General features: G+C 34.0%; 3 protein-coding genes across 3 annotated transcripts in view; 2 read left to right on the top strand and 1 right to left on the bottom strand.

The window, feature by feature from the left end:
• Positions 1-6,340, bottom strand: part of LOC134853100 (uncharacterized) — a 504,659-nt gene extending 498,319 nt beyond the window's left edge. The window contains exon 1 of the mRNA XM_063869038.1: positions 6,324-6,340. The gene's annotated coding sequence lies outside the window, so the exon portion shown is untranslated. The remainder of the gene's footprint in view (positions 1-6,323) is intronic.
• Positions 6,341-11,275: 4,935 nt separating this feature from the next.
• On the top strand, positions 11,276-33,217 carry LOC134853454 (uncharacterized). The gene is made up of 7 exons (XM_063869453.1): positions 11,276-11,844; positions 12,187-12,711; positions 12,989-13,708; positions 14,105-14,419; positions 30,551-31,075; positions 31,353-32,072; positions 32,469-33,217. Exons 1-7 carry the CDS (start codon positions 11,790-11,792, stop codon positions 32,786-32,788), a joined length of 3,180 nt encoding a protein of 1,059 aa, XP_063725523.1. The 5' UTR covers positions 11,276-11,789; the 3' UTR covers positions 32,789-33,217.
• A 9,165-nt stretch (positions 33,218-42,382) lies between these two features.
• On the top strand, positions 42,383-68,264 carry LOC134853264 (uncharacterized). Its single transcript, XM_063869238.1, has 4 exons — positions 42,383-42,715; positions 43,206-43,398; positions 47,156-47,449; positions 67,413-68,264. The coding sequence occupies exons 1-4, from the start codon at positions 42,506-42,508 to the stop codon at positions 67,709-67,711; spliced, it is 996 nt and encodes a 331-aa protein (XP_063725308.1). The 5' UTR covers positions 42,383-42,505; the 3' UTR covers positions 67,712-68,264.
• The last annotated feature ends 3,825 nt before the right edge of the window (positions 68,265-72,089 follow it).

Here is a 72,089-nt window from a genome sequence, read left to right as displayed (position 1 = left end):
TCAAATTTTGAAATCAAAAGCTTTGTTGGATTCCCTCGTCTTTTGTTACGAATGCATTCTTTTCGCTGTCTTTTTTCCTTAACTTTTTTATGATACGCAGCTTTTATGTTCACTAATTTGAGTGAAGAACCGGAGGTGCGTTAAACAATAGTTTAATAAATTAAATCAGATGTTTTTAAATGATGATTAAATAAAGTTTCGTTTCAAGTTTTTCGGGCTTGTTTTTGAGCTAAAAAGACAATTATCCAAAGATCAGTATTTTTGAATATATGAACACTTAAGTCAAAGTTAACCTAACAGTTGACTGTATAAATATTGCAATACTAGAAATATAATACAGTTTTTTTAGGTTAATGAAACGAAATATGTTTGTTTATATTTTGAATGTATATTATTTATATATAGTAGATTTATGCACAATAAATTTGCTATATTCTACTGAGGTAATCCACCTCTGTCTAGAAAGGTGGTTGAATTAGGTGAAATGAAAAAAAATCTGCTTTAAAAATTGACGTTTAATTCTTCAGATGGAGATGATTGGCGACGATGTTCCGTCTTCGTCTTCAAATCAGCAGTTGGAAGATAATAAAACTTTAATTGAATGTTCTCAGTGTCAAATGATAGCAGATCCCGATGAGCTCTTGAATTGTAAAAGCTGTAGCGATTCAATCGAGCTAATTGATAGACTGTGCGATGTTTGTATAGGGCCTCACGTCCGACGTGGACACAAAATTGTGGATCACAGAGGATACGAAATGTCAGTTTGCGAAAATCACAAGATGATAAATGATCTCTTCTGTGTGCAATGTTCGCAAGTGTTGTGTAATAAATGCCTCTTGAATCATAGAGGTCATGATTATGTAACTGCAGCGGAAAAACGATTAGAAACCAGAAAAGAAATTTTCGAATTTATCAGTAAATTCGAAACACTGAACAAAGACATTAAGTTCCATCAAATGATTCAAAAGGATTCCTCGAAGGAGCTAGACGAAGCATCTGTCATCGCCAATCCAGCTAAAACGGTTGATATTTTGGTGGAAATAATTGGCAACTATTTAAGAAAGTTGGTGTTATCAGATGCACATCTTTCAAAAATAGATGAATTGGCCAAAACGTTTAATGACAATATTATCCAAGCTGCTGAGAAAGCTGCAAAGCATGACAGCTTAGTGAATGAAAGTGAATCAATGGTTGCTTCCCTTCGTGAAAATTTGCAGAAATCAGACGGAGTTTTAGTGGGTACCTTTCTAAGTGCAGTCGAAGACATGAATCGCTCATTGAATGATCAGAGTACAAGTTTGAAAGAGTTTGTATCTTTCACGCCGTTTCACATTGGAGGCGAAAAATTGGAAAGTTTTGCGAGCCAATTTTTGAATGAGTTTCTGAATATGACGAAATGGCCTGAGGTAGCTTACCAGCCTTTTGAAATGATTATAGCTTTCGAAGGCGTTTCATATCCCAAAGTGGAAGAGACGATAGAGGGCAGCATCTTTTGTCCGTCTGAAAGAGGATACTTCGGTGTCGTCTATACTAACGAAGAGACACTGATGTTTTCTCTATTACATGTTTATTCAGTCTCTATGAATAAGCGTTTTTGCAAGTGTAGATCAGGAAACAGGCTACTTCAGCTTGGGAGATATTGCCAACTTTGTGGAAAGGATGAATCTGGGCAAAGAATTGTCCTTTTAAAAGAAAAAGACACACAGATAGCTGAGCAGAACCTAACAAAGATTATACAAGTAAAAAATGTGTCCAAAACTTTGATGCACTTCGCGTTGTTCTTTGTCGGTAAGGTTATTATTGTACATGCTTGTGAACCAATTTATGCGCAGAATAGACATGCTCCAGTGGTCACTTCTGAGCCATTCCCGGATATAATCCCAGCTAACTGCCTACTCGTTTATAGTAGCCCAGAATTCAACGCTTTGATTTGGGATCCAATTCGCAAGGTCATCAGACCTTTAAAACAAGATCAAAGTGTCAAAAACATTTCCTGCAGCGAAAAGCCGGTTTTATTCACTTGTACTTCGGATATGAATCTTGTTGCGATAACTGTTTCATCTAGTGAGAACATAATTATAATTAGTAATGACATATCTACTCAATTAAATTCTGCGATTCATGGTTTGCAGCGCGTTGACGCGTTGTTTCTGACTGAGAAGAAAGTTCTTCTCGCCTGGAACTACAGAAGAAAAATCTGCGTCGCGTTCCGTGAATGCTTACAGGGTTCTGCATCAAGTTGGTTTGTCGTTAAGGCGTTCAAAAAACCAGAACTGAATGACGTACCCGAACAGTACAATGAAACAAAGTGGGAGAGAATTGAACATACCCAAACCGATGTTTATATATTCATATCAAAGGCTCCCTTGCCCTGGATTTTGCCAATATCTGACATCATAGGAAATCTACCGCGCCCTTGAGCAATAAACCTGAAACTGTCTTAATTTTCAGCTCTATCTGCTTTGATCATACTTTGAACAATTAATCTTGGCTATTCCAAATTACTGCATTCCATCTGTTTTGAAATGTATATGACATCGGTTAACCTGGGTTCTTTTTTTTTAAATCTGTGCTTTGAAAATTAGAAATTTAGTGTTTCCATTTAGCGTGTAATTTAGTGTTTCCATTTAGCGACTTTTTGAACAATTAGTTATATTGGACATCGCTACAATATTCGTTGGTGTTTTTTTTTTCAAATTATTGTTCCGATTTTCGATATGAAAGTAACGGAATATTTATGCTCGCGGTGGGTTTTTTCTTCAGACAAACTTCGACTTTTTACCTAGCCATTTTTGACGGTTTTTTTATATCAATCAAAAGTTAGAAGAAGAAGAAGAATTTATTTCTCCATATAGTTGATAATACAAACATCAATTTATTTAAGTTATTAAATCAACAAAATGGAGGGGATAGACAAAAGGCGCAGTATGTGCCTACTTGACGTCTACCAGTTGAACAAATTAGGATTGCAACTAAGTAATAAAGATAAATTTATATTCGAATAAAAATAGGATTGTGGGGAAAATTTTATTTTTCCCTAAAATTAAGCCATCATTAAGGAATAGTTATTACATCTAGTCCTGTCATTTCGGCCAATTCTCATTCCAGCTGGCGAACTAAGAATATGAGAAAACATATGAAAAAAATGTAAGTTTTTTCTTTTTTTTTTAAAAATTTTTCCAAAACATGCGATTTCTCGATAACTACAAGGATTTGGAGGGTCATATTTTCAGCATAGAATCGCAACCCTAGAATGGTTGTTTGATAGCAATTAGCCAGGGGGTACCATTTTTTAAAAATAAAAAATTCAAAGAAATATGTTTTGCGCCAACTCGTAATTGTCACAAATGAAATTATCTTTAAACTTATGAACGAAACTATTCTTAATTTTTTGACATCAATCCAATATTTTCAGGTAAGAGCTTATTTATACTCATAATATTCAATAACTTTGAACCCCTATTAGTCAAAGAACATGATTTTGCCTTATTCTTACAGAATGGTGGAACAAATGTTCGACCTTCTGAAATTCGCGTATTATAGGCAAAAGTTTTTAAAGTAAACAAAGAATTGAGAAAACAAGTTGGATGTTTTTGATTTAGTGATCGTAAACAAAACTTCATCAAATCGTACACATATAGCTCATGAACTGTTAGTATTTTCTTATCAGAAAAGAATTTAGTAATGGTGTCAAATTTCCTTTATGAAGCAGATCATGCGAACAATTTTTCGTTGCATATTCAAAATGGGGGTTTAAAAAGAAAAACTTGTGCCGCCGTAGACGAACAAGCCATATTGTATTATTGGCTTGATATTTGACATATAGTATTTCAGTAGGATGGATCTTGGTACATAATGTCTCATTTTTGATATTACACCACATTGACGACCTAGTTTTGATTGAACATTCTGTATATGGTGAAAAAATTTAAGCTTATCATCTACAATGACACCTAGGTATTTGCAAAAAGGTTTCGTCTGAAAAGTAAAACCAAGTATATCAAAAGAAAGATTGGAAGCACTTCTATCCTTAGTAAAATTAATTAAAGTAGTTTTATCTGAGTTTAAGGTTAATTTATTTGAACCAAGCCAGGAAGAATTTTGGTCAAATCTAACTGGTATTCTTCATAGATAGATTTTTGACATGATATGTTTGTATCATCTGCAAACAGAAAAACATTTGAATTGCAAACTGCGTGCTGTATGTCGTTAATATAAACAAGAGAGGGCCTAAAACAGAGCCTTGCGGAGAAAGCTGAAATTTTTGATGATTTTGCAGTCTTGCCATTTATTTCATTTAAAACTTTAAATACTTGTCTCGAGTCTCCAATACATTTATTAAATTTTTGATAGTAATGATCTTTTTTCGCGATTCTTATAAGTTTTTCAACTTTTTGAAGTTGGTTAAGAAAGTTAACTTTTTTAAGAGAATTCAGTTTGTCTGACTTCCACAATTTGTATATGCGATTTCTTTTTATAAACGATTTCTTCAAGCCTTAGCGAACTAAGGAGCATTAGTTTTGTTTTTGTGTATCATATTACGTAATGGTGCAGAAAGGTTTAGAGATTTCATTAAGCTGTGATTGAACTTTTTGTACGCAAGGTCTATGTTATTATCGCTGATCAGGTTTGCAACTTAACAAAAACTTCATTTTATATTCTTTTGTTAAGAATGACATATCACGATATGAAAAACTTGATAAATCACCTTTAAAGCCAAAATTAAATTTCAATATTATGGGATAATGATCAGAAAAGCATTCATTATCTAATACTTCAATGGTTGGATTTTCTAAACTCCTGATTATAAAATGGTCTATACAAGTTTCAGATGTGTCACTAATTCGAGTTGCAGATTTAATCAAAAGTTCGAACCCATTTGCTGTTATTGTGTTCAGATATGATTGCTGTAACTTATTTTTCTGGAGTGTATCGCTGTTGATATCTCCAGTTAGAATTATTGGTACTTTATACTGAGCAAGATGCTGTAGTTCCTTATCGAGCTCATCGACAAATTGAATTTTGTCATATCGTGGGGGTACATATGCCAACACAACTATAAATTATTTACCACTAACTTCAACAAGGATTGATAAGGATTCTGAAATGCCACTCTCAAGCTGTTCTAATAAGTTAACATTATCGCCTAGCTGTATCATAGTTCCCCCACCTCTTGTTTTTCTGGTATTAGTTATGATGGTATGGAAACCTGTGATTTTAAACAAATTAACATCATCAATTTCCCTAAGCCACGTTTCTGTAAGACATAGTAAGTTTATCGGAGACTCGAGACTACTTAAAAGTGCTTCCACATCTTCGTGGTGTTTTTTTAGTGATCCTACATTAGAAAGTAATAAGTTAACAGTAGCATCAATAATTTTATGGCTAATTGGTTCCTGCACTTTTATCCATTTTACGATACCATTTGTCCGGCTGAGCTCCGGAAAACACCATTGAAACAGTTTCTAACAACATCCAATTTATATTCCAGGAACTGACCACCTTCATACAGCCCATTAGTTTTGTACAACTCATCGTCTGCTTTCCAAATGAAAAAATAGTTCCTTCGCGGGTCCAAGTGGATTGAATTCTCTCATCCGACCTCATGATTTTGAGGAAATTGACTCTCGCAGCACTTAGATCTTCGAATAATTTGATATCTCTCAAATCTTCATGGTTTATCAAATTCTTTTTCTTTTTTAGGAGATAGATTTTCTTTATTCTTCTGGCGAATCTAACAATTACTGGCTTGTTGCCGGCGTTTCGAGATGGTAGCCTGTGCGCAATAGATATATCGTTCTCTGATATTTGGGCCTCTAGTGCATAGCTTATGTCGACAATTTTTTTTATTTTTGTTTCCATCATCTCCCTTTGCCCGGCATTTGTTTCTTTGAGCCCGAGAATTTTCACATTATCCCTGCGTTTGTAGTTCTCTAACAACTCAGACTCCGACAGTGTTTTCAGATTGACCTTCTTTTCGTTGTGAGATATTTCGCCCTTTACCCATATCATTAGTTCATCTTTCACTTTTGATATTGCTTCTGTTATCGCCAAATTTATAACTTCCTTGATTTGCACTTTGATGTCATCAAGCAACTTCGGGATCAACGCATTAACTGAATTTGATATCGCACCTTCGACCTTCTTTGCTAGATTCAGTTTTTCTTCAATAGATGATTCCTCTCCACACGGGCTCAATTCAATGCAAGTTCGTTTGGCAGATGGGTTAGAGCAGACAGGGGTCTGAACATGAAATTTGAGAGGTGGCATCTCAACGTTCGCGCAGTCTTTATCAATGGTATTCATTTTCTTTCTCTGAAACTATTTAATAAGTTTATCATAACAATTAGGCTAATGTTGTCCTGAGCTCAAATTTGAAGATTTTTTTACCTGTGATCATTTTTCGTTTTGGGGGTTTAAAGATTGCCTCTTTGGCCAGTTTGGGACAATTCGCGCTCGATATATTTCGCGCTATTAACGCGTAAGCGAGGTTTAATCCGTCTTAGAAATCCTTCCAAATTGGGTCAATGAAGCTTATATGCCATAATTGAATTGTGAATAGGAGCAAAATCTATCACTTTTTACTTAATATGACGTGTGGGGGATGTTTTCACAAAAAATCGCAATTTTTTTCAATCGATTTTTTAATTTTCTTTAATAACTTTTCAATTTTTCATGTTATTACTGCTCCATAGACCTTAAAAGACAGTCGGAACATTCAGGGCTTCGCCCTGGTACGAGCAGTCCTGTTTTTTGCGTATTTGTTTGTTTCAAGTGCTGCCTCTGTTGGCCCTGATAGCTCCATTGCATGTGATCCCTATCACAGGGAATTTTCATCAGAACTCTCTTTTCTGCAGTACCAATCAAAGACGAAGCTACCAAATGGTCAAATCATACGAACATGCAATCACTTCGAATGGCCTCGATCTCGCCTTCTTCGCATCGGCCACTGAAATAAGTGAAACGTCAGAAACCTGTGTCGCCCGTTTTCTAACAAGTAATGTTAACAGTTCTTCTTTTTGGTTTATAGATGCAGAGTGTTAGTTTGATCATTATCCAGTTATCTTAAGTTTTCAGATTGTCAAAATGCATATAATTTTGCAAAGAGATGTTTTTCAAACTAATTAGTTTTGCTTTATTATTGCCAATTTGGATTCCGACTGAAATACGCAACAATCGATTCGCTAGCAAAATTGGCTGAGCTTATCAGTTTGAAAAACCTGATTTTTTCATCAAATTAAATATGATTCTTGATACTCATGACCACAATATACTTGTCAAGGCGTTAGATTTATATGATGTTACGATTTTTATTTCAAAAAATGGTTTCAAAGCTGTTTGTTGGTTATGTTTCAAGATGTTTCAGTTTACTATACGATCTCGAACATGTAACCTGTTAATGGTGTTGTTCCACAAACTTCAGTTTTCCAACATTTTTTCGTGTTAATGTGATTGACATGCCGCTAGTCTCTCAAATCTCTGATGTTTTTTTGCAGACGATACAGATACTGTCTGGAAATGGCGTCCTGCCAGATTTTCAAAAAATTGTGTTCAACAAATATATGGCTCTTTTTGTAGTTAACTCTAAATAGTGATAAAACTACAGTGCTTACTCCTTATCGAAAAACAGTGCTTATTTACAATAATCCTTATTTTTACACCTCAGTTTTCCAGCTAATGTTTAGGTGAATTATTCGATAATTTTTTTGTCGTTTTGAGATAATATGAGAACATTAATAAATAAGGGCACCACTGTGTTGTTATATATCAAAACTGGTCATTTTGTCCCTTATTAAGAGTAAAGAACGTAATGAAGACTTATATAGGTCTTACTGATTTTTTTTCAGGAAGTATAAAAATTTGTTGACGTGGTTTTGATTTGTCGCGGTTTGACTTGTGATTTCTTTTCAAGTTCAGTGCATTCCCATTGTTAAAAGGAGGGCAATTTCCACTATCGAACAGCATAATTGTAAAGGTCACGATAAACGTGATCGACTTCTGATTTCGAAATTGGAATTTAGTTATCAGATTTCCCAGCGAAGTAAAAGTTTTCTCTAAATTTTCTCATTTTTCTCTAATTGAGTCATTTTCAACTAATAAGTGTCCATCATAAATTGTTTTACAAATTCAAAGAGCTTTAAGGCCATCTAATTTTTTTATTCGAAATTCAAAAGTTGAAGGCTCTTGAAAAAACAACTCAGTTTTTTTTAGTATTCTTGTGTTCGTTACTCTTTTCCACCTGTTAGTTGGCTATGTTGATGTAAGTCTTAGTTACTATTCCTACAATATACAACTAAGTTTTTAGTACGGACTGTTGATGTATGGATGCACGTACATCTGTTTTGCCTTCGACCTTATTTACTTGGTGCAAAAGAAATTTTAAATGCTATTTTTTGGAATCAATAACAATAGCATTAGCAAGTTATAGAAAAAAATCTTTCGGCTTCCGTGACTCTTTAAGTATGACCTTTTCAAACCCAGTTTCCGATTAATCATTAGCCTACTTTAAACTGACTTTCTAAATAGAGCTTAAGCTCTTCAATCCACTTATAGGACCATTGCTGATCACTTGTTTTTCTGTGAAACCTTTGAAATCTTTTTTAAAATTAATGTTTGATCGCATTTTGTTAGGGAGCGCTATAAGCGGTCAATTATGATAAGCGGAAGCAAGTTGTTTCCATCAAATTTTGGACTTTGCCAAAAAATGATGAATTGAGTGAGAAGATCGAACTTGTGAATCAAATATTTGGTGCTTTTTTAAATCTGTGTTTCATTACCTTAGCATAGGTGCTACCACATTGGTGTTCATAGTTTTCGTCCAAAATGTTTAATAGTTTCCGAGCTATTTCAAGTGTTCTGCTATTTTTAAAACATTCCGAAAAACTGTATTTGTAAGCTTTTTTTTCTTTCTCTTGCTTCCCCTTGTCTAAATCTAAAATATGAACGTATTGTGATATAATTATCAGTCGATTGTTATGTTATTAATCGACTTCTTCGAGAAATCGAGAATTTGAACTACTTCGATGATGTTAATTTTTAATAAGATTCAAGGTCAGAATTTTTCAAAATTGAGGACGTTGTCCTAAAAATTTGTTAAAAGCTACAATGCTGATTTAAATTAACCGGACAAAACGCGGTTAGCTTGAAATTTAAAACGCGTTTTTCTCAAATTGGGTTGAGTTTAGGTGAAAACTTATGAAGACATAACTTGCTTAAAATTTTAGCAGAGTTAATGTGGTGTAATTTATTTTGCGAAATTAGGGCCCAAAATTTTACCCCAAAAATGGGTCATTTTGGCTTTTCTTAGTTAATTAAAAATTACGCCAAAAATACCCAGTCGATCACTAACATAAGTACATCAGAGTGAGCTTCTTAAGTAGCCCAACAAACTTTAAGAAGGGTATATTCTCCAAAACATTGTATAAGTTAACTTATTTTGTTTGATAGACAAAAAAGGTCGTTTTTACTATATAAAATACCAACTATTTATTTAAAAACAGTTTTTAAACGGTTTGTAATTTTTTTTTGGAGAATATACCCTTCTTAAAGTTTGTTGGGCTACGTAAGGGGGTCATTTTGATATAGTTATGGCTGCGATCGACTGGTTAATTTTGGCGTAATTTTTGATTAACTAATAAGAAAAGCCAAAATGACTAATTTTTGAGGTAAAATTTTGGGCCCTAATTTCGCAAAAAAAAAATTACACCATATTAATTCTGCTAAAATTTTAAGCAATCTTTGTCGTCATATGTTTTCACCTAAACTCAACCCAATTTGAGAAAAACGCGTTTTAATTTTCAAGTTAAACGCGTTTTGTCCGGTTAATTTAAATCAGCATTGTAGCTTTTAACAAATTTTTGAAATAATTCTGACCTTGAGACAGTAAAATGGCGTTAAAATTGCAATCGAACTTTCAAAACTGCATTTGAACTGACAAAAGGGTAATGCTTAACGATTGCGCTTTTCGGAGAGTTTCGTTTTTGCTTTATTTCAAGGGCACAATTGAAGAAACCTTTTCATTCAACAACGATTTGCCATGTAATGTAATTTTTTAGAAAAAAAAACATCCAATTGCCGACTAAAGGCAAACGCGAAACTATACGAAGAAGTGTTTCGACTTAGTTTAATTTTGTAGGTCTAAAATATTTCGGAAATTTAAGTCCGATAATTTTTTTTAAAAAAGCTATATTTCAAACGAGTAGCGGTTCGTACGTTGATACGATTTGTTACGTTGATTTCTTTGATCAGAAACTTCCATCTCATTTTGGCGGAATTTAACGGCAATTGAGTATCAAACATTATAGAACCTTTTTGATTTCTTTTATGGATGAAATTATCTCGTGGATAATTTATGGCAGATTTTAAACGAAGGCTAATCTTCTTGTGGGCTTTGTGCTTCGCCTTTTCAAAAAAAACTTTAAATCACTTTTTGGGTATTTTTTTTACTTAGACCCTTGTAACGTATGATATTTCTTCTGGTGTGATGTTTTAGTTTGGGGTAAAATGGTATGGGGTACTTTGTCAGTTGACCGATTTTTAACTTCATTGAAAGTGAAAATGAAGAAATGGCTTTTTGTGGGGTTCGTTAGCTTGTCAAATCTCCTACTGGCTCTATCAATTGTTTTTCCTGACCAGGTTTTAATCAGGAGCAGCAGTTTGTTAAACATGACAATTCTGTCATTTTAACCCTAGAGCAATCTCAACATTTTAGTTCATTTTTGTTTTTAATTCACTTCTTGTCATTAAGATAGGAAAAGAGGAACATTTTTTTTTGTAAACGTCATATTTTATAGTTGGTTAGTAGCTTAACCGTTCAGTCAGCCGAAAAAAATCAATCTGCTATCCTTATTTAGAATCATTCAACGTGTTTTTCAATCATTAAAACTCTCCGATTGCTTGAATTTCATCATTTATGTTTTGACCTTGTCTAATGCACTCTTTAGAGACAAATCCACTTTACAAGTTTTGAAAAATTTATTTTGCTTCGATCCAATTTTCATGCGAGTTCCTTTTTTATTCGAAAAAAGGGCAGATAAATTTTGGTTTAAAGTGTGACGTAGAAATTGTTCAAGATAATGAGCGGGCCAGGAAATGAAAAGGCAAATTGGATTAAAGGAAGCAGGAAATAATCGGCATTTTGGGCAAAATTTCTTTACATTCGCCCAATGTAAGTGCAATCTAATCTTGACTCTTCTTCCTTCATTTCCCTTTCAAGTCATACCATACAGAGAAGTCTTTTTATTGAACAGCACGGCAGAAAAGTTGAGTGCTTGCGCAAATCTAAATGGCTTTGAAGTTTTATGGATTTGAGGATTTTTCTTCCGAAAAATTGCTTTAGTTTTGAGCTTGATAAATTCAGCCATTAATTCATCATTTTAACGAGTTGAAGTTTTTTTCTCGATCATCATTTTTTTTGAAGTATAAGATGTTGATTTTTGAAAGTTCTACTTAAATTTCAAACAAACAGTAGCTAATTTCAATTTTTGCTTCCTTCTGGTAGACAAAAAAAATCGGCATCTGTTATACAATTCTTTCACTTTTGCTCAGTCTGTAATTCACCGCAGTTCAGAAGGTATAAAAGCAGTCATCTGTAAAGTAAACCTCCTCATACTTACGTAATTTCAAGTGGATTACGTCAATATCTGCTACCGATTGAATGAGTTTTAAAGGCTTATGATTGTTCATTCAAGTACGGGTACCTGGAAAACTGATTCTTATTTCAGAGATTAATGGTATTACCTAGACAAATTAATCGGCTGGTTTTTTTCTGGCGATAAATATTAATTAAAATGGGTGGAGCTTTGCACAGTTCGTTATCTTCAACCTTCGATTTGGACGAATCGGGTATGTTTTTTTTTTTCATTAAAATAGAGAAAAAAATAATTTATTTAAATTTGCAGTTGCAACCATATAAATAATAAATAGAGTTTAGAAGTAGAGTTCGGGAATATAAATAATAATCTTGCTTTTTGTTTCGTAAATTAAGTGTTATTGGGGCCCACACTTCTTCAAATAGGCTAAAAACTAAATTATGTCAGGAATAGAAATGATGTAATTGATATTGGACGAAGGCTACAACTCACGGTTGGTTTTGGGCTGAAAACTGACTTTGCCACCAGAAGCATAATGCTTCTGTTACTTTCCTTATTTTTTGGGCGCAACAAAGTAATTTTTTCCCGATTTTAGACGCAATTGAAGACAACGACACGAGTGCCTACGTGGACTCGCTAACCTTCAGTCCGAACCACGGTAGAAATCTGCAGCTGTCTAAAAACTGCTTAGTAGCCCGTCGGCTACCAGGCAACTTCTGCAACGCAATTGTATTCACTGAACAACCTGTGAACGCATTTGGAGTCACGATAAAGCTGAACAAAGTCGCCACCCAATGGAGTGGCTATCTTAGAGTCGGATTCACGTCCAGAGACCCTTCAAGGCTCAATCCAAAATCACTCCCCAAATCTCTGGTTCCGGATCTCTGTTCCAAGAAAGGATACTGGGCTAAATCATTGGACTATGAGAATCTTTCGAGCGGTGATGTAATTCATGTGTGGGTTGATTCGACTGGGCTTGCGAAGTATACGGTCAATTCGCACGTGCCTGGGAGGGAAGCGTGTCGAGTGTTCCTGGAGAAACTTCCGATTGGAGACTATCTGTGGGCGGTTTTTGATGTGTATGGAAATTGCACCGAGGTTGAAATTTTGCCAAACCCAGGTAAACGTTTGTTTTTTTACTTAAAGGAATAAAAAAATTGAAAGTTGATTGCAAGAAAAACTCTAATCAAGATAAAATGTTCTCAACACGAAAAAATTATGAATAGTGATGCTTAAAAAGTTCCTTATTTGGGTTAACGCTCGTTAAATAACTAAACCGGTCATAGAAGCTAAATTCTATGTAGCGAATGATTTTTTGAACAACTTGTCAAATTTTTTTCCTTATAAATAAAGGATCGGATCTAAAGCCCGAAGTTTATTTTGAATCATGTTTGTAGGGCCAAGAAACGTCTGCGACCAATCACCTTTTCACCCTCTAGCTACAAGCCATCATCATCACTCTTTAGACAACAGTGACCAACACCAAATTGAACACACATCAAACGCGGCCGCTTTATTTGCTAACAACCTCCTCATTCGATTAGGGTCTAGTCTCATTTTACCGAATGACCTTTTTGATATCTATTTCCACCCCACTTGTGGGTCAAAGGTCACTTTATCGCAATGCTCGACCGTTGCTTTACGTGACCCAGATTCATACCATAACGGTTTAGTGTTTATAAATTCACCTTTGTTGTGCAACACGACGTATTTGTTCACAATCGCGGAGAAGTCGGAACGATGTCTGGGCAATTTGAGACTCGGAGTTACAGATTTGAACCCCAAAACCCTGGCTGAAAAACCAAATCCATGGCCTGCAGATTCGATTGATTTTGCATGTGCGCGAGAAACTGAATTTTGGGACGTTCGTCAAGTCGTTCAAACGTGTAATATTGGCGACGTTGTTGCTGTTTTTGTGACTAAATTATCAAAAAGAACGAATCAAAGAGTAGTCATGTATAATATAATTCGACCAAAAAGAGTGTCGGCTGTTTGCACCGAGGATGCAAATCAACGGAACTCTGGTTGGACAAAACTCTGTGACGTCACTCCTTCTACGGGACAACTGTGGCTGTTGATCGACTTGTTCGGAAAGACGAATTCAGTGGCATTGATAGGTTAGTTTTCTTAAATAGTTTGTTTTGCAATCTCGTTTCTCCAAGCTGGGAAATATCATAAAAATTAATTTATTTAGTTCACAAAGAATTTCTCTGCGGTGTCGAGTGTAACAAATAATGACGGTTTATTGGAAATTCAATATTGTAAAAGTTTGACTGCAGTGCAGACGTTTTGCATAAATTGGGGTTAGCCGACCAAAAAAAATTAAATTTTTGAAAAACCTTTCTTAGGTACACCCATTATCAAGTTGGTTGCTTGTGAGCTTAGTCAAAATTCTTAAGCCAAAAGTTAAAACAATATTTTGACCAGATATGCAATGAAAAAAAGATCGTAATTTTTCTCGTATAAATATCGAAAATCTGAAATTGAACATCTGCGAAATGTGGGTCTTATAGGAATGACTTCTCAGTTGCGACCAGAAACGGATGCTGCCCTCTGTTCGCCTACAGGAACTGGACAAACTTTGACCTCTGCTGGTGAACTTAATTCTGAACCTAATTCGTCAACAATAGAAGCAGTTAAAGAGACAGACGATTCAGACAGCCTAAACACAGAATGTGCAGTTTGCATGCATTTCAACAGTGATACAGTTATCTACGATTGCGGACATTGCTGTTTGTGTTACAGCTGTGCTCATGATTTGTTAAGACTTAAGCACCAGTGTCCAATTTGCAGAAGACCGATTAAAGATGTAATCAAAGTGTTCTACGGCTGAAAATTGTCGAACTTGATAGAACTTTGAATTTCTTTTCGTAATCAATTTTAAATGTCTATCATCATTATGCTGCCAAAAGTATATAAGTTTGACATTAAATGTTGAATGTATAATAGCAGTTCGCTCTGTAAATCAATGTATCATTATTCACGCAATATCAGTGCAATTTAAACTATTTAAAGTTATTTTTAAACCCTGCGTCATAAGGAGTTAACGGCCCCATGTGAATAATCCCCCCTACATCCCCTATATATACCAATTGAACAATCTGCCCCACATTAAATTGAGTGGCCAGTTGCAGCTGTAAGGCCTGCTCGTACTATGCTCAAATTTGATGCGCTGAAAAGTATTTGCTTTTAACCAAGTGAACGATTTCTCCCCTAAAATGATTTAGAGGGCAGATTGATCACTTGTTCGTTTTTACTGAGAATGTTGTACTGATTTTTTGTTATTGAGAAAAGTCTGCGCTCAATGACAGGAATTTGCTGTAGATGTTTTTACCTCTCAGAAATACTTTTGATGGAAAAAAAATTGCGTGAATTCCATTTTTCATTGTTTTTTAAACACTTATTTGAAAAAATTTCCTTTTGATTTAGGCACACTTTTTTCTTAGCTTGAGTTGCCTATTCACATAATTAAACCAATGCCATAGAAATTAACTGTGTTTGGAGCGTCCTAGCCAACCATCTTTAAGTTTGAGCTATATCGCTCTATATTCAGTAGTAAGCGAGCTTCAAAGCGTGTTTTTCCATAGTTAATTGCAAAATTTAGTGCAAAAAATAAGCAACTATTTCGCAGTGACTACGCTGCATATAATTTATGTACATCGGAATTTTATTGGATCAAGTTAAAATCCTCCCCCCTCCCAGATAGACCAAGTTAAGACCTGTCACCCCAGCGTTTACTTCGCATTAGCTTTGCTAAGCGCTGCATGTAAAATGCTCGACTGATTAGCTGAGACAATTTTTTTGAGGAAGGATGTTAACTTGGTCCATATTATTAAATTGCTCTTTCGCTACCTCATAAGAAAAATACCCAAAATCAGTTGAAAAGATTTATTCATGCAGCGCATCGTATGCAAGGAAGTCCAAGAAGATAATTATGAGTCTGCTCGGGCAACACAAGCAAGCAAGTCCGTTAAATTTAAATCTCGTAGTGAAAATTTCTCATTAAAATGATATTACTTTTGCGACTAATGATAAAACTCGTCTAAAATTGATATTACTTTTATTTACCTTTTAGGAGTCGATAAACGCAGTGAAAACTTTTTTTCAGATCTTGTTGATTTTTTTAAAGCCGTGTAATTAATTTGTTCACGCACAACCGATATCGCAAATATTACTACCGCCTTTTAGTGGCCTTTTATTGCATACTATAAATTAATTTTATATAATAGCATTTGCTTTGATCTTGATTTATTAAAAATTTAAAACCTTGAAGCTTTTTATGATTCATTAAATGAACCCAAGAAAAAAATTTTCGTTTATCATCAAAATCATACGCTCTTTTTTTGAAATTTTGATCTTTAAATTGCTCGCGAAACTTTTGAAATGCTCAATTTAAACGCAATCATGCTTTATACTTTCAAAGCTAGGTAATTGTGATTGATTTTCTTTAGTAATTGTGATTGCTTTTTTTATTAGTACTTTTGATTGCTTTTGGTTTTTTACATTCCAACTAATTCATGAAAATTGTGTTTTTTGGGCAATTTTAAGCTTTTTTGCCGCTTTCTTGCTTCTTTTTGACTTCTATCAGCGTAGGTACAAAACTTCAATGTCTGAGGGTTGATCTTGAAATCCAGTAGAGGGCGTTAGTTTTACAAAATTCATTAATTAAAATTAATTTTTTCTTTGCAACATCACTTCTAAGTAATAGTTTTTCACAAAATTGAAAATTTTGTCAGTCAGAGCTTTTTCTGTATTTTTATTTTAAAATTTTGTTCGACAATGAACCGAATTATCTACTAAAGATTATTCTGGTGAATCTGAAATATTAGCTGAGATTATTTTTTTGACTTGAAAGCTTGATTTTGCTTCGTTTGGTTGTACGTGTTTTGGACGGTCTGAGTACTCTGTTATGTTTAGCATTGATTGCTCATTGAAAAACGATTTTGCGTCCCCAGACAACGTCGCAGAGATCCCTTCGAGCAATCAATACTCGCATTGTTTTGAAAATACCAATAGCGGTAACTCTTTTTGTGATTCTACTTGGAAAAGCATTTCTTGTAAAATTGCACAAAGTTTGAAATACACTCATCGACAAGGCGCAACCAACGCCTATTAAGAGCGCTTTGAATATCTAGTTTTTTTCAAAAGGGGGCTTAGAAACTACCACTTGGATGGTCAAAAAGTTATGACTCCAAATAATACATTTTTGGTGAAGGAATGTTTTCTCTTCAAACGCTCTATCGATGAATTTTTTTTTGTTAGTTTTTTTCTGGAAAAACCCCAAAAATTGTTCACGCGCAACCGAAGTCGCAAATAGTACTGCTACATTTTAAACGCTTTTTATGGCATACTAAATTTTGGCTATATAATAGCATTTGCGATGATTTTAAATAATTCAGAATTACACATGTTAAAGTTTTTTAAATCATCAAACGAATCAAAGAAAACTATTTGTTTTGTACATCATTAAAATCACAAGGGCTCCTCTTTGAAGTTTTCTGTCTCAAAATTGTCAGCGAAAATTTTGAAATGCATAGTATATACATACGTATTTTTGCTTTGTACTTGTAATTTATCACCTACTTATTAATTGTGATTACCTTTGTGTATAGGGTTAGCCTAATTGTTGTGATAAACTTATTAAATAGTTTCAGAGAGGGCAGATGGATTCGATTAGTGATGCTACTGATGCAAATGATATTTCAATTGAGAAAAACACAGATGTGCCGGGACTGAGGTATCATGATCAGACTCCAGTATCAAAACCAACACCAAAACGGCCAAATATTGTACTGAGCCCATGTGACGAAGAAAATTCAGAGGACGATGTGACTGGGAAGCTAAAGCATACCATTGAAGAGTTAATGAAGTTGTTGATACCCAGCCTTGTAGAGCAAATCAAAGAGCAACTAATGACTGCAATCAACGTCGCTGTTGAGTCCGCAATAAACAACATGAAGAAGGAAATCATCTCATCCTCCAAAATGGAAAGGATCTCAGACGAATGTCAGCTATCTTAGGACTTTATCTGAAGCAGAAAAACTTGAATCATATAATCGACGAGATATCCTAAGAATTCTAGGAATCCCCGAGTGTTGGGAAGGGGAGAATAATCGTGAGAACTTTGATACAACAATAGCGAAGGTAGTGGAGATTTCTCATGATATTGGTGCAAATGTGCGAGCGTCAGATATCTCAATAGCTCATCGATTGCCATCTCGATCAAATAGAGACAAACCAATTATCATTCGTTTCGCCAGAAGAATCGCCAAAATCAACTTGCTGCGAAACAAAAAAAAGATGGCAGATAAAGAAGGTTTGAAAAATATAAGCGTCTTTGAAGACTTATCAAAGGCTCGTGTCAATTTCATAAAAATGATGAAGAGTGATTGCCGAATTAAATCTGCGTGGACCCGAGAAGGTGTAATCCATTATATATGGAAGGCAGACGAGCGACTATATCGTATCGATGGACTTTATGAATGCGGGAGTTATTTGAAATACAGATTTCAAGATGTAATGAATTGCTTCCAAAGTGTTTTCCACGAGGCAGGAGATAAAGGATGATCGTAAACAATCTAGTGATGTTTAAGTTGTTAATTCAAAACCAAATATTTCACAGAATAACAGTACTTTAATTAATAAAACTGAAAATTCCAAAGTTTCGGTGCTACATTTAAATATAAGATCTTTAAAACCGCACTTCGACAAATTGGAAGCACTTATTCTAAGCCTTGAGTCTCCACCTGATATAATTTGTATAACGGAAACTTGGTTAACAAAAAATGATCCAAGTGAAAGTTGGTTAATCAATGGTTATAATCAGTATTTTACAAAAAATCGCGAAACACCAGGTGGTGGTGTAATGATCCAAGCAAGAAACACATGCTGCTTGCTGAATCAACTTTATTCATTTTCAGAAGAAAGCTTAACGGTCGATATCCTAAAAAATGGCTATAAATTCTCATTATGTGTGATTTATAACCCACCAAAATCAAACAAAATGCAATTCATTGATAGGCTTGATGAGTTTTTGGAAAATTCAAAAAGTGCAAATCATCCGTTCATTCTTTGTGGTGATCTTAACATTGATATAATACCTGATAATTTACTGAGCCAAAATTATTTAAATTGTATTCATTCAAACGGTTTTTCGATAAACGGTCGTGAACCAACTCGCGTTACAGCCACCTATTCAACTTGTTTGGATCATTTCATTTTCGACAATTTAACTGAACCTCATTCAATGGTACTAAATAGTGAACATTTATCAGATCATTATCCAATACACTTGGAATGGGTCATAAAGTGTCAAATTGGTAATAGAGAAATTCCGTTTCGCGATACATCATTCCTAAAAAGTCGGAGCCAAGTTGAAGAATTTTTAAAAATTGCGGAAAGTAAATTGGCCTCACATAAATTAGTAGTTTGTGAAATGAATGATGCAGATGCAGCTTTCAATTTGTTCGCAAAATCTTTCGAAGAGGTGTTGAATATGTTTGCACCATTGAAAACCGAGAAAAATTTGGTCACAAAGCAACCCGCCTGGTACACAAATAAACCTAAAAACCTTAGAACAAAGCGAAATAATGCACACAAAAAATGGAAGTTGAATCAGAATAATTATCAACTGCTTCAAACGTTCAGAAGTTTAAGAGATCGTTTTGAGAAAGAAATAAAATTATCTAAAAAGATTTATTATTGGAATAAATTCAAAAACTGTATAGGAGACTCAAGGCAGATATATAAAATTTTAAACGATATCAGTGGTAAAGTAACAAAAACAGCAAGATTCCTCCATTACAATCATTTCATTGACGAAAACGATAATGCAACAGACAGAGATGTTGCTGATAAATTTAACTATTTTTTCACCACAGTTGGAAAAGGACTTCAAAATGATGTTCCTAATGTTGATAGGTTTAACGTTGAATATGTTCCATATTCCATGTTTCTGAAAAAAACATGCGAAACAGAAGTTTTTAAAGTCCTAAATTACCTAGATAATAAAAGCTCGTCCGGTGATGATAACATCAGTAACCTTATTGTGAAAACTTCAGCGAAAGTCGTGGCACCATGTCTAAGCTTCTTAATCAACTTATCATTCACAAAAGGCGTGTTTCCTAAAGAACTTTGTAAAGCGAAAATACTTCCGCTTCAAAAAGATGGATCAAAACTTGATGAGAACAATTATAGAACAATTTGACTTTTAATTGTTTGGAGTAAAATCTATGAGCGCATTAAGTATAACCGTATTTATTCCTATTTAGAGAATTTTTCTCTCTTTTATGCAAAACAATTTGGTTTTCGTAATAAGCATAGCACAATTGATGCACTTGCTGAACTTACAGAAAGAATAAGAATGTATCCTTCTTCGAGTGAAAGTTTTAGTTTTTTCCTTGAATTGAAGAAAGCTTTTGTCACTTTTGACCATAATATCTTGCTATACAAATTGGATATGTATGGGTTTAGGGGTAACTGTTTAAAATGGTTGAGCTCATGTCTCAGTAATCGCATACAGCGAGTTGTGGTAAATGGTGTTTCATCTAGCTGTAGTAAAATAGAATGTGGTGTACCACAAGGCTCAATTTTACTTCCCTTGCTTTTTCTATTATATATAAATGACCTCCCTAAAGCATGCGAAACATCGGAAGTTTTGCTATTCGCAGACGATACGAATCTAACATCAATAGGTTGTCAAATAATTGACGTTCCAAAAGACATGACATCTTTAAATAACTGGCTACATGCAAATAAATTGGTGATTAACCTATCCAAAACAGTTCAAATGAATGTAAAGTTAAGTGCTTCCAATCATTTATTTCAGTTAAACTCTTGCTCGTTAAATACGAAACCTGTTTGTAAATGTTTAGGCATTTACATAGACTCCAAATTTTCTTTTAAAAGTTATATCAATTTTGTCAAAAAGAAACTTAGTAAACAATGCGGTATAGTTTCAAAGCTATGGCACTACGTGCCGAGGTCTCAAATGATCGAATACTACAGTAGCAATGTCGTTCCCATTCTCCAGTATGGCATTTTAATTTTTGGATGTTGCAGCTATTCGCAGCCGGAACAGCTTAATGTTTTACAAAAGAAAATCCTCAAATTCATTTTTTTCGTAGTAATGATATTTTTGAAAAATATAGTTTGTTAACCGTTTATGAGTATCATCTCTATGAGCTATTAAAGTTTTTTCTTATATCAGTTATTGGTGTTCATAATGATAGCTTTCTGAATGATTTATTTGTTTTTCAAAATGCAAAATAGCTACTAGAAAATCTGATAGCAGCCTTCTGTTCGAACCATTTTGTAAACGCAAAATTGAGCGCTTCTCGATTCGATATCACGCTTGTAAACTTTTTAATAAGCTGCGAGTTCTGAACTTGATACCTGCACACGTCAAAAATTGTTCTTTTTCAGAAATTTCGGCAATTTACCATTCTTTGAAAATATACCTGGTACAAAACCATGAATTAGTGAAACATATATTTGGCTTATATAAAAAAAAATAAAAACCCATACCCGTTGGTTGCATGCTACAGGACTACCAGCTATATATCAGCTTTTTTGTGTAAAAAAGTGACCTCCCAAATCCTTCTAGTTTTCGAGATATCGAGGTTTTTTGATTTTTTTGGATTTTTCTCACTAATTTTTTTTGAAAAACTTGAAAAAAAATTATACATATAATATTACAGCGCCCTGGAAGTATTTTTAAGTTTAGTACTGTTAAGTTCAGTAGTTAGTTATTGTCAACATAATTTTATAAATAGATTTAATTTTTTTTTTCACGAGCTGTAGCTTTTGTATTTAAATAAAAATTTATTTGCTCGTATTGTTTAATTTGATTTGTTTCATTAGAGATGTTTCATTTGAATAGAAGGGTAGACTTTTAGTAGACCAACAGGTCCCGTTGTCTATCCGTTCCTGCTTTAAATGTGGCAAATTTAATTATGCCGATATATTGTTTATAAAAGGAAAAATATATTCTTTCTTTCTTTCTTTCTTTCTTTCTTTTGTATTACATTCAAACTTATTTCATGAAATTTTTACATTTTTGGGCAAAAAATACCAGCGGTTCAACTGAAGTGCAGTAGCATCAGTAATTCGGAAGAGTGCCAATTCACCGGTCGGAGAGAGTAGAAAGACAACTTTTTGATTGATACAAATTGAAAACAAGATGGAATGCCAAAAAATCAACAGTTTATTTGCCTATTCATAAACATAGAAACTAAAGACCCACACTAAAAACAACATGATTATAAGGCTTCATATCAAACGAAGTCAAGAGAAACATCTGCAACAACAATTTTCAAAGGCGAAATACTCGAACGAACCGTGCACAGCGTTGAGTTTCGTCCAAACAAGTTGAACAAGCAGTAATTAAGATCGTTAGGGAATGAGATTATTTTAATTTGGATCTCCCAAATTTTGTTAAATGCGAACACGAAGAGGATTTGCAATTTATGTCTCGTGCAAAATTTACAATCCCTAACGGTATCTTTTTGGAACGACAGTTTTTTTTTCATGAAAGTGACTGGTAGATAAATTATCGTTGTGTCATACTAACGTAACTGAAAACTATCTTTGATTTAGCATTGATGGTTGTTGAGAAAAGAGCACGTATTCCGATACAAAAATGATCAACACAAAATAGAAAAAAGTATTAAAAGATAGATAAAAAACTTTTAAAAAAGACCGATAAAAAAAGCTAGAAACAAAAGATAGAAAAATTTACAAAAAAGAGACAACCATTTGGCAGTAGTCTTAATTTCAAATGGATCGTGGAATCTAAATTAATACTTAAAAAATTACGAGAAGGGTATGTTAATTCAAACTATAGACAGACGCACTCAAATTGCTTAAAGCAAGTATACAGACAGACAGACCTAACTTGAACGCCAAAATACTCCTGATCTTTAAAGATTTTGCGGGTACGACCTCGTGAATAAGTTTACGCAGGAGTCGAATAAGTTGAACCAAATAAGAAGCATTAATGTTGAGAGAATCAAAGCAAAAGTATCTACCCCTCTACCTCCACTACCCTCCTTTTCTTCCTCCATCACTCCATCCATCCATCCCTACCTCCCTCGCTGTCTCTCTCTCTCTCTCTCTCTCTCTCACTCTCTTTTCAATTAAAAAATTTTTTAAAAAGATAAGAAAAAAAAACGATAGATAAAAAAGATAGATAAAAAAGATAGATAAAAAGATAGATAGAATAAAAGATAGATAGATAAAAAAGACAAATAGATTTAAAAATTAGATAGATAAAAAAAGATAGAGTTTTAAAAAAGTAGATAAAAAAGATAAATAAATGAGAAAAGATATATAGATCGAAAAAATAGATATATAAACAACATAGCTAACAAAAAATAGATAGATAAAAGAATTGATAGAAAAAAAAAAGATAAATAAAAAAAGATTGATAAAAAGATGGTTTAAAAGATAAAACAAAACATGTAGATAAAAAGATCAATGAAAATCATAGAAAAAATATAAATAAAAAAGAAGAAATAAATATGGAAAAAAATGGATAAAAAGATAGATAAGAAAGACTAAGATTGAGAGTATCAAGCAAAATTGTTTGCCGTCTTCCACCACCTTCCTTCCCTTCCTTATCCCTGTCTCCAGCTCTCTGTCTATCTAACTCTCACTCTCTCTCCTTCAAAAAAGATAGACAAAAAGATAGAAAAAAAAGATAGATAAAAAATAGGTAGAACATAAAGATTGATAGCTGAAAAAATAGATAGATAAAAAAAGATAGATAAGAAAAACAGATTAAGTTGAGGGTTGCTTCTTTCTAACTTGATGAAGTAAACTAAACGTTGAAACTATAAATTATTTACCACTAACTTCAACAAGGATTGATAAGGATTCTGAAATGCCACTCTCAAGCTGTTCTAATAAGTTAACATTATCGCCTAGCTGTATCATAGTTCCCCCACCTCTTGTTTTTCTGGTATTAGTTATGATGGTATGGAAACCTGTGATTTTAAACAAATTAACATCATCAATTTCCCTAAGCCACGTTTCTGTAAGACATAGTAAGTTTATCGGAGACTCGAGACTACTTAAAAGTGCTTCCACATCTTCGTGGTGTTTTTTTAGTGATCCTACATTAGAAAGTAATAAGTTAACAGTAGCATCAATAATTTTATGGCTAATTGGTTCCTGCACTTTTATCCATTTTACGATACCATTTGTCCGGCTGAGCTCCGGAAAACACCATTGAAACAGTTTCTAACAACATCCAATTTATATTCCAGGAACTGACCACCTTCATACAGCCCATTAGTTTTGTACAACTCATCGTCTGCTTTCCAAATGAAAAAATAGTTCCTTCGCGGGTCCAAGTGGATTGAATTCTCTCATCCGACCTCATGATTTTGAGGAAATTGACTCTCGCAGCACTTAGATCTTCGAATAATTTGATATCTCTCAAATCTTCATGGTTTATCAAATTCTTTTTCTTTTTTAGGAGATAGATTTTCTTTATTCTTCTGGCGAATCTAACAATTACTGGCTTGTTGCCGGCGTTTCGAGATGGTAGCCTGTGCGCAATAGATATATCGTTCTCTGATATTTGGGCCTCTAGTGCATAGCTTATGTCGACAATTTTTTTTATTTTTGTTTCCATCATCTCCCTTTGCCCGGCATTTGTTTCTTTGAGCCCGAGAATTTTCACATTATCCCTGCGTTTGTAGTTCTCTAACAACTCAGACTCCGACAGTGTTTTCAGATTGACCTTCTTTTCTTTGTGAGATATTTCGCCCTTTACCCATATCATTAGTTCATCTTTCACTTTTGATATTGCTTCTGTTATCGCCAAATTTATAACTTCCTTGATTTGCACTTTGATGTCATCAAGCAACTTCGGGATCAACGCATTAACTGAATTTGATATCGCACCTTCGACCTTCTTTGCTAGATTCAGTTTTTCTTCAATAGATGATTCCTCTCCACACGGGCTCAATTCAATGCAAGTTCGTTTGGCAGATGGGTTAGAGCAGACAGGGGTCTGAACATGAAATTTGAGAGGTGGCATCTCAACGTTCGCGCAGTCTTTATCAATGGTATTCATTTTCTTTCTCTGAAACTATTTAATAAGTTTATCATAACAATTAGGCTAATGTTGTCCTGAGCTCAAATTTGAAGATTTTTTTACCTGTGATCATTTTTCGTTTTGGGGGTTTAAAGATTGCCTCTTTGGCCAGTTTGGGACAATTCGCGCTCGATATATTTCGCGCTATTAACGCGTAAGCGAGGTTTAATCCGTCTTAGAAATCCTTCCAAATTGGGTCAATGAAGCTTATATGCCATAATTGAATTGTGAATAGGAGCAAAATCTATCACTTTTTACTTAATATGACGTGTGGGGGATGTTTTCACAAAAAATCGCAATTTTTTTCAATCGATTTTTTAATTTTCTTTAATAACTTTTCAATTTTTCATGTTATTACTGCTCCATAGACCTTAAAAGACAGTCGGAACATTCAGGGCTTCGCCCTGGTACGAGCAGTCCTGTTTTTTGCGTATTTGTTTGTTTCAAGTGCTGCCTCTGTTGGCCCTGATAGCTCCATTGCATGTGATCCCTATCACAGGGAATTTTCATCAGAACTCTCTTTTCTGCAGTACCAATCAAAGACGAAGCTACCAAATGGTCAAATCATACGAACATGCAATCACTTCGAATGGCCTCGATCTCGCCTTCTTCGCATCGGCCACTGAAATAAGTGAAACGTCAGAAACCTGTGTCGCCCGTTTTCTAACAAGTAATGTTAACAGTTCTTCTTTTTGGTTTATAGATGCAGAGTGTTAGTTTGATCATTATCCAGTTATCTTAAGTTTTCAGATTGTCAAAATGCATATAATTTTGCAAAGAGATGTTTTTCAAACTAATTAGTTTTGCTTTATTATTGCCAATTTGGATTCCGACTGAAATACGCAACAATCGATTCGCTAGCAAAATTGGCTGAGCTTATCAGTTTGAAAAACCTGATTTTTTCATCAAATTAAATATGATTCTTGATACTCATGACCACAATATACTTGTCAAGGCGTTAGATTTATATGATGTTACGATTTTTATTTCAAAAAATGGTTTCAAAGCTGTTTGTTGGTTATGTTTCAAGATGTTTCAGTTTACTATACGATCTCGAACATGTAACCTGTTAATGGTGTTGTTCCACAAACTTCAGTTTTCCAACATTTTTTCGTGTTAATGTGATTGACATGCCGCTAGTCTCTCAAATCTCTGATGTTTTTTTGCAGACGATACAGATACTGTCTGGAAATGGCGTCCTGCCAGATTTTCAAAAAATTGTGTTCAACAAATATATGGCTCTTTTTGTAGTTAACTCTAAATAGTGATAAAACTACAGTGCTTACTCCTTATCGAAAAACAGTGCTTATTTACAATAATCCTTATTTTTACACCTCAGTTTTCCAGCTAATGTTTAGGTGAATTATTCGATAATTTTTTTGTCGTTTTGAGATAATATGAGAACATTAATAAATAAGGGCACCACTGTGTTGTTATATATCAAAACTGGTCATTTTGTCCCTTATTAAGAGTAAAGAACGTAATGAAGACTTATATAGGTCTTACTGATTTTTTTTCAGGAAGTATAAAAATTTGTTGACGTGGTTTTGATTTGTCGCGGTTTGACTTGTGATTTCTTTTCAAGTTCAGTGCATTCCCATTGTTAAAAGGAGGGCAATTTCCACTATCGAACAGCATAATTGTAAAGGTCACGATAAACGTGATCGACTTCTGATTTCGAAATTGGAATTTAGTTATCAGATTTCCCAGCGAAGTAAAAGTTTTCTCTAAATTTTCTCATTTTTCTCTAATTGAGTCATTTTCAACTAATAAGTGTCCATCATAAATTGTTTTACAAATTCTAAGAGCTTTAAGGCCATCTAATTTTTTTATTCGAAATTCAAAAGTTGAAGGCTCTTGAAAAAACAACTCAGTTTTTTTTAGTATTCTTGTGTTCGTTACTCTTTTCCACCTGTTAGTTGGCTATGTTGATGTAAGTCTTAGTTACTATTCCTACAATATACAACTAAGTTTTTAGTACGGACTGTTGATGTATGGATGCACGTACATCTGTTTTGCCTTCGACCTTATTTACTTGGTGCAAAAGAAATTTTAAATGCTATTTTTTGGAATCAATAACAATAGCATTAGCAAGTTATAGAAAAAAATCTTTCGGCTTCCGTGACTCTTTAAGTATGACCTTTTCAAACCCAGTTTCCGATTAATCATTAGCCTACTTTAAACTGACTTTCTAAATAGAGCTTAAGCTCTTCAATCCACTTATAGGACCATTGCTGATCACTTGTTTTTCTGTGAAACCTTTGAAATCTTTTTTAAAATTAATGTTTGATCGCATTTTGTTAGGGAGCGCTATAAGCGGTCAATTATGATAAGCGGAAGCAAGTTGTTTCCATCAAATTTTGGACTTTGCCAAAAAATGATGAATTGAGTGAGAAGATCGAACTTGTGAATCAAATATTTGGTGCTTTTTTAAATCTGTGTTTCATTACCTTAGCATAGGTGCTACCACATTGGTGTTCATAGTTTTCGTCCAAAATGTTTAATAGTTTCCGAGCTATTTCAAGTGTTCTGCTATTTTTAAAACATTCCGAAAAACTGTATTTGTAAGCTTTTTTTTCTTTCTCTTGCTTCCCCTTGTCTAAATCTAAAATATGAACGTATTGTGATATAATTATCAGTCGATTGTTATGTTATTAATCGACTTCTTCGAGAAATCGAGAATTTGAACTACTTCGATGATGTTAATTTTTAATAAGATTCAAGGTCAGAATTTTTCAAAATTGAGGACGTTGTCCTAAAAATTTGTTAAAAGCTACAATGCTGATTTAAATTAACCGGACAAAACGCGGTTAGCTTGAAATTTAAAACGCGTTTTTCTCAAATTGGGTTGAGTTTAGGTGAAAACTTATGAAGACATAACTTGCTTAAAATTTTAGCAGAGTTAATGTGGTGTAATTTATTTTGCGAAATTAGGGCCCAAAATTTTACCCCAAAAATGGGTCATTTTGGCTTTTCTTAGTTAATTAAAAATTACGCCAAAAATACCCAGTCGATCACTAACATAAGTACATCAGAGTGAGCTTCTTAAGTAGCCCAACAAACTTTAAGAAGGGTATATTCTCCAAAACATTGTATAAGTTAACTTATTTTGTTTGATAGACAAAAAAGGTCGTTTTTACTATATAAAATACCAACTATTTATTTAAAAACAGTTTTTAAACGGTTTGTAATTTTTTTTTGGAGAATATACCCTTCTTAAAGTTTGTTGGGCTACGTAAGGGGGTCATTTTGATATAGTTATGGCTGCGATCGACTGGTTAATTTTGGCGTAATTTTTGATTAACTAATAAGAAAAGCCAAAATGACTAATTTTTGAGGTAAAATTTTGGGCCCTAATTTCGCAAAAAAAAATTACACCATATTAATTCTGCTAAAATTTTAAGCAATCTTTGTCGTCATATGTTTTCACCTAAACTCAACCCAATTTGAGAAAAACGCGTTTTAATTTTCAAGTTAAACGCGTTTTGTCCGGTTAATTCAAATCAGCATTGTAGCTTTTAACAAATTTTTGAAATAATTCTGACCTTGAGACAGTAAAATGGCGTTAAAATTGCAATCGAACTTTCAAAACTGCATTTGAACTGACAAAAGGGTAATGCTTAACGATTGCGCTTTTCGGAGAGTTTCGTTTTTGCTTTATTTCAAGGGCACAATTGAAGAAACCTTTTCATTCAACAACGATTTGCCATGTAATGTAATTTTTTAGAAAAAAAAACATCCAATTGCCGACTAAAGGCAAACGCGAAACTATACGAAGAAGTGTTTCGACTTAGTTTAATTTTGTAGGTCTAAAATATTTCGGAAATTTAAGTCCGATAATTTTTTTTAAAAAAGCTATATTTCAAACGAGTAGCGGTTCGTACGTTGATACGATTTGTTACGTTGATTTCTTTGATCAGAAACTTCCATCTCATTTTGGCGGAATTTAACGGCAATTGAGTATCAAACATTATAGAACCTTTTTGATTTCTTTTATGGATGAAATTATCTCGTGGATAATTTATGGCAGATTTTAAACGAAGGCTAATCTTCTTGTGGGCTTTGTGCTTCGCCTTTTCAAAAAAAACTTTAAATCACTTTTTGGGTATTTTTTTTACTTAGACCCTTGTAACGTATGATATTTCTTCTGGTGTGATGTTTTAGTTTGGGGTAAAATGGTATGGGGTACTTTGTCAGTTGACCGATTTTTAACTTCATTGAAAGTGAAAATGAAGAAATGGCTTTTTGTGGGGTTCGTTAGCTTGTCAAATCTCCTACTGGTTCTATCAATTGTTTTTCCTGACCAGGTTTTAATCAGGAGCAGCAGTTTGTTAAACATGACAATTCTGTCATTTTAACCCTAGAGCAATCTCAACATTTTAGTTCATTTTTGTTTTTAATTCACTTCTTGTCATTAAGATAGGAAAAGAGGAACATTTTTTTTTGTAAACGTCATATTTTATAGTTGGTTAGTAGCTTAACCGTTCAGTCAGCCGAAAAAAATCAATCTGCTATCCTTATTTAGAATCATTCAACGTGTTTTTCAATCATTAAAACTCTCCGATTGCTTGAATTTCATCATTTATGTTTTGACCTTGTCTAATGCACTCTTTAGAGACAAATCCACTTTACAAGTTTTGAAAAATTTATTTTGCTTCGATCCAATTTTCATGCGAGTTCCTTTTTTATTCGAAAAAAGGGCAGATAAATTTTGGTTTAAAGTGTGACGTAGAAATTGTTCAAGATAATGAGCGGGCCAGGAAATGAAAAGGCAAATTGGATTAAAGGAAGCAGGAAATAATCGGCATTTTGGGCAAAATTTCTTTACATTCGCCCAATGTAAGTGCAATCTAATCTTGACTCTTCTTCCTTCATTTCCCTTTCAAGTCATACCATACAGAGAAGTCTTTTTATTGAACAGCACGGCAGAAAAGTTGAGTGCTTGCGCAAATCTAAATGGCTTTGAAGTTTTATGGATTTGAGGATTTTTCTTCCGAAAAATTGCTTTAGTTTTGAGCTTGATAAATTCAGCCATTAATTCATCATTTTAACGAGTTGAAGTTTTTTTCTCGATCATCATTTTTTTTGAAGTATAAGATGTTGATTTTTGAAAGTTCTACTTAAATTTCAAACAAACAGTAGCTAATTTCAATTTTTGCTTCCTTCTGGTAGACAAAAAAAATCGGCATCTGTTATACAATTCTTTCACTTTTGCTCAGTCTGTAATTCACCGCAGTTCAGAAGGTATAAAAGCAGTCATCTGTAAAGTAAACCTCCTCATACTTACGTAATTTCAAGTGGATTACGTCAATATCTGCTACCGATTGAATGAGTTTTAAAGGCTTATGATTGTTCATTCAAGTACGGGTACCTGGAAAACTGATTCTTATTTCAGAGATTAATGGTATTACCTAGACAAATTAATCGGCTGGTTTTTTTCTGGCGATAAATATTAATTAAAATGGGTGGAGCTTTGCACAGTTCGTTATCTTCAACCTTCGATTTGGACGAATCGGGTATGTTTTTTTTTTCATTAAAATAGAGAAAAAAATAATTTATTTAAATTTGCAGTTGCAACCATATAAATAATAAATAGAGTTTAGAAGTAGAGTTCGGGAATATAAATAATAATCTTGCTTTTTGTTTCGTAAATTAAGTGTTATTGGGGCCCACACTTCTTCAAATAGGCTAAAAACTAAATTATGTCAGGAATAGAAATGATGTAATTGATATTGGACGAAGGCTACAACTCACGGTTGGTTTTGGGCTGAAAACTGACTTTGCCACCAGAAGCATAATGCTTCTGTTACTTTCCTTATTTTTTGGGCGCAACAAAGTAATTTTTTCCCGATTTTAGACGCAATTGAAGACAACGACACGAGTGCCTACGTGGACTCGCTAACCTTCAGTCCGAACCACGGTAGAAATCTGCAGCTGTCTAAAAACTGCTTAGTAGCCCGTCGGCTACCAGGCAACTTCTGCAACGCAATTGTATTCACTGAACAACCTGTGAACGCATTTGGAGTCACGATAAAGCTGAACAAAGTCGCCACCCAATGGAGTGGCTATCTTAGAGTCGGATTCACGTCCAGAGACCCTTCAAGGCTCAATCCAAAATCACTCCCCAAATCTCTGGTTCCGGATCTCTGTTCCAAGAAAGGATACTGGGCTAAATCATTGGACTATGAGAATCTTTCGAGCGGTGATGTAATTCATGTGTGGGTTGATTCGACTGGGCTTGCGAAGTATACGGTCAATTCGCACGTGCCTGGGAGGGAAGCGTGTCGAGTGTTCCTGGAGAAACTTCCGATTGGAGACTATCTGTGGGCGGTTTTTGATGTGTATGGAAATTGCACCGAGGTTGAAATTTTGCCAAACCCAGGTAAACGTTTGTTTTTTTACTTAAAGGAATAAAAAAATTGAAAGTTGATTGCAAGAAAAACTCTAATCAAGATAAAATGTTCTCAACACGAAAAAATTATGAATAGTGATGCTTAAAAAGTTCCTTATTTGGGTTAACGCTCGTTAAATAACTAAACCGGTCATAGAAGCTAAATTCTATGTAGCGAATGATTTTTTGAACAACTTGTCAAATTTTTTTCCTTATAAATAAAGGATCGGATCTAAAGCCCTAAGTTTATTTTGAATCATGTTTGTAGGGCCAAGAAACGTCTGCGACCAATCACCTTTTCACCCTCTAGCTACAAGCCATCATCATCACTCTTTAGACAACAGTGACCAACACCAAATTGAACACATATCAAACGCGGCCGCTTTATTTGCTAACAACCTCCTCATTCGATTAGGGTCTAGTCTCATTTTACCGAATGACCTTTTTGATATCTATTTCCACCCCACTTGTGGGTCAAAGGTCACTTTATCGCAATGCTCGACCGTTGCTTTACGTGACCCAGATTCATACCATAACGGTTTAGTGTTTATAAATTCACCTTTGTTGTGCAACACGACGTATTTGTTCACAATCGCGGAGAAGTCGGAACGATGTCTGGGCAATTTGAGACTCGGAGTTACAGATTTGAACCCCAAAACCCTGGCTGAAAAACCAAATCCATGGCCTGCAGATTCGATTGATTTTGCATGTGCGCGAGAAACTGAATTTTGGGACGTTCGTCAAGTCGTTCAAACGTGTAATATTGGCGACGTTGTTGCTGTTTTTGTGACTAAATTATCAAAAAGAACGAATCAAAGAGTAGTCATGTATAATATAATTCGACCAAAAAGAGTGTCGGCTGTTTGCACCGAGGATGCAAATCAACGGAACTCTGGTTGGACAAAACTCTGTGACGTCACTCCTTCTACGGGACAACTGTGGCTGTTGATCGACTTGTTCGGAAAGACGAATTCAGTGGCATTGATAGGTTAGTTTTCTTAAATAGTTTGTTTTGCAATCTCGTTTCTCCAAGCTGGGAAATATCATAAAAATTAATTTATTTAGTTCACAAAGAATTTCTCTGCGGTGTCGAGTGTAACAAATAATGACGGTTTATTGGAAATTCAATATTGTAAAAGTTTGACTGCAGTGCAGACGTTTTGCATAAATTGGGGTTAGCCGACCAAAAAAAATTAAATTTTTGAAAAACCTTTCTTAGGTACACCCATTATCAAGTTGGTTGCTTGTGAGCTTAGTCAAAATTCTTAAGCCAAAAGTTAAAACAATATTTTGACCAGATATGCAATGAAAAAAAGATCGTAATTTTTCTCGTATAAATATCGAAAATCTGAAATTGAACATCTGCGAAATGTGGGTCTTATAGGAATGACTTCTCAGTTGCGACCAGAAACGGATGCTGCCCTCTGTTCGCCTACAGGAACTGGACAAACTTTGACCTCTGCTGGTGAACTTAATTCTGAACCTAATTCGTCAACAATAGAAGCAGTTAAAGAGACAGACGATTCAGACAGCCTAAACACAGAATGTGCAGTTTGCATGCATTTCAACAGTGATACAGTTATCTACGATTGCGGACATTGCTGTTTGTGTTACAGCTGTGCTCATGATTTGTTAAGACTTAAGCACCAGTGTCCAATTTGCAGAAGACCGATTAAAGATGTAATCAAAGTGTTCTACGGCTGAAAATTGTCGAACTTGATAGAACTTTGAATTTCTTTTCGTAATCAATTTTAAATGTCTATCATCATTATGCTGCCAAAAGTATATAAGTTTGACATTAAATGTTGAATGTATAATAGCAGTTCGCTCTGTAAATCAATGTATCATTATTCACGCAATATCAGTGCAATTTAAACTATTTAAAGTTATTTTTAAACCCTGCGTCATAAGGAGTTAACGGCCCCATGTGAATAATCCCCCCTACATCCCCTATATATACCAATTGAACAATCTGCCCCACATTAAATTGAGTGGCCAGTTGCAGCTGTAAGGCCTGCTCGTACTATGCTCAAATTTGATGCGCTGAAAAGTATTTGCTTTTAACCAAGTGAACGATTTCTCCCCTAAAATGATTTAGAGGGCAGATTGATCACTTGTTCGTTTTTACTGAGAATGTTGTACTGATTTTTTGTTATTGAGAAAAGTCTGCGCTCAATGACAGGAATTTGCTGTAGATGTTTTTACCTCTCAGAAATACTTTTGATGCAAAAAAAATTACGTGAATTCCATTTTTCATTGTTTTTTAAACACTTATTTGAAAAAATTTCCTTTTGATTTAGGCACACTTTTTTCTTAGCTTGAGTTGCCTATTCACATAATTAAACCAATGCCATAGAAATTAACTGTGTTTGGAGCGTCCTAGCCAACCATCTTTAAGTTTGAGCTATATCGCTCTATATTCAGTAGTAAGCGAGCTTCAAAGCGTGTTTTTCCATAGTTAATTGCAAAATTTAGTGCAAAAAATAAGCAACTATTTCGCAGTGACTACGCTGCATATAATTTATGTACATCGGAATTTTATTGGATCAAGTTAAAATCCTCCCCCCTCCCAGATAGACCAAGTTAAGACCTGTCACCCCAGCGTTTACTTCGCATTAGCTTTGCTAAGCGCTGCATGTAAAATGCTCGACTGATTAGCTGAGACAATTTTTTTGAGGAAGGATGTTAACTTGGTCCATATTATTAAATTGCTCTTTCGCTACCTCATAAGAAAAATACCCAAAATCAGTTGAAAAGATTTATTCATGCAGCGCATCGTATGCAAGGAAGTCCAAGAAGATAATTATGAGTCTGCTCGGGCAACACAAGCAAGCAAGTCCGTTAAATTTAAATCTCGTAGTGAAAATTTCTCATTAAAATGATATTACTTTTGCGACTAATGATAAAACTCGTCTAAAATTGATATTACTTTTATTTACCTTTTAGGAGTCGATAAACGCAGTGAAAACTTTTTTTCAGATCTTGTTGATTTTTTTAAAGCCGTGTAATTAATTTGTTCACGCACAACCGATATCGCAAATATTACTACCGCCTTTTAGTGGCCTTTTATTGCATACTATAAATTAATTTTATATAATAGCATTTGCTTTGATCTTGATTTATTAAAAATTTAAAACCTTGAAGCTTTTTATGATTCATTAAATGAACCCAAGAAAAAAATTTTCGTTTATCATCAAAATCATACGCTCTTTTTTTGAAATTTTGATCTTTAAATTGCTCGCGAAACTTTTGAAATGCTCAATTTAAACGCAATCATGCTTTATACTTTCAAAGCTAGGTAATTGTGATTGATTTTCTTTAGTAATTGTGATTGCTTTTTTTATTAGTACTTTTGATTGCTTTTGGTTTTTTACATTCCAACTAATTCATGAAAATTGTGTTTTTTGGGCAATTTTAAGCTTTTTTGCCGCTTTCTTGCTTCTTTTTGACTTCTATCAGCGTAGGTACAAAACTTCAATGTCTGAGGGTTGATCTTGAAATCCAGTAGAGGGCGTTAGTTTTACAAAATTCATTAATTAAAATTAATTTTTTCTTTGCAACATCACTTCTAAGTAATAGTTTTTCACAAAATTGAAAATTTTGTCAGTCAGAGCTTTTTCTGTATTTTTATTTTAAAATTTTGTTCGACAATGAACCGAATTATCTACTAAAGATTATTCTGGTGAATCTGAAATATTAGCTGAGATTATTTTTTTGACTTGAAAGCTTGATTTTGCTTCGTTTGGTTGTACGTGTTTTGGACGGTCTGAGTACTCTGTTATGTTTAGCATTGATTGCTCATTGAAAAACGATTTTGCGTCCCCAGACAACGTCGCAGAGATCCCTTCGAGCAATCAATACTCGCATTGTTTTGAAAATACCAATAGCGGTAACTCTTTTTGTGATTCTACTTGGAAAAGCATTTCTTGTAAAATTGCACAAAGTTTGAAATACACTCATCGACAAGGCGCAACCAACGCCTATTAAGAGCGCTTTGAATATCTAGTTTTTTTCAAAAGGGGGCTTAGAAACTACCACTTGGATGGTCAAAAAGTTATGACTCCAAATAATACATTTTTGGTGAAGGAATGTTTTCTCTTCAAACGCTCTATCGATGAATTTTTTTTTGTTACTTTTTTTCTGGAAAAACCCCAAAAATTGTTCACGCGCAACCGAAGTCGCAAATAGTACTGCTACATTTTAAACGCTTTTTATGGCATACTAAATTTTGGCTATATAATATCATTTGCGATGATTTTAAATAATTCAGAATTTAACATGTTAAAGTTTTTTAAATCATCAAACGAATCAAAGAAAACTATTTGTTTTGTACATCATTAAAATCACAAGGGCTCCTCTTTGAAGTTTTCTGTCTCAAAATTGTCAGCGAAAATTTTGAAATGCATAGTATATACATACGTATTTTTGCTTTGTACTTGTAATTTATCACCTACTTATTAATTGTGATTACCTTTGTGTATAGGGTTAGCCTAATTGTTGTGATAAACTTATTAAATAGTTTCAGAGAGGGCAGATGGATTCGATTAGTGATGCTACTGATGCAAATGATATTTCAATTGAGAAAAACACAGATGTGCCGGGACTGAGGTATCATGATCAGACTCCAGTATCAAAACCAACACCAAAACGGCCAAATATTGTACTGAGCCCATGTGACGAAGAAAATTCAGAGGACGATGTGACTGGGAAGCTAAAGCATACCATTGAAGAGTTAATGAAGTTGTTGATACCCAGCCTTGTAGAGCAAATCAAAGAGCAACTAATGACTGCAATCAACGTCGCTGTTGAGTCCGCAATAAACAACATGAAGAAGGAAATCATCTCATCCTCCAAAATGGAAAGGATCTCAGACGAATGTCAGCTATCTTAGGACTTTATCTGAAGCAGAAAAACTTGAATCATATAATCGACGAGATATCCTAAGAATTCTAGGAATCCCCGAGTGTTGGGAAGGGGAGAATAATCGTGAGAACTTTGATACAACAATAGCGAAGGTAGTGGAGATTTCTCATGATATTGGTGCAAATGTGCGAGCGTCAGATATCTCAATAGCTCATCGATTGCCATCTCGATCAAATAGAGACAAACCAATTATCATTCGTTTCGCCAGAAGAATCGCCAAAATCAACTTGCTGCGAAACGAAAAAAAGATGGCAGATAAAGAAGGTTTGAAAAATATAAGCGTCTTTGAAGACTTATCAAAGGCTCGTGTCAATTTCATAAAAATGATGAAGAGTGATTGCCGAATTAAATCTGCGTGGACCCGAGAAGGTGTAATCCATTATATATGGAAGGCAGACGAGCGACTATATCGTATCGATGGACTTTATGAATGCGGGAGTTATTTGAAATACAGATTTCAAGATGTAATGAATTGCTTCCAAAGTGTTTTCCACGAGGCAGGAGATAAAGGATGATCGTAAACAATCTAGTGATGTTAAAGTTGTTAATTCAAAATCAAATATTTCACAGAATAACAGTACTTTAATTAATAAAACTGAAAATTCCAAAGTTTCGGTGCTACATTTAAATATAAGATCTTTAAAATCGCACTTCGACAAATTGGAAGCACTTATTCTAAGCCTTGAGTCTCCACCTGATATAATTTGTATAACGGAAACTTGGTTAACAAAAAATGATCCAAGTGAAAGTTGGTTAATCAATGGTTATAATCAGTATTTTACAAAAAATCGCGAAACACCAGGTGGTGGTGTAATGATCCAAGCAAGAAACACATGCTGCTTGCTGAATCAACTTTATTCATTTTCAGAAGAAAGCTTAACGGTCGATATCCTAAAAAATGGCTATAAATTCTCATTATGTGTGATTTATAACCCACCAAAATCAAACAAAATGCAATTCATTGATAGGCTTGATGAGTTTTTGGAAAATTCAAAAAGTGCAAATCATCCGTTCATTCTTTGTGGTGATCTTAACATTGATATAATACCTGATAATTTACTGAGCCAAAATTATTTAAATTGTATTCATTCAAACGGTTTTTCGATAAACGGTCGTGAACCAACTCGCGTTACAGCCACCTATTCAACTTGTTTGGATCATTTCATTTTCGACAATTTAACTGAACCTCATTCAATGGTACTAAATAGTGAACATTTATCAGATCATTATCCAATACACTTGGAATGGGTCATAAAGTGTCAAATTGGTAATAGAGAAATTCCGTTTCGCGATACATCATTCCTAAAAAGTCGGAGCCAAGTTGAAGAATTTTTAAAAATTGCGGAAAGTAAATTGGCCTCACATAAATTAGTAGTTTGTGAAATGAATGATGCAGATGCAGCTTTCAATTTGTTCGCAAAATCTTTCGAAGAGGTGTTGAATATGTTTGCTTCATTGAAAACCGAGAAAAATTTGGTCACAAAGCAACCCGCCTGGTACACAAATAAACCTAAAAACCTTAGAACAAAGCGAAATAATGCACACAAAAAATGGAAGTTGAATCAGAATAATTATCAACTGCTTCAAACGTTCAGAAGTTTAAGAGATCGTTTTGAGAAAGAAATAAAATTATCTAAAAAGATTTATTATTGGAATAAATTCAAAAACTGTATAGGAGACTCAAGGCAGATATATAAAATTTTAAACGATATCAGTGGTAAAGTAACAAAAACAGCAAGATTCCTCCATTACAATCATTTCATTGACGAAAACGATAATGCAACAGACAGAGATGTTGCTGATAAATTTAACTATTTTTTCACCACAGTTGGAAAAGGACTTCAAAATGATGTTCCTAATGTTGATAGGTTTAACGTTGAATATGTTCCATATTCCATGTTTCTGAAAAAAACATGCGAAACAGAAGTTTTTAAAGTCCTAAATTACCTAGATAATAAAAGCTCGTCCGGTGATGATAACATCAGTAACCTTATTGTGAAAACTTCAGCGAAAGTCGTGGCACCATGTCTAAGCTTCTTAATCAACTTATCATTCACAAAAGGCGTGTTTCCTAAAGAACTTTGTAAAGCGAAAATACTTCCGCTTCAAAAAGATGGATCAAAACTTGATGAGAACAATTATAGAACAATTTGACTTTTAATTGTTTGGAGTAAAATCTATGAGCGCATTAAGTATAACCGTATTTATTCCTATTTAGAGAATTTTTCTCTCTTTTATGCAAAACAATTTGGTTTTCGTAATAAGCATAGCACAATTGATGCACTTGCTGAACTTACAGAAAGAATAAGAATGTATCCTTCTTCGAATGAAAGTTTTAGTTTTTTCCTTGACTTGAAGAAAGCTTTTGTCACTTTTGACCATAATATCTTGCTATACAAATTGGATATGTATGGGTTTAGGGGTAACTGTTTAAAATGGTTGAGCTCATGTCTCAGTAATCGCATACAGCGAGTTGTGGTAAATGGTGTTTCATCTAGCTGTAGTAAAATAGAATGTGGTGTACCACAAGGCTCAATTTTACTTCCCTTGCTTTTTCTATTATATATAAATGACCTCCCTAAAGCATGCGAAACATCGGAAGTTTTGCTATTCGCAGACGATACGAATCTAACATCAATAGGTTGTCAAATAATTGACGTTCCAAAAGACATGACATCTTTAAATAACTGGCTACATGCAAATAAATTGGTGATTAACCTATCCAAAACAGTTCAAATGAATGTAAAGTTAAGTGCTTCCAATCATTTATTTCAGTTAAACTCTTGCTCGTTAAATACGAAACCTGTTTGTAAATGTTTAGGCATTTACATAGACTCCAAATTTTCTTTTAAAAGTTATATCAATTTTGTCAAAAAGAAACTTAGTAAACAATGCGGTATAGTTTCAAAGCTATGGCACTACGTGCCGAGGTCTCAAATGATCGAATACTACAGTAGCAATGTCGTTCCCATTCTCCAGTATGGCATTTTAATTTTTGGATGTTGCAGCTATTCGCAGCCGGAACAGCTTAATGTTTTACAAAAGAAAATCCTCAAATTCATTTTTTTCGTAGTAATGATATTTTTGAAAAATATAGTTTGTTAACCGTTTATGAGTATCATCTCTATGAGCTATTAAAGTTTTTTCTTATATCAGTTATTGGTGTTCATAATGATAGCTTTCTGAATGATTTATTTGTTTTTCAAAATGCAAAATAGCTACTAGAAAATCTGATAGCAGCCTTCTGTTCGAACCATTTTGTAAACGCAAAATTGAGCGCTTCTCGATTCGATATCACGCTTGTAAACTTTTTAATAAGCTGCGAGTTCTGAACTTGATACCTGCACACGTCAAAAATTGTTCTTTTTCAGAAATTTCGGCAATTTACCATTCTTTGAAAATATACCTGGTACAAAACCATGAATTAGTGAAACATATATTTGGCTTATATAAAAAAAAATAAAAACCCATACCCGTTGGTTGCATGCTACAGGACTACCAGCTATATATCAGCTTTTTTGTGTAAAAAAGTGACCTCCCAAATCCTTCTAGTTTTCGAGATATCGAGGTTTTTTGATTTTTTTGGATTTTTCTCACTAATTTTTTTTGAAAAACTTGAAAAAAAATGATACATATAATATTACAGCGCCCTGGAAGTATTGTTAAGTTTAGTACTGTTAAGTTCAGTAGTTAGTTATTGTCAACATAATTTTATAAATAGATTTAAATTTTTTTTTCACGAGCTGTAGCTTTTGTATTTAAATAAAAATTTATTTGCTCGTATTGTTTAATTTGATTTGTTTCATTAGAGATGTTTCATTTGAATAGAAGGGTAGACTTTTAGTAGACCAACAGGTCCCGTTGTCTATCCGTTCCTGCTTTAAATGTGGCAAATTTAATTATGCCGATATATTGTTTATAAAAGGAAAAATATATTCTTTCTTTCTTTCTTTCTTTCTTTCTTTCTTTCTTTTGTATTACATTCAAACTTATTTCATGAAATTTTTACATTTTTGGGCAAAAAATACCAGCGGTTCAACTGAAGTGCAGTAGCATCAGTAATTCGGAAGAGTGCCAATTCACCGGTCGGAGAGAGTAGAAAGACAACTTTTTGATTGATACAAATTGAAAACAAGATGGAATGCCAAAAAATCAACAGTTTATTTGCCTATTCATAAACATAGAAACTAAAGACCCACACTAAAAACAACATGATTATAAGGCTTCATATCAAACGAAGTCAAGAGAAACATCTGCAACAACAATTTTCAAAGGCGAAATACTCGAACGAACCGTGCACAGCGTTGAGTTTCGTCCAAACAAGTTGAACAAGCAGTAATTAAGATCGTTAGGGAATGAGATTATTTTAATTTGGATCTCCCAAATTTTGTTAAATGCGAACACGAAGAGGATTTGCAATTTATGTCTCGTGCAAAATTTACAATCTCTAACGGTATCTTTTTGGAACGACAGTTTTTTTTTCATGAAAGTGACTTGTAGATAAATTATCGTTGTGTCATACTAACGTAACTGAAAACTATCTTTGATTTAGCATTGATGGTTGTTGAGAAAAGAGCACGTATTCCGATACAAAAATGATCAACACAAAATAGAAAAAAGTATTAAAAGATAGATAAAAAACTTTTAAAAAAGACCGATAAAAAAAGCTAGAAACAAAAGATAGAAAAATTTACAAAAAAGAGACAACCATTTGGCAGTAGTCTTAATTTCAAATGGATCGTGGAATCTAAATTAATACTTAAAAAATTACGAGAAGGGTATGTTAATTCAAACTATAGACAGACGCACTCAAATTGCTTAAAGCAAGTATACAGACAGACAGACCTAACTTGAACGCCAAAATACTCCTGATCTTTAAAGATTTTGTGGGTACGACCTCGTGAATAAGTTTACGCAGGAGTCGAATAAGTTGAACCAAATAAGAAGCATTAATGTTGAGAGAATCAAAGCAAAAGTATCTACCCCTCCCTCTCCACCACCCTCCTTTTCTTCCTCCATCACTCCATCCATCCATCCCTCCCTGTCTCTCTCTCTCTCTCTCTCTCTCTCTCTCTCACTCTCTTTTCAATTAAAATTTTTTAAAAAAGATAAGAAAAAAAACGGTAGATAAAAAAGATAGATAAAAAAGATAGATAAAAAAGATAGATAGAATAAAAGATAGATAGATAAAAAAGACAAATAGATTAAAAAATTAGATAGATAAAAAAGATAGAGTTTTAAAAAAGTAGATAAAAAAGATAAATAAATGAGAAAAGATATATAGATCGAAAAAATAGATATATAAACAACATAGCTAACAAAAAATAGATCGATAAAAGAATTGATAGAAAAAAAAGATAAGTAAAAAAGGATTGATAAAAAGATGGTTTAAAAGATAAAACAAAACATATAGATAAAAAGATCAATGAAAATATATAGAAAAATCATAGAAAAAATATAAATAAAAAAGAAAGAAATATGGAAAAAAATGGATAAAAAGATAGATAAGAAAGATTAAGATTGAGAGTATCAAGCAAAAATGTTTGCCGTCTTCCACCACCTTCCTTCCCTTCCTTATCCCTGTCTCCAGCTCTCTGTCTATCTATCTCTCACTCTCTCTCCCTCAAAAAAGATAGATAAAAAAGATAGATAAAAAATAGGTAGAACATAAAGATTGATAGCTGAAAAAATAGATAGATAAAAAAAGATAGATAAAAAAACAGATAAAGTTGAGGGTTGCTTCTTTCGAACTTGACGAAGTAAACTAAACGTTGCAACGAAAAACTACCGTTACGTAAGTAAGATCGACGTATAGATGGATGAGTCCAGCCTTTACATTATATTATACTGCGCTGCCTTCCTCAACCCTTCCCATGCTGGCAAAAAATTATGGCCTCACATTTGTGCCTTTCCATTTATCTAGCATTTATAGACTGAAAAATAGAAAAAAAACTCTAAGCTTTTCAATATACCCTATAGCTAAACGTGCAAACATTCTTTCTTTAAACATGCAGAAGTTAATGGGCTGAAACACGTGAGATACATGTCATGCGCATTCAAATATAGTATAGATAGATAACAAGTTTGCATTCAATAGTATTTTTCATTAATGAACACCTGCAGGAAAAAAAAATCAGCCTGACAACCGGAATCAGCTGCCAAGAATTCCAACTTCTGAAGGGACACAATTTTTTTCATCATCTGCATTAAAGAATATCATGATTATTCAGAATTTCATTTTCTGCCGGTCGACACGTTTCCGCTGACAAGTAGGCAAATAGGCAAAAGCACAACCGCGCCTGATGATAAAAAATTTAAGAAGTCTTGTTTTTTATCAAAATCTGACTCAAAATGCCATAAAAATTTCATTTTTCTTTTTTTGATGAATTTATTTTATATGAGAGCTTACAGATATGCAGAAAAATATCATTTGATTTGAACGAATTAAAGCTTTTCCTTCAGATTGACGCCCGAATTGAATTGGTTTAAAGCGACAAAATGCATTTAGCGCTTTATTTTTTGCTCTCTTTTGTGTTTTCCACAGCTACTGATGCGTCGACCCAACTTGATCTCTCCCTCTTTCGGGAAGAGTGTCCATGTTTGAAAGCATACGACGCGGAGCCTGTATTTGCGTACTACGCATATGATATAGACTCATGCGTTGTGTATTGTATAGGAGTTCAAGCTTGCGAGGCTGTCAACTATTGCGTATGTATTTTCTTCCGTTAAACTTTTTTCAACTTAATTTTGTTTTCAAGTGACAAACTGTAAATTAATCGCAATTAAATTTTAATTTATATTGAACTTTTTATCCAACGTTCCCCTTAAGAGTTACCTCACTAAAACTTAATTGTTTTTTTTTGTAGTTTTTTTTGAGGTTCAATTATATTTGTTGTTTCGTTGGTAACTACCCGGGTGGAGGACCCAGACTCAAGTCCAGACTTTGTGGGTTGCACCGCATCCTGGACATGGGTCGCCAAAGTCTAGTTTACCAAATTTGGTCCGAAAAGTCTGGACATGGGTCGCGAAAACCTGGACACACTATTTACAGACTTTCAAGAATGTCCGGACTTTCGAGACTCGAACTATCGGCGCGACTTTGGGGCTGGATTCGGACTTGCTGTCGCGACCAAGGTTGAAGCGGCGCGAATTTCCAGACCAAGGCACATAGACGGCTAATTTATTTTTGATTCTTTAGAGTGAGACGAAACTGTGCAAAGGATATAGTAAGTTTGGTGTGGGTTATGAGCCCGAGGCAATCAACAACCTGGACTGTACTAACTTCCCGTCCTACTCTTCCACTTCTTCTGAGAGGTGGTACTGGGTCAAAGAGGTCATTGACGGGGAAACCACGGACTGCCAGATAGAACACAATAGACTGGGACAAACACGTATGGATTTTAATATGCAGAGAAAGAGGCTCTAACGAGTTTGTTTTGTTATATTAGAAGCACAAAAGTTTGAACGCATTGAGCTAGTTTAAAATCAAGAGACAACTTAAAAAGGTGAACAAAACAAAAGCAACTGGTTAAAAGAGTTTTTATAATCATCGACGGACTTGTGTTAATGTCAAAAGGGAACAATACTGCTATTAAAATTCGCGAAGTTGGGAAAGTTCCGACTGTCATTTAACCCAGTGTTTCGTTCTTGGTAAATCTTGCCAAGATTATTGCTGATTTTGGATTATCCATGAAACATGGCTATCTTGCCAAGATCTTGACAAGATTTACATGTCAGATTTTCCAAGATCGAAACTTTGGGAAGGTGTTCAAAGTAGCGTTTAGAAAAAAAACAATCTCAAACACTTTGCAAAAATTTGTCACCTTAGCCAAAATCATATAATGTTTAAGCCCAGAAAATCAAGAGTTTTCAGATGATATTATAACAATTCCGTCAAAAACGGCTAAAGTCTGATATTGTCTGGAGGGAAAAAAACCATCCTGTGTACAAGGATTTTTTCATTTTTTTATTCGAAATTCGGAACAAAAATACTATTCATCAAACTTTCATTCAATTTGCTAATTGTAAGTAAATTGTATGAGAGTTGTTAGACTAGCGGTGATTGTCAAACCAGATAGTTTTTCCTTAATTTTTTCACTAGGGTCAGCTGAGTGTAATATTAAGAACCTTTTTTCCTAACCTAACTTTTTTTGTAGCAGCTTTTTTGAGAATCGAGGCTTGTTTCTACTTTTCTTATTGCACCTTAAAAAGCTGCTTTTTCGTCGTGTTCTCGTTACAAATTGCCTTATAGCTCATGCTCGAATAGAAGCATTTACTCTCGCCAAAATTATAAGCCCGGGTTGACCTCCATACTCCGAAACTGCTTATCATACAATTCCATACATCAAATGTGTGGAAAAATTCTCGTCATACAATTTTCATACCATTTCTAAAAATGCTCATTATTTTACCTTTACGCTTTCATACTTTTTTCATTCAGTTGAAAATTAAATTAGCCTGAAATGATCTTTGAATTTATAATATATATCACCTCTACAAACTTTCCGCAAAGTGCACGCTATTTGAATAGACGAATTACAGTAAACAAGTGTCGAAATAACCGGCGAGACGACTGCATTCTTCTACTGGGGCATGTTAATATAAATCCTTGCAAATCGGTCGGTCGCCGTTTTACTCATTGTAGCTTAAATTTTGATTTACTTCTTATAGGCTGCCCATAATCGTTTATATTGCCACTGATGATACATTAAAAAAACGGATATAGGTTAAGACAATTTAAAAAATAATAAAATTTGATTGGAGAAAAAAACATTCTAAGAACATGTGTTCCGCCACTTTTATTGAAACCGAAACTGTAATTTTTATTCGATTACAAAAAAATTGGACATTTTTTTTTTAAATCAAACCATTATAAACGAGCAAGATTGATTAACTTGTCAACAATGGTACGCGTAAAGAAAAACTGGTAAACAATGCCCACTGTTTATCACGAATTTTCCTAACAGGCTGATTTCAGACCTCAATCATTTTGAGAAATCATGATATGGAACAAATCTCCAGGAGTTGACGCTGAATGAAGAGCGTTTAAGGTAATGCATAGCACATTCATTAGAAATCTGCATTATAAAATCCATAAAAAAGTTTAAATTTCCAAATTAGTCTGAATAATCCTAGCCATATATCTAAGTCAAATGTCTGATTTTAAATTTACGCATTTTTTTTCGGAAAAAGGTCATTAATTGAAGCAGTTTTTCATTCAACAAAGAGTCTTTGTCCGGCCCGAATACTCTCCTGAATGCTTGTATACTCAATCATTTTTAATTTCCTGTAAAATTTTTTTTCTATCAAATCTCATCCAAAAGCAGTGGGGCTGATAAATCATGCTGATAAAAAAAATTGAAAGTTAGTCTGATATAATTAGTATAAAAGATAGGCTGATTAAATAATTTTCATCAAAACAAGTTCATTCTTTCTTGAGACCATTTCTAATTTTTAACCAGCCATTTTTGACAAATATGTTAAGGGAGTTCGAAATGTATTGTTTAACTTTTACCAAATTGACCAACGTGTGACAATGAGCGCGTGTAATATTTCTTGCTATTACAGTTAATGGTCAAACAATTTTCATCAAAAAAAGTTCATTGTTTCTTGAGACCATTTCTAATTTTTAACCAGCCATTTTTGACAAATATGTTAAGGGAGTTCGAAATGTATTGTTTAACTTTTGCCAAATTGACCAACTTTTGACAATGAGCGCGTGTAATATTTCTTGCTATTAACGCGTAAGGGGCTATAAAACCCACTTATAAGTCGTTTAGAAACGGAACAAGACTGCTCGTATCAGGGCAAGGCCCTGAATGTTCCGACTGCCTCTCAAGATTTATAGAGCAGTAAAAATACGAAAAAGTTAAAAGTAACAACGATGTTTTTCAATTTGTGCTTTTTTGCAAAATTCATCCCCCCACACGCTATCATTTATGGCCAACAAACTTCATTCAACAATTTTAGAACGATTTCTAAGACTGATTAAACCTCCGCTTACGCGTAAATAGCGAGAAATATATCGCGCGTTAATTGTCCCAAACTGGCCAAAATGGCAATCTTTAAACCACCATAACTTTACGAAAAATGATCATAGGTAAAATATCTTTTCAAATTTAGGCTCAAGACAATAAAACCTTTCGAATGATATTGAAAAATCTTGTTAAAAATGTCTAGTTAAAAAGTCGAAAGTTGTCTGAAAAAAAAACACACCCCAAGCACAAACATTCCGTTGGTTTCGTTACGAAATTCGGAACAACAAAACTGATCGTATGCCTGAGCGAAGCCCTGAAGATTCCAAAAACAATGCGGCATAGTATTTGGTGTAAATAATGCATTACTATTTGCTATGAATATCACAATATACTTGATAGTGCGTGTACAGGGGAAAATTATCAAAATTTTCCGAAACAATTTCAATTATTTGTTGGAAACTTCATCAACTTTTTATAACAGATGTTTTCGGAGCTTAATGATTGATTACAATGCTGAGCAGTTGAAATGGTCAGGGCTTCGCCCTAGTTTGAGCAGTCTTGAGTCATTCCCTTGCAATCCGTCTAAGTAGTGTACATAGCAGTCTTGTGAGAAACTTTAGAATTGTGTGAATTCAAACGCTATAGATATTTTCGGTCGAGGAATTTGAAACATCCACTTTGATATGAATCAATCGAATCAAAAAACACCGCACTTTATACACAGCCCCTTGAAAAAACATATCTGCTGGATTTTGTGCAATTTTGCATCAGTTTACAGTCTTGCAAACAAAAACAAACGTCAAAAAATTTATTTTTCTTCAATTCCGCTCATGATTCGACTCTATATGATTCATGATTGACCCCGTTTGACTAATGGTTTAACCCTTTTTAACCAATGTTTTGACCCGTTTGACATAAGATTCGACCCCATTCGACCCTGTTCTACCCATGATCCGACCCTATTTGGCCTTTGATTCGATCCTGTTTGAACTGCTCGACTATAACCTTTGTTCGACAGTCTTAATTTGCGACAAAAATCGAACGTCGTTCGACCGTTTCGGTCAAGTCATGAGTCGAGCACCTCAGCCCGCTATATACAGTTGTCATTGACCTGCTCGAAGTTTTTGCCCAATATAAATGATCCAGAAATAGTCCAGTATTTATTTTTTAGCCACATCGAATGACTACACAATTCAAGTACGCGGGTACCCGCTGCGAGTATTTTGTGACTGGGGCCAAAATGGAGCCCCCACCAAGACGTATATGAACTTGGCATCTGCATATACCACTTATTCTCACTGGGGTGGCAGTATCTACTCTACAGATCAACCAATTGCGTCGTCAACAAGGACTTTTCAAAAAGTGAGGCTTTTAGTGGACAAATGCTTCCTGGCAGTTAGCGTGGATGATGTCTCCTATTCGACTTTATCAGGAGCATTTGTGGAAAATGATTTCACTTACCTCTGTAAGTAAATATTCCTTAACTTTGCAATAACTGTCGGACAAAGACGTTTTATTATCAATCCTATAATAAAAACGTTGAACAACCAATAAAAATATGGTTTGAATGATGCAACAGTTGAAACGTTCAGAACTGTTTTGTCAAATTGCTATTTCAAAAACAACACTGCTCGTTTATCACGGCAAAGCCCTGAAAAAGTCGACTGCCCTTAAACTGCCCTCGAGACAAATTTTTTTGCACTGCCAATTTATCAAATATTAAGTTAAAATTTGATTCGTGTACATTTGACGCTTTAGAAAGATATTAAAAACAAGGATAGCTGGTTGCTGTGCAGGTAGAAAAGAAAGATCCGATCGTTATAAAAAAAATAAAAAAAGATATATTCGACTTTTTAGTTATATTTGACAGGAAATATCCGCAAAACTTGAACAAAAAAGATTAAACAAAAAAATTTCAAGGATTTATTCTGAAAAAAATTTAAATTTTCACACCTCAACATTGAATAAAAAACAAGGACAGCCGGTTGCTGTTCAGGGAGCATAGAATGTTCCGACCATTATATAAAAAAAACTTGAATAATAAACTTTTTTTTTCAAAAAGTTTTGTTTTTTATTTTCTGGCGTGGTCGTAAGATCTGAACTAAGCTTAGAAGTTCAACAGTTTTGATAGCCACAGTAAACTATGTATATTCGACAATAGTATATTCGACAGCACCAGTAAAAAAAATTGCAAGGCTTTACAAAGAACTAAGCTTTCACAGTTCAAATTGGAATTTAACTAATATATGAACATTATGGGACCAACTCGCTCGCTTAATTTGCTCAAAAATGGATAAAAACTCATCAAAAAATATATTCAATTTAAAAAAATTTCAAATCGGTTCAAATTAAATAATTTTTTAAAATACACGCAAGAGGTTGAATTACAAAATACAAGTTTGTAATTTGATTTATGACGTAACTATATTCAAAAGTTGTTTGTGGTTCCTAAAACTAAAACACAGAAGCAATTTTAAAACAGATGAAAGCGTTTTAGTAGTTTGCGAGTCAAGATTGAAGAAAACTCTACAAGACATAGAATCAATTGTGGAAGATACAACAACTGGAATTAATTAACAAAAGGAAAACATTTATAAAGTAGAGAAGAACCAATACTTTTTTGGTCAAATTCTCTTTTCTTTGAAACTAGAGTAGTCAGTAGCAACTAGATTACGGAAAATACGTAAGTTTTTTGGAGATTTTAGCGGAAGAATCTGTAGGTTAGAAAACCTTAATGTTGTAGAAATTTTTAGTCTTTGCATACCGGATGAGAATTTGTAGAAAATACTGGATTTTTTTTGCAGAATGCATATGTTTTTATTTTCTTCTAATACACATTACATGCAGTAAAACAGTGTCAAAAAATGCCGATTATCATTTTTTGTTTAAAAATGCTTAGAAAAAAGCAATCTTGAATCGTGTTTTTAAAAATCAAGAAAAATTGATAACTTCAACTCAAATTGGTAAAAGAGGTTAACATAATCATTTTTCAATCGTTGATACACGTTAAGACAATATATTTATCATCGTTTTGTTTCAAAATCAGGGTTACTCTCAAAGGTTTATTCTGCAAAGTTGTCAACAGAAGAAGAAGAAGAAGAAGAAGAAAATTACACCTCAATTACACCTTAAATGTTTTTGCATCATTACAAGAAAGTGTATTAAACAGTATTTTCTATTTTTCAGATTAGTCGCTTCAATGATACTGCTCTGCGTAAGGTGAAAGAAATGAAATCATTAAGAATTGATGAAATCATCATCAACTTAGACTCAAAAACACTCATAAAAGTTTTTACTTTTGTTAGAACACTTCATTCTTAACAATATAGGTAAATAATATGATTATGAATGAATATAAACCAAGCATGAAAACCGAGTTCAAGCCTTGTATTTCTATGTGTACAAACTGGGCTGTCCTGGATTCTCTTCATCGAAGAAATTTTTTCTACATTTTTTCTCTTTAAGTTTGGAGCGATGGTGACAACTTTTTGTAGATGAGTATTTTTTAAAAAGCGCAATCTGTATCTTCGACAAATTTGCAAAAGCTAACATTTCAATACTAAGGTACTGATACAGACATAATTGATGGGATAAAAAAACAGTTAAGCAAAGCAATCAAGGATATATTGGGCAGTTTTTGTCAAACCATATCTGTTGCTAAAATGATGGTCTCCACAATAAATTTATCAATTTTTTGTTAAGATCTACAAATTCGGTTCTCGATACATTTAAGTATGACTAATTTTCAGCAGAAAAATACATAAAACTTGTGTAAAGATTTTCGTAAATGCCTGATAGCGTCATTTGAAGATAGAGATGACTCATATAACCGTGCCTGTATACGATACCACAGTACATCAATTGATCGCAAATCGATTTTTGTATATCCTTGACAAAAAAAAGAAACAATAATCGACAGAGTACTCAAGTTCCTTCACCTTCGATCCGGTCAGAAACAACTATTTTGACACCTATTCTTTAAACGCGTGCATGTTTTGGAAAATATGCATGCAATTGTTTTCACGAGGAGCGTTATCGGTAACCTCAATGCTTTTGCAAAAACTATCCGTTTTTCAGAAAGATTAGTTACAGATAATTTACAAAACCTGTTCTCAGTTCTGATAATTGAGTTTTTTTTTACTTGCAGTGCGGCAAAGAATTTTAGTTTGGTTATGAAAAACGTGAATTTAAACGCTCAGTTCTTAGCACAGGCTCAGTTCGCAGCAAAGGCTCAGTTCTCAGTTTGTAGAAAGTATTTTTGCACAATTTATGGGATAAAAGTAAATATTGAAGCAAGGTAATTAAGGATTTTGTTGGCATTTGCTATCAAACCGTTTCTGTTGTTTCAATAATTCGACCTTTTTTTGCAATTTTATCAGTTAATTTTGAAATGACAGACTAGAATTTAGAAAGAAAAGAACATCTTTGTCGAAATTATGGTCTAAGTACTAACAGTTAATTACAATAAAGATGACCGGTACTCACATTAAAGCCACTATGGAATAAGGAGCGATTTCAAAAACCTAAAAACCCGATAAAAATTGATAATAGATCAATGGAGAAGCAGCATGTTACTAACTAAAAAAGCCTGCTGAAGTAATAATAGATGGAGAACGTATCAACCGTCTCTACGCAAGTTTATCGCCGGATCAAAGGAAGCATGCAATGGGGAAGTGAAAACACACTAATGTGAACTGGAAAAACTGACACCGCTAACTTTTGATAAATTGGTTTCTATATCAACAAAAGTTTTTATGTTCAGATACATAGAGCAAACATACACTGTTTTTGACACATAAAATTTTTTGTAATTTGTTCGTCTAATATTGAGCTGGCGTCTCTAATTTGTTTTTGAACATTTTCTTCACGGCAAAAATGCCATGGCGTAATTGTCTTCTTCTAATGAATTTTCAAAAGATTTAAAACTGAAAAAAAAGGAAACAAACTTTTCTTTCGAGGCTAGATTTGACGTTTCTGGATAATTTTGGAACGGGCAGCGTTTTCGAATGAAAATTTAGTTTGTTTTTCACAATCAAACCTTTGGAAAAATCAAAACTTTCCATTTCTTATCCGTTTAAGCAGATTACTTGGATACAGAAAATAAACAGTGGAGCTGAGGGATGCGATTTCAAGCATCTAATGGCTCTCCTCGTGTTAGAAAGTAGCATGCGAAAACAAAAGTCCTCTGCTTAAAGTTTGTCCTTTGTTTTTCATCGGTTAAATAAAACTCTCATCGGAAAATTGAGTAAATAAATCAAAAGTGGTGCGACTATCTGCTTCGCCTATCCTTAATGATGTAAAGCAGGAACCTAAAAACAAGGAACTAGAGTTGAAGACTGGCTTGCGTTTTTCTGCTGAACCATTTCAGCTTTAGTTCGAAAGAAGTCCAGGTTATCAGTATATCAGGTTATCTGAATAAAGGAAAAACTAATGCAACAACGGAACGAGTTTCCAAATAATGACTCTTATGAAAAAAATTCAGAAGTGTCTTCTAGGAATAAAGCTTTACAATTCTCTGATGAGCCTTGTTCTCAGGAAATAATATTTGATCCTACTGTACAAGAGTTTGGTATTGCGATTTTTTGCTTCGCTAAAGGCTTTGATGTCTCTGTTTGGCAAATAAATAAACAGAACAGCAGACACTTAACATACGTTTATTTCAACGACCGTGCTTGTTTTATGTTTTTCCTGTCAATGCATTTTTGTTAGGACTTTTGATCTAAATAAACATAACAGGATAGTAAGAAAAGAAAAAGAAAAAAAATCAATAAATTGGCAAAATCAAAACCTTGAAGCAACAACAATCAAAACCACTATCAAAAATGAGATCTAACAACATTTTTTGCAGAAATTAAGATCAATTAACCAAAATTTTGATGAGTTCTTATGTATGTTCATCATGAACACGCCAACGAGACGTGGTTCAACGACAACACCGAGACAGATCTAGTTTCATTGGAAAATTACCACCCTAAAGTTTTGACTAACAGATTGCGGAGAAAAATTGGAGGGGCCACACTTATTTCTAGAATTTCTTATTTGCTTAGGGGAGACAAATTTGCTTAGGGGAACGAAAAAGGATAAAGTTTACTTACAGACGGTTGAAATCATAATCGCTAAAAAAAACTATCTGATACTTACAACACTATAGAAAGCAGCACAAATGAAACCAGAAAATTTCCTTGATTTGCTTGCAGAGCACTTAGAATTAAATAAAAAGCAACCAAAAAAATGAATATACTAAGCGGTATTTTTAACTTTAACAGGACGAAGAGAAACAACGTAGTGTTCAATCTGAGAAAAACTCTCAAATTGTTTGAATTAAAAGTTGGAAATGATATTAAGCCCACCCGAGATATGGAAACAAAATCGGCTTGGATTGATTTTATTTTTGCAAATATATATGCTGAAACGACTGTAGAGACCCCTAATTTATCGGATCATGACTCAATTTGAATGACTTTTTCCACAAATACCCTTAACCAGAGCAATGAAGAACCAATTTAAAAAAGCACGCGATCATTCAAATGTTTAGAAAACGATTATAACTTTACAATTTAATTTATGAAAGCTAAATATTGGTTCTGGGATAAATTTAAAAACGTAAAAGAGACTATGAAACGAGAGCATTTGAACTTAGATGACAACTGAAATCTCCTAATTAACAGAATGGCAGGCAAAAACACTCGAGAAATTAAAAAAAATTCAAATTGAGAAAGATTGGGTCCCAAACCTGTTTAAAAAGCTTGTAACAAAAAAAAAGTTTTCACTGCCGCTATAAAAAAACATCTATTGCGACTGAGATCTGCAACATAATCAAGGGAGTTAAGGCCATTTAAAGCAAAACACCTACGAACAAAGCGAACTTCATATTAGAAAAATGAATCCTGTTATTTGCGAATGGTTTTCAACCCTATTTAAAAAGTCACTTTCTGAAAGCAATTTCCCCAGCTGCTTGAAAACTGGATAAAATCAATTACTTCGCAGAAGTGGACCACAGACAGTGTTAAACAACTATAGACCAAAAGTTTTATTCCAACTCTGGCAAAAAATTTTTGAAAAATTATGATTAAATGAATAATTGATTTTTTGCAGAAGTATGAAAAGCTGACGAACAGTTTGGTTTTTGTAGTAAGCGAGGCGCAGTTGAAGCAATGACTGAGTTAACTGAATGTATAGAGCATTCTTTAAACAACAAAGATACACTGACTTGTTTAATGCTTGATTTTTCGAATATATTTGACACTGTTGACCATGGAAAATTCATACAGAGATGTAGAGCTTATGAATTAGAGGGTAACACGGAAAAGTTGATATCAACGTATCTGAAGATCAGTTTGATATGTAATAGCAGAGAGCACGGTGTATAGTTGAATATGGAATTTCACAAGGGTCAGTTTTGCGGCCCATTCTTTTTCAAATATATGATCTGTCGAAGGTTTTTGTGATCTCAAAAAGAACTCCTTGTGCCAATCATTGTAGCCTAGTTTCTAAAGACAAAATGGAAGAAGAAGCAAAAGCAAACAACTTATAAAACGTGAAAACTTGGCTGATTGTACAAAAATCAGTCCCTAACCAAGATAAAACCTTAAATATAGAATTTAAATCAAAATTAACATAAAAGATCAATCCAATTATAGAAAATACTTTGTCCTCTATTCGGATGTTACGCTATGTTGTAAGTTGCATATTCAAAAAAATTTAAAAATAGCATCTCGAAATGCGTCCAGTATGTACCACTTGCGGCAAATATCTACACAAAAACAACTGCTAATCTTTTACATAATTTATATTTAACCGATAAATCAGTCTGCAGTACTAGTCTGTGGACGCATGGACTAATCAGTATGTGGACGCATATACCAAACCCTTATCTAGGTACCGTACAACAGTATATTCATCGCAAATTTTTTAGTATCGCTTTGACATATAAAATCAACAACAATCGACATAGTACTAATTCTTAAGGTACACCTTATTTAACTTTGATCCAGCCAGAAAAAAACTTTTTTACACCTACTTTTCAAATGCGGTATTCTAAAGACTTAGGATCAACGCATTTGAAGTTGTAAGAACAATGAATTTAAATTTTTTTTTTGCGTTTGAAGTTTGAAGACTTTAAGAAAATGAACTTGATGGCCTATAAAACCGTGAATAATTAAGAAGAAATAAATCTAAATTAAAAACTTTTGAGAAATATATTCAAAATTCCAATTCAACTAAATGAACAGTTTTTGGTAATTTTTTTTTGCCTTTTTCTCTGATATTGTGATGCGCATTTTGTGTGGAAAATTGTTCTAAAATCAAATCTAAAGGATCATGATGCCAAATCTAGGATCATGATAGGATGTTTTTTCAACTACTTTGTGATTCAGCATTAGCGTTTTTCTTAAAGTTGTAGTAAATTGAGAAAGTTGTAGAAATTGATGGGCATCTTTGAAAATTCATATGGTCCTTTTGTTAACCAATTGGGTGATCAAATGAAGTTAAGTTTTTCAGTTCAGTGAGCAAAACTTTCTCATAAATAGCCAAACGCTTTTATAACGATGGGAAAATTATTCTCTTGAATGGCAAAAATTTTATTAACCAAAGTTAGACCTTTGGCACAATTTTGATTAATCATTGATTGCAGGATCCCACACACAGTACAGTTCACAAACTAACATCAGACTTCAGAAGCTTCTCAAAATACATTTAGTTCAGCATTGTTTTATTTCAGCAATAGTGAGCTGCAGGATCCCACACACAGTACAGTTCACAAACTAGCATCTGACTTCAGAAGCTTCTCAAAATACATTTAGCTCAGCATTGTTTTATTTCGGCATTAGTGAGTTAACTTATAATGTTTTTTTGTTGAGGTTAAACAAACAATCTGAAGAAAAGTAGAATCAAAGAATTTGATATCTAAATTTACCATAGGAGACTTTTCACAATCGGGGATTGTTTTAGTTAAAAGTTTATTTAAATGTTTTTAAATGATTGGTGAGATGTACTCATTTTTCTGTGTTTTTTTCACAATTTTAGTTTTCACTTCAAAATTTGCGATTTGACAATTTTTTTCTGTGGAGTAAGAGTTTCAAAGTGGTTATCAGAAATTATATTTTATCAGGCTATTCATTTTTAATAAGCGCGCAAACGGTAACTTCAACGCTTTTGCAAAAAATATCTTTTAAAAAGAAACCGAATTTGTTATAGATAAGTTACACAGTCTGCTTTTATTTCTGGTAAACAACATCGCATTCTTTAAACAACAAAGATACACTGTTTTGTTAAAGGCTTGATTTTTCCAAAACATTCGACACTGTTGACCATGGAAATTTTATACAGAGATGTAGAGCTTATGAATTAGAGGGTACACGGAAAAGTTGATATCAACGTATCTGAAGACCAGTTTCATATGTAATAGTAGAGAGCACGGTGGATAGTTGAATATGGAATTTCACAAGGGTGAGTTTTGCGGCCCATTCTTTTTCAAACATATGATCTGTCGAAGGTTTTTGTGATCTCAAAAAGAACTCCTTATGCCAATCATTGTAGCCTAATTTCTATTAAAAAGGAAAAAGACGCAAAAGCAGACAACTTATAAAACGTGAAAACTTGGCTGATTGTACAAAAATTAGTTCCTAACCAAGATAAAACCTTAAATAAAAAATTTGAATAAAAATTAGCATAAAAGATCAACCCAATTATAGCAATTATCTTGGCCTCTCTTTGGATGATAAGCTTTGTTATTTTTTGCATATTCAAAAAACTTTTAAAGCAACATCTCGAAATGCGTCCATTATATACCACTTGCGGCAAATGTCTACTTAAAACCAACTTCTAATTTTTTACAAAATTTATATTAAACCGATATATCAGTATGCAGTAAAAGTATGTGGAGCTGCTACAAAAACCAAAAAACCAAACCAGTTAAAATTGAGCAATAACAAAAGCTGATACTTCGAAATTGTTTCGATTTACGAAAAACAGACAGTCCTCGGAAAATATAAGACAAGTTTAGCTTCTGTTACATCAGGGAATTGCATACATAATATTTATTGATGTTAGTGACTTAAAATAAAAGTAGGCAGCGCTCATACTTAATAATGAATGAAACAATTGCCGATCCAGAAATTCTTGCGCATTCTCAAAAAATAAGCGTAATTTCAGGTTAATAAACACAGAAAAAATGACGAGCCACAAAAAAAGTTTAAATATTGGGTTAATTCTTTATTTATTCATTTTTATGCGTCAGACAAAAAATAAATTGAGGGCGTATTGGATTGTCTAAATAGTCAACTAAATTCATTTCTGCATTTTATACGAGATCTTAACCTTTGTGATAAAAATTTTAAGGAATGTTTTTTTGGTAACTGGAAAATAATTGTATTCTTTGTTGTTTGCTTTTTTGGTGTTCCTCCAAGAGTGAATTTTTTAAATTTTGTTTTGATTTAGTTAAACCATAATCAAGTCTGTTCCCTTCTTGTAAACGAACTTGTTATGATTATTATAAGTCCGCACCATGTTAGATTTCTTTTCTTCAAAATTTTATAAATCTAACTTTGATGCAATTAAATTGAACTGATTTTCATTAGGAAAGATATTTAGCTCATGTTAAGAATTTTGTGATTTTCTGATAGCTTCAGTTGAAGTTAGAGAGGACGCATATAGTAAACCTTTATCTAGGTACTGTACAACAGTATATTCATCGCAAATTTTTTAGTATCACTTTGTTATATAAAATCAACAACAATCGACATAGTACTAAATCTTAAGGTACACCTTATTGAACTTTGATCTAGCCAGAAAATATTTTTTTACACCTACTCTACAAACGCGGCATTCAAAAGACTTGAGATCAACGCATTTGAGGTTGTAAGAACGATGAATTTAAAAAAAATTTTTTGCGTTTGAAGACTTTAAGAAAAAGACGTTGATGGCCTGTAAAACCGTGAATAATTAAGAAGAGATAAATCTAAAATAAAAACTTTTGAGAAAAATATTCAAAATTCCAATTCAACTAAATGAACAGTATTTGGTAATTTTTTTTGCTTTTTTTCTCAGATATTGTTATGCGCATTTTGTGTGGAAAATTGTTCTAAAAACAAATAAAAAAAAGGATCATGATAGGATGTTTTTCCAACTACTTTGTGATTCAGCATTAGCGTTTTTTCTTAAAGTAGTAGTAAATTGAGAAAGTTGTGGAAATTGATGGGTAACTTTGAAAATTCATGTGGTCCTTTTGTAAACCAATTGGGTGACCAAATGAAGTTAAATTTTTCAGTTCAGTGAGCAAAACTTTCTCATAAATAGCCAAACGCCTTAATAACGATGGGATAAATATTCTCTTGAATGGCAAAGTATTAATAACCAAAATTAGTTCTATGGCAAAATTGTGATTAGTCATTGATTATTGCCCAAAAACAAAAACTACACTGCAGGATCCCACAAACAGTACAAATCACAAACTAACATCAGACTTCAGAAGCTTCTCAAAATACATTTGGTTCAGCATTGTTTTGTTTGGGCATTAGTTAGCTAAAAAACTTGTAATGTTTTTTATGTTGAGCTTAAACAAACAATCTGAAGAAAACTAGAATCAAATAAATTGATATCTAAATTTACCACAGGAGACTTTTCACAATAAGGGATTGTTTTTGTTCACGGTTTATTTAAAAATTTTCTAAAGTTTGGTGAGATGTACTCAAAATTCTGTGTTTTTTTTCACAATTTTAGTGTTTACTTCAAAATTTGCGAGCTGACAATATTTTTCTGTTGAGTAAGAGTTTCAAAGTGGTTATCAGAAATTATATTTTATTAAGCTATTCGTTTTTACTAAGCGCGCAATCGATAACTTCAACGCTTTTGCAAAAATATCTTAGAAAAAACGATTTTGTTATAGATAAGTTACACAATCTGCTCTTAGTTCTGATATATGAGTTCTATCTGACGCAGCGCGGCGGACGACTTTAGTTTGGATCTGAAAAACATGCATTTAAAAGCTCAGTTCGCAGCACAAACTTATAAAAAACGATGTACAACCTTAATGGGATAAAACTAAACAGTGAAGCAAACCAATTAAGGTTTTTGTTGGCCTTTGCTGTCAAACTGTCTCTGTTGTTCTAATAATCAGACCCCTTTTGCAATTTTTTTCTGTTAAGTTTAAAATGACAGATAAGAATTTAGAATTTAGAAAAAACGGTATATCTTTGCCGAAATGATGTTTTAAGTCCACATCAAGTTTATCATTTTTTGACAAAAACGTAATATAAAAAGGAACCACGCTCATGTAAAGTTTTTTTTTTGCAATTGTCGGATAGCTTCAGTTAAAGGTAGATAGAATGCATGTTCCCTAACGTTGTCTATGTACAGTACATCAGTTTTTTCATCGGATATTCTTTTCTGATTATCCTTGACATATAAACTGAACAATATCTGACATAGTACTACTCCTTACCGCACAAAGATATTCAAAAATTTTTTTGATAATTCTATTAAAACGGAACGAAGATTTTTTGCTCACAATTTTTTCCGCTTTATTTCAGTAACAGAGACAAATGCAAGCTGTGTGAATAATTTTTTTAAATCAAAATAAAAATTGGTCCAGATGTAAAATGTTTCCAAAAGTTTTGTGATTTAGGCATGAAAATTTTGTCTAAAAATTATACCAAATTGCGGAGGTTTCGGAAATTGACCGGTAACTTTGAAGTTTTATGGATTACCTATGTAAACCCGTGCAGTCAAAAAATGAAGTTAACAGTATTTGCCCAAACAGTACAATGCAAGGTCCCAATATAGCTACCTTGCACTATTGGCTGGATATGTCTACAATATCTCCTAATGCCTGGAGGTATTTAAGCTAACCCATGAAAGACTAAATGCTAATTCTGTACCAAAGTTTTAACAAGGACCCCGGGTTGACCTCCATACACCAAAAATGCTTGTCATACAATTCCATACATCAAGTGTGTGGAAAAATGCTTGTCATACAATTTTAGTTTATGGAAAAATGTTTATCATAGAGATTTCTTACAATTTACTGTACGTATGGCATTGTATGGAAATGTATGACAAGAAGTTTCTCATATATGGGAATTGTATGATAAGAAGTTTCGGTCATCCCGGGACACTTCAGGGTCTGGTGCTATCTCGTTGGTTTGAAGCAGCTGAAATACAAAAAACTACTCGAGATTCAACAAAATATGAGATCACAATTTAATATGAGGAAAATAAAGCCAGTATCTGCCTTTTAGAACTCAACTACAAAAGAAGCTTTAAGAAATCCCATTTCGAGACCTACAACTACAAGCGAATGGTCATAACAAACCAAACTAAACAACTTTATTCATCATATGATTGAAAATTAAAATCAACTTTCATTCATACAAAAAACAATGCTGAATGAATCAAGCAAAGTTCTCGACTTCGAGTGGTCGCTGAGAATCGATCTCCTCAGTGGTGAATGGCGAAGGAGGTGGAACTGCTTTGTTTTACCCAATCAGAAACTTTTGAGAAAAAATCTCATAAACAAAAAAAACAAATGAGCCTCTTTTTGAACAATTGGTCAGCAAAATCAAAATTAGCATCAGCGTCAATGTTGGTTGAACAAGCCGCAAGCCGTGTAGCTAGCCTCAAAAATCTTTGCTCCTAAAGCCTCAATCAATTATCTCCTCTGGTATGAAGGTTTCATTATTTCAAAATTACAGGAAACAGTAGGGCTCATAGCAAGCTCTGTGATAGTCACAGCTCAAAATTTACAAAGAGGAACAACACCATCTTCCGGAATTGAAAGTTTTTTTTTGCTTGTTTCAAAGAAAAATCTCACAACCAATGTTACGAAAAATAGCTCGAGCGCGCCTGAAACCAGCCTCATAGTTGATAGCCTGGGATAGAATGCTAGCTGGAGCAGATAGCTCGCCATTGAGTCTGATCACGTTGCAATAGCTATGATAGCCTCGTGCGACCCTGATAAAATAATCTCCCCCAAAAAAATTTTCATCAATTCTCAAACAAGCGATTGGCACTAATTTTGTGAATCTACCGAATTCTGACTACAAAAACACCTTACCACAAACGCACATACTGATAATTATAGGTCGTTCGACATCCTCCTTAAACCGGCTTCTCTTCTGTCATACGGCGTAGTATCGGTATCCAAAGTCATGGTGTTATTCTAATGCAGTCTGAGTTACTATTCTTAATTTACACCATTAATTGTCAAGCGAGTAAGTTATTCACGGTTTAGCTCGACACTCTCTCGTCTCCGTAGTGAGATTACGCTGATACAACTCATTAATTCTAAAACCAATTCCAAACTAATCAGATATCCATATCTAAAAACCATTTAATATTGTCAATAGATAGGTTTCTAACTGAGTTATTTTAGTGTCTTTAGGGATATCTCATGGCGCAGCCAGCAGTCTTACATTCTGTTAATAGAACAGACTCTTTGGGCGTTCCAGTATTCTGGACCAAAGTCTCCGCAAAACTTCTGTTTTAGTGGGATTTAAAGATAAGTCATTTTTTTCAGGCAATACCTAGTGGGTTGTGACCAAAACGTTCTATTGACAGATCTGGATGATCCTGTTTTCGACAATCCACCGTCAATGCCAGAATCAACAGAAACCACAAAAAGCAAATAAAAGAGCAGGACGAGACACGGCACCTATCCGAAAAGTCACAGAAAGTAACGTCGAAAGAAGGAGAAATCATACCATGAGTCGGATAATTGTGTGAAGCTACACTTTTTTTGCCCTTGACAACAAAGGGAAAAAGATTTCTCTAGCATAATCCTCACACCAGCCTAAAAACAGTAAATTTCATGCGAGTTACTTATCAAAAGAGAGAAAAGCTACGTCGTGGAAAGGATGCAATTGTATAACGCACATCTAGGTGAAAAAAAGGCCTCAAAGCGCTCAATCTTCGGTTGCCAGGACAACCAGCAAAATGCGGATGGAAGAAAACCATTGAAAAGGAAGTCGAAGAAACAATTCGAGTCAAAACCAAAATAGGTAATCAAAGTCGCCAAAAACCGTGGTAATTCTGCGATAACCAGTTTAAACCCGAAAGTAGTGACAAATGTTCAGCTCGCAACATCAACTGCTTTTTATGTGGCAAAACAGGAAATTTTGCAAAATACTGTCAATCAGCAAATTCCGAAAAGACAATGTCATATCCCATGAAGAGGAGTAAAAAACGCTAATTATATTGATTCAAACCGCAGTATTCAGTACTAAGAATCAAAGAAGTGCCATATCTCGGCAATTCAGCAAATAGCCTGAAAATCATCAGCGCCGCAACTGGCAAAACGAGGTTAAGAGCAAAAGGGACTCTGTTCAGTGCGACTATTGGCACAGGGAACTCGGAGTGTATCATCAGCAAAAAGACAGCGGACTTGCTACTGCTCAAGGATCCTAGGAAAAAGTCCTGTGATTATAAGAAAGATTAACAGTTTTTATCGTACGTGGATTATAACCATAGACCCCATAACCTTATTCGGAACTTAGTTGATAGATATCAATTCGAACGGTTGAGTAAAGAAGAAGACGAAATTCTTGAAATCAGAAAAAATGAATACGTTGTTTCTTAGGGTTAGATTTGCAACCAGAACTTGGCATCTTAACTACGCAACTGGAACCACCCAACACCGTAGCCACAGTCGTCGAAACAGAAGATGACCACAACTAGTTTCAGCAATCCTGAGAAGACAAGAGGGTTTTTTGTCAAGAAACTTAACGGTATCTTTATTAGACTGGGCAGATCGAAAATTACACACTGTTTATGTCTCCACTAATAAACAATCAAGGAATAGCATGCAAGTTACGATCCATATCTAATAGTAAGTTGGAACCAAAGTTCAGATGTGACAAAAAGAAGGTCATAACGTAAAGTTAGACATATTTACCATACCAGTGACCGTTTCGTAGCCCCGATAATTGTAACGGCAAAAAAATAAATCAGTGAAATTAGCGATGGACGCCAAGTCAAAGAATTTTCGAGAACACTTTATAGTTGCCCAAACTACTGGAGTTTTTAGATTCTGTCTTACATCTCTGGTCTAAAATTTGCTTTTAGTCAGCTATTTCAAATTGCATCGATAAGTCAACCTTGTACTATATGGTTTCAAAACTGGATTATTGACCACTGAAACGTTCACATCATCGCTGAAATTGAGTAACAAGACCAAAATCGTGTGGAGAAAACTCAGGAATTAGCAATTAAAAAACTGTTACAATTGATAGCTGATGTAGCTAAAATTGGTCATTATAATTAGTGTAAAAACTCACAGTTTAAATGCGGTGCAAGTTGCAAAGGCTTAGAACCCGGCTTATAACAGGAAATTGAACCTGAGACTTGAACACACGAGCTCGAACTGCCTGCAATAATATGATACCGTGGATTTTTTTAACTATTCAGTGGTGAACCAATTTCTTGTCCTGACTGATCTTAAAGTAGTCATTTCTTTCTGAAACGAAATTAGGGGAAATCGAACATACCAATTGAGACTAACCAAATGCGCAGAGAGAATGCTGCCTTTTCATTATACCATTTCACCTTTTGCGGAACAGGAAATTTGTATGATCGATTATATGTCTCAAGATTTGAAGTTACCCCCCTCATTAACGTCGAAGTACGACAAACAGTTTGTTTTTAACTCCATCAGAAACTTTTATTTAGCTTGCAGAATTATCCAGAAGAGAAAATTCAAGGAACTGTTGGAGGGCTTCAAAAATGAAGATATCAGACTTATCAAATCAAATAAATTTCAGATTTTAGGAATTCAGTCATAGGAGGGCATGTTTATTGAAGATTATATCCTCGTCGAATCAAAAAGATTCTGTCGATTCTGCAAAATTCCCCAAGAGGGCGACACACAGGATATCATAAATTCTGATCTATCAGAGAAGAGTCCTTCATTTCATGCAAATTTATGCTCAAAATTCAGCCAATCAGAGAGCAGTATGGCTACAATATCCCAAACTTGGGGAAATCATCACCTACAACCTTACAGTCAATTTTTGTTTAACAAAAGTGACCAAAATTTTTCACCAAAAGAATCAATTCGTGCTAATTCCAATCCAAATTCATCAAATGTTTATCATCAATCATTTCCAAATCAAATTTATCAAAAACTTATGAAATCCCACAAATCATTTCCAATTCTAATTTTGATTTTCAGGAAATGTCATTAGAGAATATTTTATATCTACCTTACCTATCGGAAAAAGTAATAGATTCAAATATGAGGGGAAGGACGGTTAAAAGACAGTCGGAAATTGTACAAGCACAAAAATTGGAAAAGTGTAGCGAAAATATCCCCAAAAAGAAAGTTGACATTGAAAGATAACTATGCAAGACCCTAGAAAACCTCAGACTTGAAAGATTCAAAAATTGGAAAAACTCAACTTCATGAGTAGAATAGTAAATAAAATCACAGCGGATTTACCTTTAGTATCTAAGGATCGGGAAGCGTCTACGACTGATTTATCGGATCTCTTGGACGCATATTTAATAGGAGAAATAACATTTAAAAAAGTCAACTGGTAACACCGAGGAAGTGTACTCTGGCAGGACAGAGAAGGATTTCTTCATTTGGACACCTTTTGCCAGGTTTCTGGGACGACGCCACAGTGATAAACGATTGTGTCGTCATATCTAAGATCGTGAATTTTTCCACGAAAAGCAAAGCGACCATATATGAAGTATTTGCATCTATCGACTCCAACCACCTAAGTTAAATTGCCACAGTTTCTTTCAAAAAAGATTCTTTAATTTATCTTTAAGAGAAAGGGTTTCTCCTAAAAATAAAACGCACAATTGCACTTTTTTCCCTGTGTCTTTGTTGATTGAGCGCCTTCTTCATACAAAGTTTAACAACTGTATTTTTCTGGAATCAAACCGAATATGCTTCACTATAACAACTTTGAAAGGTTCAACCAATAAAAATGAAGAAGTTTTAAGTTTTAAAAGTCCGCGCAAAAAAAACACTCATAGTGGCTCAAGCGCTTACGACGCCATTCGACACCTAGACCACAATGAGCTGCTGAAAATGATTGTTGAATAAACTCTGCAAAAACACCAAAAAACTACTGCTTTGATGTTTCCAAGGACTCTTTACTTGTTGTGAAAACAAAAAGTGCAAATGAAGGATGGAGAACGCATAAAAAAGGGGGTCCCTCAAGGGGGTGTCCTCTCTTTAATTCTACTCCATCTTTTTTTTATGGAATTGAGGCCATCACTCTGAAAACGTCACCCTATTACGCCGAAGGTGATATGCGTTTGTTCATTCTAGGCACTAAAACTAGACAACTGCGGTCTAACGGAAGCATGTATTGAATACTAAACTCATGGTTCGACGAAAAACATCTCAGCCGCTCATTTGGTGATAATTCTTTCTTCACATTCTGCTTCACAGCCTATCTGCAGATGTTAACTTCAAAACTTTCTTAAGATAGGGACCATATCTTCACAACAAAAAACTCAATATCCTCGATGTTAATAGTTTGAATATGTTATTTTTGGCATTGACTGCGGTTAAATTTGCGTTTCTTTTATTCAAACCAACAACACAAAAAATCATTTGCTTCCTCGAGGAATCGATCTCTAGATCTTCACGGTGCATAGACATTTGTGTCCTTGACAAAACAGTCCGAAATAATAAAATTGTACCAGACTTTTATGTCCCAGACAAAATAGTTCGAAACTGTTTTGCGAAATTTCTTTGATTTGTTCTTGTGATCTTAAATTGATCAATTTAAAAGCGCATTTGGCCGAGCGATGAAGTCACAAGTTTCAAGGTCAAATGTCCTGAAGTTCTATCTCGGTTCCGACAAAAAATTTTTGTAATTTAGTCAAATTTGAAATAAAAAAAACCTAAAATTGGGTAAACTGAGCAATGGGTTGAATTGATTGAGCCAAAAAGGAAGAGGATGGAAAAAGCTTGATTACATTGATCAATTTGCCGTTTTCAAAACGAGTCTAGCTCAATTTTGAAATTTTCTTGGAAAAAGTTCAACTTAGAAAAATTTATTGAAAATTATGGCTTCGCAAAATCAACTTTTAAAAATAAATTGACTTCGAATTATAGTTTGGTGTGGCTGCTGCACCCTTTTAGGAAACTCAAAAGTTGACTTGGGTCGTAGGCCGCAACTAGTTTGGAAAGGTTTTTGTCAGGTTTAACTTAAAGAGGTTTTTTACAACGGGACACTCTTTGCCCGGCTCACAGGGGTCCTGAGTTAATTTTGTCTCTAATATGCTGCGCAAAGTAATTTCTGGTCTAATTGCTCAGTTGCGTGGCCTTATTGATTTAATCCTTCCTATTGAGAGCTTATCAAAATAATCCGGTCATTAACTAGTGTGGCAATAACCCGAACAGTTTTGGGACAATTTTGTCTGGGAACCAAACGTCTTGGACACTTTCAGCATTTTGGATTGTTTTTGCCGGGTTATAAATGTCTGGGACACAAATGTCCTGACACGATCTGCACAGATCCAGCCAGATCTGCACACTCTTATAATAACCTCACACGGGTCTGTCAAAACTGCTCGTTTTATACTTAACACGTGGCTAATTAACTCGCACTACCAAACTGTTCCAAATTGAATTGAGGCATCTCAGTATGCTCTTTTTCCCTGAGCATCATTTTTTGGGTGTATCGAGTGGTTTTACAAGGTTAATTATGGAGACTAAATATGTTTGTCATGGCCTAATTATTCCACATGTCAAAAATTGGTTAGTGGGAACAGTAATTTTGTTTGTGAAATTTTGCAGGTGGAGGAGAGGAAAAAGAGCCGCTAGGTGGTCTTTTTAACTTCACACGACTCAAAGTTATATACTCTTCATAATCTCAGTTTAAATTTGATATTCTCAGTCTAAATTTCATAGTTTTGCCAATAAAAATTTTACCAAAAACTATTCGAGAACATTTACAGGGCAGTTGGAACTTTCAGGGCTTTGAGCATTGCACTAATACGAGCAGTCTTGTTCCACGTTTTTGCAAAAAGGCAATAAACAGTTTCAAAAACTAGTTTTAATGGAGTAAAACTGCTTTCACACGACTTAGCGTGGTTTTTAAGACCACTGTTACATGTCTACTACAAGTGTAATATATTTACTTCTTTCGCTCGAAGTTGAACTAAAAATCAACAAAATTCATCATGAAGTTCCTGAAACTGAGAAAATTTTCGGGGAAACTTTTAGTGTTGTTTGAATACCGACATTACGAGGCTAAATTAGGATTTTGGGTGAATTGTGAGCGAATTCCGCAGCAAGCCAAAATCACATTTGTCGCGGAATCCGCAATCCTTGCTTCTTTTCTTTGAACTTCTATGCTGTCCAGAAACAAATAGCTAAAAAACACTATCCGCGCTACAAAAAGAAGTGAATTTGCGGAATCGGCAACAGTATTTGTGGAATCCGGAACATTTTGTGGAACCCATAAGCAAATAGAAAATAATTTGTTAACTAGATTGGCGCTATTGCGAAATCCGTAACTGCACGCGAAAACCACTCAAGACTGCAGAATCTACTTAGAATTGGCCTCGTAATGTAGCACCATAATTTTCTGCTTAAAATACGAGCAAGTCTTGTCTTCGTCTTTTTCATCTGAAAATAACATATTTTGAAATCAACGCATTTTAATTTTCAGGTGTAAATCTTTTTGTCCAAATCATGCTGCATACTTTTTTTGTTGTCAACTGGTTGCTTAGTCATTTAATCGCTATTAGGGGAGCAATGTTAAAGTGGTTTTTATTCCACCTTTCAGTCAAACATTAAATGTTGAGGTCCATCGTGATCTGTGCTCGCTGCTTGAGGTCGAAGCAACTTTCCCAGCCCAAAAAAAACAGCCAAAAAAGCCTGTAAATTCAATCAGGGGTACAAATAGCGGTTCTTCGTAAAGAGCTGAAGAACTCGTTTGTTGGTCTTATCCCTTTTTGATAGATTGTCTTAATTTTTAATCTGTCCAATTTTATTCAGACACTGACTATTTTCAATACCCATTTGATAAACTATGTTTTTTTTTGAGAAACCATTTTAATATTGTGATATTGTAATGAAAGTTTGCATGGGCGAAAAAATCAACTTTAAGGTGCCGTATTTAAATGAAATGATGATTGAATAAAAATTAGCCACTCTATGTATCACAAAAGCCACCCTAAATTAGCCACTCTATATTAATTATAACAAAAGATCAATCACGCACCAATTTAGCCACAAGTAGGCCAATAAGTTGCAATATTTTGAACGTGCAGAGAAGAGGAAGCGGAAAAAAGCGGAAGCAGTTTCTTTAATATTCTTAAAATTAGTATTAATAAAAAGAAAGGCTATTTTGCGTGTTCCCTTCAAGCTTTTATCAAAAAATGTAGGCTGGGTGTAATCTAATTAGTTAGTGAGCATGAACTCATTATTGTTTGGGGGGCAGTTAAGAAATTGAGATGTGTTTTAGTTTTCGGGAAGGGAGGAAATTGCAAATCGTATCAAACCTCATCCCCTGGGAAGCACGACATCTACCTGTTGGACACTCCCTTCATGTTCGCAGCCGGGTTAACTTTCCGCGGTGGAGGTTGGCAGGGACACATACAAGGAGACCCAATTCTGGAACCCCAACGGTCCTACATAATGGCAGGGGGAGGCTGCGGTATTATTCAACCCTTTTCGGTCAAAGATCCGAAAACGAATCAGGATTTAAGACTGACCTACATCCCACTCAACATGTATGATCGCACTGGAATGGCAACTACTTAGAATATTCAAAACATATCATCTCCCTGAGCACAAACACCAGATTCAAATAAAAACTTGACCGCATTAACGATGAGCTTATATATGCTCAATTTTTTCACTTTTTTTCGACCGTTCCAAGGATGAGCTAATATATTCGCAAATTTTTCAGTTTTTTTAACATTATAAGTGGCAAAATGGACTTCACCCCCACTCCCCCCCCCCATCTGCGGCGTGTTTTGCTACTGTGAGCTTAATTTTGTGATATGGTGAGCTGAAGTTTCATTTGGTTTGAATATCTAAATCTTGTTTTCTTTTGTGATTTTTTGTGGAGCATAATTGATCTTCCTTAACCTTGTAAAAACCCTTCAGACTGGTTGCAGTTATTGAGTATTAAAATAGACACGTGACAATTTCTGGATGCTTTCTAGAATCGTATTTCCTTTGGAGCGCAGACTGTCATTCTGCTTTCAATTGGTTAGCTTAAAAGGGATGGCGATGATCATCAAAGCAAACTCTGGGTGCTTTCAAATTTGTTATTACACAAGCAAAGCTTGTGCTATTGTATGAACTATCTTTTTTTCCAACCTAAGTCACAAATATTGAAATCGCAAATATAGAAGGGTTGCGTTCATTTGAAAGTGTTCATGCTGATCAATAACCAGCTATTAAGTACAGCCAATGCTAAGGATTTTTACAAGGTCTATTATTGTTTTGACTTTCGTAACGAAAGTAACGGAAAATTTGTGACGGAAAATTTGTGCTTGGGGTGGGTTTTTCTTCTGACAAATTTCGACTTATCAACTAGCCATTTTTGTCGGGATTGTTTTTATCATTCAAATAGTATTGTTGTGTTGAGCTCAAACTTGGAAAGATATTGCACCTGAGATTGTTTTTCGTAAAGTTATGGGGGTTTAAACATTGCCATTTTGGCCCATTTGCGACAGTTGAAGCGCAATACATTTCTCAATATTCAAAGCGCGGAGATTTAATCCGTCACAGAAATCGTCCCAAATGGGTTGAAGGAAGCTTATTTGCCATAATTGGTTTGTTAGTAGGAGCAAAATTTATCACTTTGTACTTAATATGGCGTGTAAGGGGATGATTTTCACAAAAAATCTCAAATTTTTTTTTTGTTACATTTATTTTTTTCATGTTATTACTGCTCCACAGACTGCTCTATAAACTGAGGCAAGTTAGTTGGTCAATTTGCATCATAATTGGCGTGCACCACTTAAGTAACTTTGTAGATCCAAAACTTTACTCGTTCAGTTTTTCACAGTAGCGTTATCGGTCATTTTTTTGCTTGTGTATGCGAAGTGCAACTTCGCCTCTGTGTAAATTTTGTTTCGTGTGCTTCATTATTTAGCATAACTATCAATCAAAATTTAATTTCATTTTTGAAGTCGTTTTCCCCTAGTTGATCACGGGAGATTATCGTGCAAGATCTTGCATAAGTCTTGCAAGATTCTTTTGAAGAAGATGCATCTCTTTAAAAGATCTTGCAAGATTCTAGCAGGATCTTGCAAAACAACCTCCTTTAAAGTTGCTAGTGAAAAAAGCCTGAGCTTTTTTGGTTAAAACACTTTACTGGAGAAGACAAGTAAATTTTTTACCAGTAGACACTTTGCCAGTTGCAAGTAGAAAAACATTTAAGTACTTGAACAAACCAACATTAAAAAGAAAAGTTTAACCTCATAATAAGGTGAACATAATTATTCGTCGGATTTATTGAATACAACAACAACACGTCTCAAGCTAATTGACTCTATTCATCAAAATTTTAAAAAAAAATTTACCGCTAGAGTTGCAAAATTAGATGCAAATCCCAATAATGTCAAAAAAATTTTTTGAAAATTTTGTTTTGAAATGCATAAGTTATAAGGAAAACCTGAAACTAATTACGTTACGAGAAAAAAAATCAGCACATACATGATCATTTTTAAAATTTAGCTAGCCTAATTTTTTTCCGAGCTTAAACTCAGAATTATTTGTGAACGTAGTCAAATTGGGTCTCTATGGTTTTTTTGGCGTTCAGAATAAGGTTTTGTGAAAAATTTCATAGTTGTTTATCTTGCAAAGTCTTGCAAGAATCTTTCAAGATCTTGCAAGATAACTTCAGTCCTGCAAGATCTTGCAAGATAACTTCAGTCCTGCAAGATCTTTCAAGATAACATCACTCTTGCAAAAGCTTTTTAAATAACCTCCAACTTGTAAGATTTTTCAAGATAACCCTCATTTGCAAGAATCTTGCAAGATCTTGCAAGATAACCCTTACTTGATTGACAAGGGTTGACAATTTGAAATTTTCATTCCTATATCACCACGCCTAAAAAAACTAAAAACTATCAAAAACAATTAAAAACTTCACAGTTTCCGAAATGATCTAAATTGACCCTATCAAAGCGAATTCAATATTGTTCCAATTGCTTTTGAGTGTCGAGGAAATTTTTTAGGGTTTTTAAAAGAATGTTGAAAAACGAGCAACAAGATGAAAAAAAAAATTTTTTTTGTTATGTTTTTGCCAGTTTGATTTCTAAATTATATTCCCCCACATGCTATCCTAAATAGATACTTATAAAAATTGCGTCTGGAAAAGTATTATTAAATACAAACCTCGTGGCTCAGTTCAAATTGAAAGGATGCTTACGTCCTAGTAGGATTCTTACCCGCACCGAGCGCCTATGGATCAAAATCGATTATATTGTCATAATACGGTCAGTATCTATAAATGACAAAATGATCGATTATAATCCATTGAAAATGGATTATAATCCTAATAATTTTTATGCCAAAAAAATCCGTTATAATTGTTTATAATCGATCTTTATGGACTTTTTTGAGGGGTTATATATGAAATTTACTTTTTTTTCAAAGTTATCTCATTTCCTGTTTAGTGCAGTTGCTACGCATTACGTTTAATAAAAAGTTACTTTTCACAATGAAATTTTTGGCTCAACTTTTTAAACTCATCGCGGTTAAACAATTAAATTCAATTTTTTTTTTCTACCACAACCGCCGCCATAACCCCCGGTTTACCCCCCCCCCCCCCATTTACACCTCCAGCTTACCCCCATACCCTCATACTCCCACCCCCAGTTTATCCTTACACCACCCCTTTAATGGGGGGAGGGGGGCGGTAAAAAGCAGGAATTACGATGAGACGTGGCATTTAGTAAAAGGCATGGCATACAATTTGCAAAAATAATTGAATTTAGCTCTAAAAATGAATGGATCATAAGTGATTATAAGGATTATAATGGATTTTTAGTGTAAAAATAATCGATTATAATGGATTATAATGGATTATTTTTGTTTAAAAATAATCAATTATAATGGCAATACAATCGAATTCATGGTCTGAATTTAACATCTGCCCGGGTTGATTCCCATAGACCAAAAATTCTAACCATACAATTCCATAAACTAAGTCAATGAAAAAATACTAATCATACAAATTTCATACATTTTGCTAAAATGGTGTCGTCAAATTTTGAAAAAACTTTTCTCTTGTTTGTTCAAAAATTCGGTGTATCGTACTACATAAAAAAGAAAAACGTTTGTCAAAAAAAAAATAAAAATGCTAATCATACAATTTCCAAATATGGAAAATGTATGACTAGCATTTTTTTGATGGCAACGACAAAAATTTTTGAAATTGCCCCCAAAAACTTTTTTTTGTGTTTTTTTTTCAACCGCAAATTGATTTTCGTACTCGAACAAACTTTTTTTGAAGAAAAAAAATTTGCATGCCAAATTTAATTTTTGTGTGTATAATGTAGTCCTGGATATACTAATTTTGGTTTTTTTTCTTTTCTCAACTTTTTTCAAAAACGCTTAAATTTCCTCTTTTTTTGTATGACATGTTTTTCTATGCTTTGATCAATGTCTGGTAATTTCAAAATTCAAATTTTAGAAATAATCATCTTTGAAAATATTTGCCAAAATTTAAAAGTTACTTTCGTTATTTTATTTGTGTGAGACAGAATTAAAACGTTGCAGGCTGTTTGCAATGCATTTTCAATTCGAGACGGCCAAAATTTTGGTTACTACGTTTGAGTAACCAAAGTTTATGTCATTTGTGTTCGGTTACGAACACAACCAAAAAATTTTGAGAAATTAAAATGTAAAAAATCAATAATTTTGGTTTATGGAAAAATGCTAGTCATACCATTTCCATATATGAAAAAATACTAATCATAGATCTTTCGTGCTATTTTTGTACTTATTGAATTGCATGAAAAGTGTATGATTAGCGTTTTTCCATATAGGAAATTGGTATGACTAGCATTTTTAGTCAACCCGAGTGTAATGGATTATAATGGATTATTTTTGTCCCGGGAATCCATTATAAACTATTAGAATCCATGGGCGCTCGGTGCGGGTATGATTACGCGTTAAT

This window comes from Symsagittifera roscoffensis, chromosome 8 (assembly GCF_963678635.1).
Source record: "Symsagittifera roscoffensis chromosome 8, txSymRosc1.1, whole genome shotgun sequence".
NCBI lineage: Eukaryota > Metazoa > Xenacoelomorpha > Acoela > Convolutidae > Symsagittifera > Symsagittifera roscoffensis.
This window is presented reverse-complemented; position numbering and strand designations above follow the sequence as displayed.

What these genes read in the sequence shown, in the direction of transcription:
- LOC134853264 (XM_063869238.1), top strand. Translation starts at nt 42,506, where the DNA reads ATGCATTTAGCGCTTTATTTTTTGCTCTCTTTTGTGTTTTCCACAGCT. An exon ending in GCGAGGCTGTCAACTATTGC is followed by an intron (nt 42,716 to 43,205) that starts GTATGTATTTTC and finishes TTGATTCTTTAG; the next exon opens with AGTGAGACGAAACTGTGCAA. An exon ending in CAATAGACTGGGACAAACAC is followed by an intron (nt 43,399 to 47,155) that starts GTATGGATTTTA and finishes TTTATTTTTTAG; the next exon opens with CCACATCGAATGACTACACA.
- LOC134853454 (XM_063869453.1), top strand. Translation starts at nt 11,790, where the DNA reads ATGGGTGGAGCTTTGCACAGTTCGTTATCTTCAACCTTCGATTTGGAC. An exon ending in CTTCGATTTGGACGAATCGG is followed by an intron (nt 11,845 to 12,186) that starts GTATGTTTTTTT and finishes TCCCGATTTTAG; the next exon opens with ACGCAATTGAAGACAACGAC. An exon ending in GAATTCAGTGGCATTGATAG is followed by an intron (nt 13,709 to 14,104) that starts GTTAGTTTTCTT and finishes TGGGTCTTATAG; the next exon opens with GAATGACTTCTCAGTTGCGA.